The 64604-nt window shown below is 35.3% G+C and overlaps 1 protein-coding gene and 1 long non-coding RNA gene across 2 annotated transcripts; both read left to right on the forward strand.

Moving 5' to 3' along the window:
- Positions 1–33545: 33545 nt before the first annotated feature.
- On the forward strand, positions 33546–54720 carry LOC127877957 (uncharacterized). The gene is made up of 3 exons (XM_052424283.1): positions 33546–33710; positions 49449–49681; positions 54372–54720. The coding sequence occupies exons 1-3, from the start codon at positions 33644–33646 to the stop codon at positions 54507–54509; spliced, it is 438 nt and encodes a 145-aa protein (XP_052280243.1). The 5' UTR covers positions 33546–33643; the 3' UTR covers positions 54510–54720.
- Positions 45577–46280, forward strand: LOC127877958 (uncharacterized). The gene is made up of 2 exons (XR_008048681.1): positions 45577–45870; positions 46033–46280. It is a non-coding gene; the product is annotated as an uncharacterized LOC127877958 (long non-coding RNA).
- Positions 54721–64604: the final 9884 nt, after the last annotated feature.

Below are 64604 nucleotides of genomic sequence, written 5' to 3' on the forward strand. Positions count from 1 at the left end.
GTACCTCTAGAAGAAGATGTACATCTTTCAACGATAGCGAGATTAACTAGGCATACTGTGTTAAAACCACAAACTGCATATAGACTCTTTGCTCAAGCTAAAAGAAACTGCATACGTTCAAATACGAATTATGAATTCAATGGAATAAGCAATTCTTTCTTTGATAATGAACCCGGTTTAACAATTGTTAATTCAGTCGTCAAGACAACGCGTGATAGACAATTTCCCATTTTAATTATAAACAATACGCACAAAACAATAAGGCTTAGACGACACTGTGCCATAGGGCGAATAAAATCGGTAAATGATAATGAAATATGCTCAGTACAAGAAGTTATTAAAAATAATCAGCCGAAATCAGGTTTATCTAAAGATGAAATCTTATCAGATTTACGTGTAGATGAAAATCAAAAAGAAAATATTCTACCGATACTCTTAAAACACAGAACTCTCTTCGCAAGAAATAATTTAGAATTAACACAAACTTCAGCAATAGAATTTACCATAGACACAGGGGATCATCCACCCATTAAATTAAGGCCGTATCGAACACCATTAAACAATAAGGTATTCATAGATAAAGCCATCGACGAAATGCTAGACGCAAACATAATAAGTCCGTCAAGAAGTCCGTGGAGCTTCCCTATTGTTTTAGTAGATAAAAAGAAAAATAACCATGACTCAAACAAAGATAATAAAGACGAGAAAAGGTTTTGTGTTGATTTTAGACAATTAAACAAAATTACAAAACCAATTGCCTATCCATTACCATTAATAGATGATATATTGGCGTTATTAGGTAAAAGTAAATATTTCACCAGTTTAGATTTGATATCGGGATATTGGCAAATACCTATAAAGGAAGAGGACAGAGAAAAAACGGCTTTCGCTTCGGGATTCAGGGGTCTATTTCAATTTAATGTTATGCCCTTCGGTGCCTCCTCCGCCGGTGCTATATTTCAAGAATTGGCTAATAAAGTACTCAAAGGTTGTGAGAGCTTCGCTGTGGCGTATCTAGACGATATTCTAATATTTTCACCTGACTTGCAATCTCATTTATCACACGTAGATACAGTACTACAGAGTCTCAGTAAACATAACCTAAAGCTAAAACTATCAAAATGTCAATTCTTACAAAGAGAGACTAGATACCTAGGCTTCATCATAGATCAAAATGGTATAAGGCCGGATCCGTTAAAAGTAGAAGCGATCCGACAATTCCCCAGGCCAAAGTGCGTGCGCGATGTACGATCTATCTTAGGTGCAGCGGGATTTTATAGGAGATTCGGTCCGTCGTATTCAGAAGTAGTCGAACCTCTCATTAATCTCACGAGAAAGAATGTCCCATTTAAATGGTCAAAACAATGCGAAGATAGTTTCATACAATTAAAAGACTCATTCACGCAAATCCCTTATCTTTCATACCCTGATCCAAAAAAAGGTTATATTCTGTATACGGATGCATCTGATAAATGCGTCGGAGCCTGTTTGACTCAAAAATGCGACAGTAACGAGACCGGGGATTATGTGGGCGAAAAGCCGATATTTTTCATATCGCACAGATTAAGCCCCACGCAATGCAAATATAGTACCATTGAAAAAGAATGTTACAGCATATTTTACAGTCTAAGTAAATTGCACCATTATTTACACAATGCTGAATTTGTTATAAAGAGTGATCACAAGCCGCTTAAGTATTTATTGGAAAGTCCGATGCAAAACAAGAAAATACAATTATGGGCCTTAAGTATAGCGGGTTACAACTGCAAAATTGAATATATACCGGGAAAAAAGAATATTATTGCTGACTTTCTAAGCCGACCTCCAAAAACCAAAATAAAGAATAATCAATGCGATCAAACAGTACTAGAATTAGATATTAACGATAAACATTTGACGATTAGTTCGGAAATAAATGGACAAAACCAGACGCGCGAAATTAATGTAATTGACTCTACGCATATCGATCACAGGCAAATAACTGATAATATTATTACCCCGCGGCCACTTCCAGTCGACGACACAGCGTCGAATGATAACATATTAGGGCTTAATATGCAAATAGAACAAGAAAAAGACCCTCATATATCTGAGATTAAAGCGAGATTAAGATTAGGGAAACAGAACAAGAGTGAAGATGATAGATATTTAACGGTTGATGACATACTGCACTACATATCAAACGTAGATGAGGAACCTACTCTCAGGCTGTTTGTACCTAAACACCTGACTGATTCAGTTGTCAAGCAATACCATGATGAAAACGGACATCCTGGGTCTCAAAGGCTTTTCCAGACGCTAAAAGAGAAATATTACTGGCCTAAAATGTTCAAAGAATTGAATGATTATGTATCTAAGTGCATTATATGTCAAAGTAGAAACTTAAAAGCAATCAAAGCTCCCATATCGTCGGATACCTCAATACCGCCCTTTCCGTTTTCAGTTGTTTCCATAGATATATGCGGTCCATATCCGAAAACGCTTTCCGGAAATAGATATATAATATGTTTCGTAGATCAATTCTCAGGATACATAGAAGCTTTCGCTTCGCCTGATAAGTCGTCTGATAGCGTAATACACCTGTTAATGAACGAGATTTATTGCCGTCATAGTTGTCCTATAAGAATTATAACTGATAACGGAAAAGAATTCACAAGCACAGCTTTCACGGAAACATTAAAATCAATGAACATTGACCACGTAAAGACGACAATATATCATCCCGCGTCTAATGGCATGAACGAGCGTTCACATGGGACTATGAACAATATACTATCAAAACGGGTTCAAGAAAATGTACAACAATGGGACGTACATTTAAACATGTCTTTAGCGGCAATGAGATTTTGTACATCCGAGACTTCGAAGCACACACCGTTCTTCTTACTTTTTAATAGAGACCCTATTCTTCCAATAGACAACTTGTTAAAGCCTAGACGTAAATATCACGGTGAAGATTATCATAAAATAATATTAGAAGAACAACACAAATCATTTAAAAAGGTATGTGCCCAAATTCAAAAATCGAAACGTAGACAAGCTGATTATGCGAATAAAAATACGAAAGATATTAAGTTCGAAATCAATGACCCCGTTTACTACAAAAACTTTCAACGTACGAATAAATTAGACAGTAAATGGAGGCCATATTATCGTATAATCGAACAAAAGTCGCCGTTAACATACGTAATAAAGAATCAGTTAGACAACTCAACTATTAAAGTTCACGCTGATCAAATAAGGCACGCAAATATCGATGAATGGCCAATGATAGATAAACCACTAGCGCGCCCGATTAGAAAAGCAAATTTAGCCTTTGCGGACGACACATTATCTTCTGATAGCGATTCAAATAACTCAGTACATGGGTTACCTGTAATTACGCAACAGACCCGACAGATTAGAGATAATACGGACAACGAGGAAAATATTCCACTTGCGGAACTGCAAAAACATTTGAGAAACAAACAATTAGCGGATATACAGTCAAGCTCCAGTGAATCAGATACGATGCATTACAATAACGGTAATACACAAAACTCACCTGTACGTAGGTTTGAAAATGATTCTTCAGATGATCAGATGCAAATTGACGCGGTCGCGTTAAAACACAAAAAACGAAAATTGGCAAAAAAGACTTCACGTTCAAATAACGCAATGAAGAAAGCAATTTTCACGTGCCTTCAGACAATGGCTGAACACATGTAAATGGATGGACTACAAAATAAAGCGAGATAGATGTCGAGACTTAAAGACCCCAAAAATTTTGTATATAGAGAAATATGTTTTGAATGTATATGTAGTATATATGTAAAAAAAGGATTATAGAGGACGGTATCGTCCGATTTTGATAATGTATCGTCATTAGCATTGATTCACGGGTTTAGAATGAAATGAAAATGTCATATTTAAGTCAACGGGTGATATAATAGATATATTTCAGTAATATGTAACAAACAGAATCGTGACTCGCAAAATGCACATAAACCATTAGTAGGTACATTAAGTGAGAAAGAGCGACATTCCGATACGTTTTCCAGGTGTGAATACAAATTGGCTTGTCAAATTAAATGGAGACCCGCGAATACCGAAGGCGTACAATACGTAGGGATGGTCTGTCATCTGTCTATGAACGCCAAGATACACACGTTTGACGCCCATTACTTGATGACAGGCGTGGGTCACGAATTAGACGAGTACGTAACGAAACTGGTATAAATAACCCTCAAATAGGCGGACTCACTAAGTACGTTCGATTACATGACAAGCTTATGACAACGCACTTGACAACGACATTAACCAACGCTAGCTTATGCCCTACAGCGCTCAAGTAAACAACATTTAAGCCATAAATAACATTTTAATACAGTTTGTAAATATCCTTAAAGCAAAGCAGTGTACCTTTTATTAGTATAATGTAAAAGATACAACTATATTGCTATGATTCATTACAAATTTGATACTGATCGAATATGTAGTTTATTCTTTTTCGTTTCTTTATAAGAATAACTACATTAAGACAAGGGATTTTGTTTGTAAATTTTTGTTCTCAAAGTAAATAAAACAAAATAAAGCACAATACATTTCATTGAATAGACAAACGCGTATAGTTTAAATAAAACATCATAAATTTGCGTCATGAGAATCGCGTTCCTTTAGCACATTAATTTTATTTGGGTATATCTTATCATAGGTGTGAATAGTAATCTGAATGCTTATATAGCAAATTCCATTAATATGTAAATAAAAGGCCCGTTTATCATTTCATGTAATTGACCCTATAAGATTTGCCAATGCGATACAAGTTAAGGAGAAAAGCAGCGCTCCTGACATCGTTGGCGTGGTTTGCCTGCAGCAACATGCGTTCATAACGCATTTGAGATCGTGATCAGATCTTAACACCCCGACAAAGAAGAATAATATGTCATCGACATACCGATATCTTCGACGACGATGTATCCGTCGAGAATCAGATGACGTAACAGACGACTTCAATTAGGATCCAACATTGTCGACATGGATCCAAATTGTGAACCAGCATCAGTACCATACAACGAGTGGACTGTTAATGGACATTTCACGCGTCGTCGAAAATGATTTTTAAAGATACGATGATATGAATGGACTTGATGATGAAAAATCGCGCGTACTTTGTACATATATTAGGTGAACATTTTATCGTCTATGAACTTATATATATATATATGTGTGTTATCTTTATTACATGTACATAAACACTAATTATAATACTACAGTCATGAATGCAGACATTCTCCAGAACTATATATAATAAACGTTTGAAGTATTCTAAATCGTGCAACAGCCGAGGACCAACAGTTTCTCCGACCGACCATCATCGTCTTCATTCGGAAGCCGTCGTTTCAATCGACTGCATGTTACCATCTACAACCAGATGTCACATACCGGACGTCTCATCTCTTCACCTAGACGCCACATCGCCTCCAGCAAAGATGTCAAAAATGGACACTATTCGTATTGGATTTCCCAAACCAGTGACGCATTCCACGTCATTGTGATTGACATTGACTATTTAAATATTCCGACGTTTTATTATTTCAGCAGAAACATTCGATAAAAATTTCATTAATAATATGCAGATTTTCATCATATATGTGTTTTAGTCACTGATGTTTTCATGTTTGCGTGTTTGATTTTCTACATCGTATGTATTAATATGTTTTCGTTTACTTCCATGCTTACATTCTTAAAGATTTTTCTGTATCCTAAAATACATAAAAATCAAATTGAGAGGATAAGTTGTGTCAAATAATGATGAGAAATTGGGTGAAATATTTGGGTTTTCTTTATGTACGAAATATTGACAAGTATATCACGGTCAAAAGATTAAATATTTGGATCTGGTGCGTGTCTAACAACAAAGGGGTTACAATACTGTTGACACATGCCTTAGGCTGTATTTGCATTATTTATTATTTGTACCACAGCGCTCATTAACGTGTGCATACTTGAATAGTGACTTCTCCAGATTGTAATTCAGCCAATTAGAAATAAAGACATATAGAACACTGACCAATGGGATTCATAACTGAGTTTCACGGGCCAGATGTTAGAGGGAAACAAGACAGTTAGCGTTTAGACTTGGAGGTGTACGGATCGAGAAAGATACGATCATGTAGCTATCAGACTGTATTTGTATAACCGAAAATATTAAGTATGTTAGACATTAAATTGGACTAGAAACTGATACATGGTGTTGTTGAATATTTTATCCTATATTATGCAGAGAAACCGATAAAATAGAGAGGGACCGACTTGTCCCATGCGTGACACGAGAAAATGGTAGTTAATGCAAATCTCGTCATCTTGGCAATTCGCGCATGACGAGATATCGAATGATAGGCTACACACCGGTAATTTAAGAGTAATGAACATTGTTAGTAACTATGTGTCGTCTATGAATTATGAACGATTACGGGACAGTAGACAGCAAGTATGCTTGCATGTTATCTCGAATAAAACTCGGAAACTTACAAAACGCTTCGACAGCGTACAAAACAAAATGGGAAATAGGCATCTTCTTTAAAGTGATTCATTGATTTTTACTCAAACTCAGTAAATCGTTTTTTACGAAGAACAAAATTAGCATATGTTAAATTTTAAAAGTTGATACGTTTCATGACATGCTGTTAAATCCGTTTAAACACGATGTTAAGATGCAGAGTAACGGATGTATTTTGACAATGTAAAGAGAAGTTGTTTTAAAGATACTGCACATGTATTTTTGTAACCACGAAATTTGAGTGAAAATGTTTGTTAAGTCGGTAATAGTACATACGTCTGGCACATGCGGGCGTGTAATCCCAGCTGCCGTTCTGAAGACACGTCATGCTTGATTGCAGGTGTAGCTCCTCCCAATCTAGGTCACACTTGAACGCCAGCCGAGCACCGATGTGGTACATGTTAACGAGAACTTTTCCATGGTCAAGGTTTGCGAACACTTTACACTCTGTGAAAGGAATATTGTCACAAAGCTAGAGGTGAAAGCGGTTCTCATGACGTAAAGAACGTTTCTTCTTAGTGTCAACCAGAGTGAGAATTCAAACCAAAACCTGTTTGAACACCAAGGCATTTATTTATGCAACAATTGTAATATCCAACATATCAATAAAAAGCAAGTAAAAAGTCCAAGTTAAGGAAACACATACTTGTATTTGAAATTACCCGACATGATTTTTTTCATTTTGAAGATATCAATATATTTGAATTACTTTACGAAATAAAAATACTATATCAACTTTCATAAACGAAAAACCATGTTCGCTTTTAGCGTTTTCTGTTCCCGTTGCATACCATGTACTGGAAAGATTTTTGATGTTTAATCAACCAGTCGTTCAGCGTCGGCGAATATCGTCATTTCGCAAAAGCAAAAAAAAATATAGTTTACTTGACATCAACTTGTTCAGGAGCTTTTTGGCTTTAAAGGGACCGTCAACCACGAATTTCGAAAAAAGAAAAGTTCTAAAACACCGTATTAGTTTACAATTATTTGTTTATAGAACTTTTCTTTTTTTCGTCATTCGTGGTTGACGGTCCATTTGACTATGTATTTGCGATATAATGTTTATAAAATATTTATATCGCACTAGCATAGTGCTCTGAGAACTACAAGCATACTATTATGTATGTCAATAATCAAACAGCACTCGCCTCGGTAAACACATGTCTTCGTAACCGGATCGCACGTTTGACCATCTAGACAGCTACACGGAACATCTCCCTAGACCGTAGGAAAAAAAAAGGTTAACCACAGCAAACGACAATTGATATATTTACTTGGTGTGTTTTTTCTACGAATACTGCTTAACGTTATTACAATTGATTTATGCTCTCTTGAATCGCTTTCGATTTTTTAAGGTCTAATTTAATAAAATGGAGGGTTACTAAAAAAGGAAAATATGTTGGTACAAATAAAACATTAATCAAACGTGATCTGCTTTGTGATTGAAGTTAAATATATTTTGATATTTAATTTCTACTGGACTCTAAACGCTTTTATCATCTGATGTCATTTTTTGTTTTATCCGTTCAATTTAATCTTAGATTTTTACATACATTAAATTGATGGTAGAAGCCTTAAGATATTAAAATGCATGTGTACAATTAAGAATGCGATACTATAAAAACAAACAATTTCCACAGCAATATCCTCTTTTTTGACGGTCACACATGTGTTGTCGTCTTCGGTTTCATCCGTCATGTAGAGCTCGCAAACGTTCATACATCTCCTGTACCCTAAAGCCTTACACAACGGCCTGTATAGGCACTCTTTCACACAGTCATGGAAGGATACATCAAGAAAGGTAGTTATCCTGCCATTAATTTTCGGACTCACTGACCAAAAACGTTTTTCAATTTTGTAACATGTCCCTAAATTAACAAATGTCATTAACAAAAAAAATGTCGATCGAAATGCGTAACATGCCATTTTTATAAATCAAATTGAACTGATGATATTCCTTAAACCATGTCAACAGTCTGTTGGTAAAGAAAGTAATGAAATACTTTATACCTTCTCAACCACTATGCCGTGACGATTTCTAAGAACCCAGGTGAGGTATCCTTTAAATAATAAATGCAGCATGACCATATTCATATCATGTGCACAATAGTGTATAGAGACACATTGAACCAAGGTTGACATCGGTGTTTCACAATCGTTCAGCAATATGAATATAGTCAATAGCATACCTTTTGTTCAATTTTCACACAGTATTTTCTAAACATATTCATGGTCCATCTGTCAAAACGTATACAAACACAAAGCAAACATTGAGGGGACCTGGGGATCATAATCATAGGGTGGGGTCTGTGTCATTTCGGGTCGAGGGGAAATTGGTTTGAGATACCGCTGCTAGTGAGCTAAATAGCTAAAGCATTTTTTTGTAAAAGAAACGGCTCCACGCATTTACTTGAAATTTCACAATTTGTTAAATATTTGTTTAGATAAATGCAATGCATCATTTGATATACAACGTTCTGATACGTCTGGGCAAATGATCGGATAGGTCTTTGTGTGCTAAACGTGCCCATTGAAGTATATAAATCTTGCGGCGTTTCTTATAAATATAATTATTCTCTCACGACACAGTTCGAAATAAAGTTGAGGTTATATATCAATCCGTATGTATGTATATGCAAACCAGCTTGTATCGCACATGCGCACAATTTATAAACATGTGTTGTATAAAACGTCACGAACGTTTGCTCTGCCTACACGATCACATAGTTCATAATTTTGAAACATTTGTGTGAACATAGGAGTAAATTACGACCATCAATTAAACAGCAAACTAGCATCGCATACTTTTTGTGCAAGTATAGTTTTGATCAACTGACAAATTAATTAATAAAAAATGTATCTATGACTTCTAGTTCTGAGATACATTGCTTGGTGCATCGTATTTAATCGTGTATTTAATCGTGTCATGGGTTACACGTCGTTTTTTACAAGAGGCATTTAACATGTAATAATCGAACAACTAAAAACAATATAATTGCGATTGAATGTAATTTTGCGCTATTAGAAAGTAAATTATTAATTATGCGCATATCGGTATGGTATAATTTTAGGTTATATGCGTGTTTTCTGTTTAGCTGTCGAATATGGTTGAAATTGTTTAATTTACTTTTTAAAGCGGCGACGTTGAACGTCAATTGAGATTGGCACTATTTCTAAGTTCAGCGAGTGTACATTTACTGAAAATTGTCAAACGTTAACAAAACAATGATGCATACTTCCGGAGATTACAATTTGATATTAAAATTCAGCTGTCAAAATAAACTTGCATGGGTGTCTATAACCTACACTCTAAAACGGAACTTTAAATAAGTGGGTAACGGAAGTGAAATATTGTCCTCACATTATGTCGTTATGACAATGAAATGGCGTTCATATAATGAAGTAACTATGTTGACCTATCTAATCGTATCACGTAAAAAAACAATGAAGATACTGACATAGCGATCTAATGTTATGACCAGAAGCAAACGGTTTTTTTTTTATATAACATAAATCTTAATCTGCGACTGTAAAGTCTGTGTCCCAGGTTGCAATTAAATTGGGACCTCGCCTACATAAGACATGGTTACGGAATCATGATCAATAAATGGTACCCAAGTTAACGACGTGTCGTGTAGCATAAATGGTTTAACTCGAAGTCAAATAAAAAGCCAATCACCACAGTTATGCTTTGAACCTACAGAGGACTTGGCATTATTTGCCAAAACAATAATATGTATAGAAAAGGTCATTTAGCTTTGGAAAATGCTCGCATTACTGCTTTAATTCTTACTGAAACTACAGGTTATCTAGTGGAGGCAATTACTCCGAACACTCAGAGCGTTAAGTTTATGATAATTTACTTCACGAGTGTAATGTTCATGCTCTATCGACAACAGCCATACAAAATTAATATGTTTTTGTATCATCAGAAGTGTTGCGTTCCATTGAATTGTGCTTATCCAATTTATCATTTTAAAGTATTTTATATGTGTCGCTGAAATTCTAACGTTGACAGTGTTTGATAAAATATTTACATATAATTGACACCAATGCACTCACTAATGCGTTCATCAGATAGCCGGCGATATTTTATGATCTCTTTGATGACATGTGCGTGCCATGCTTTCGAACATTTAGTTTGATGTATTGCTTTTTTTTAAAAAAAACGACGCGGTGAGAGATGCCTCATATGTACGTAGCTACAACATCGTAAGCAAAACAGTGCAGCTCTTTAACGCCCGATTCAGGGGCATATGTACAATATATTTCAAAGTCCTTCTAAGCTGGTATATAAATGTCCAGCAATAATGTAATTGATGAAATATTTAGGAAAATTATATGCAATTCGAAAAAAATTAGCTTGTTGATACACGTTTTTAGTAAGATTGGAACACAAGCCTACTTCGATGAGAATTTAACCACACTGCAGTCTCGCTTTTGATAGTGCAGTACATCATGAGGATTTCATTCAGAACGCTTTTACTACTTCTTTTGTTATTTCCGTGCCAGCTAAAAGTATCCTCATGGAACAACTTTGTTTATTAAAGATATATCTTTAATTTAAAGTTCACAAAACGAACATGTTACGCAATATTTCAATAATAACTTACTGAAATATTACTTTTTGGAAATAAAATACCGTATAAACAATCAATATGCCCATTTAGTACGCGATATGCTGCTTGCGATAAGTAATAGCAGCCGAGCATTGTACATAATAATAATGATTTGTAATGTAGGCGTAAGACATGGTACGAAGAGAAAATTAATGTTTAGTGTGTTTTCGTGTCGAGCAGGACACAGACGCACAAACCAGCATATATGCATGCCATTTTAGGTATCGACTTTAAGCGACTAATATTAATGTTTATGTATCAAAGATATCGTTGGTTTTGTATTAGTACGGGTTAATAAATGTACACCGAATAAGGCGTTTAAGGGATAAAATTTAATCAAGAAGTAAGAAATTTAACTGTTAAAGCTTATTTTAATCCTACATTGTTATAAACATGTTATCGACATACCGGGCATTATCCTTATTGCACCAAGGAGCTTGACTCCAAGTTACAAATACGTTAAAGTACAGGCTACAGAGACTCACATCACGTCACGTCGTCAGCACAATACAATTAAATACAAGATTAATATAATAGACATATACTTGTATTATAATATCATATAAAATATTTTGTGCAATTTACTTGGGGAAATTACATATGCAAATAGCTCACATTTAAAGGGAAATGGCTTGACGGAAGGAAGAAAACCAGTCCTATTACAGTTTACAAGGAGCGCGTAATAGATAAAGGCAGGGAGTATTTTTGTAAAGAGTTAGGGTGTCACACCCGAGGATATATACTGAACTGTGTGTACCCATAAGACAACACGGTGTTATTATTGTGTTGACATGTTTCATTAAATGTCTAAATCGCACAAAAACACGTACTTTTCAACAAACAAGGAATGTTACAACTGCATAATTTACCAAGCAAATAATGCCGACAGATTTTTTTTCATATTTGAACAGTCCCTTTAATTAGCCTACGACTCAATCTCCACGCAGAGTTGTCGTTCATTGCCATCATAAACAAATTGAATCGAGCTACGCTGGTTCCAGTCAAATCTCTGCGCGAAGGTTGCTTACGACTTCGACGCGATATGTACATAAACTTTGTACATGTATTTGCTGTTTACGTTTTTCCAATTGCATTATACACTAAATTGTATTTATTGAAAAAATGCGCTCTGTGTAAAACTAGCATTACACGTTATTTTCAAAAGGAAGAAAATACGGCACGCGAGAAATCGACCTCATGCACAATACCCGTATTTTAACCCCCAGAAATAAACAAACCGTATTTTCCCAATCTCCACGAACAGTGGTTTATCCATGCTTTAACATACAAATAAGAATATACAAAAATATGTAGTTAATCAATCACACAGGTATATGAAACCCTGGACGATCATTGGGGCAGAAATTGACGTGACCAAACAAAATGTTAAACAAATGTTAATTGAAGGCAAAGCTGCAATCTATTACATGAACTGGTATTCGACCATGTACCAATGTGAAAAATGCGTAAACACTAGAACTATTAGAATGACGACCCGTAAAGATTGGCATACATGTTAAGATTGGCATATACCAATCGGAAAAACAGGGCACACCAGTTTAAAACTGTGTCAAAAGAAATAAAATTAGTTTTACTGGAGGGAAAGAGTAAACACCAACAATGCCAAATCGAATATAAAATGCATAGAAATATAGCTCGAACTGATAATTAAATCAAGTAGAAAAGAGAAAATAAATATTTATACGACTTTTGCAAATACTTATTCTAGTAATTTATGAACTCACATAGATATATATGGGGTATATATATATAACATTTTGGACATGTTAAACAACACATGCGTTTGTATCAATCTCTTAGGGCTTATTGTCACTAAAAGCCATGATTGCAAGTAAATATACATTCATTTATGTGTCTTTATATTCGAAGGTCATGAACCAAACATTTAATCATACACACAATCTTTAATAACTTAAACTTTTACATTGATTATATTTGTGACACAAACCGTATAAGATTTAAATGCATATGTACAAATACAAATAGAATACTATAAATACAAACAATTTCCACAGCAATATCCTCTTTTCTGACGGTCACACATGTTTTGTCGTCTTCGGTTTCATCCGTCATGTAGAGCTCACAAACGTTCATATATCTCCTGTGCCCTATAGCCTTACACAGCGGTCTGTATAGGCACTCTTTTGCGCAGTCATTGGAGGAGATATCAAAAAAGGTACGTATCCTGCCATTAATTTTAGGACACACTGACCAAAAACTTTTGTCAACTTTGAAACATGTAACTAAGTTAACAACTGCTAATAAGAGCATAATGTTGATCGAAATGCGTAACATGGCCATTGTTATAAATTAAATTGAACTGATGATATTCCTTAAACCATGTCAACAGTTTGTATGTACCGAAAGAAATGATAGAGTTTATACCTTCTCAATCACTATGCCGTGACGATTTCTAAAAAGCAAGTTAATGTATCCTTTAAATAATACATGCAGCATGCATCATTACCATATTCATATCGTTTTCACATTAGTCTCTAGAGACACATTCAGGCACTGAAATCGTCGGTGTTTCACATTCGTTCAGCGATAGGAATATAGTCAATATCATACCTTATGTTCAATTTTCAAACAGTATTTTTTAAATATATTCATGGTCCATCTGTCAAAACGTATACCAACACAAAGCAAACATTGAGGGGACCTGGAGATCATAGGGTGGGGTCTGTGTCATTACAGGTCATCAGGGAATTTGTTTGAGATGCCGCTGCTAGTGAGCTAAATCTTTTTTTGTAAAAGAAACGGCTCCACGCATTTACTTGAAATTTCACATTTTTTTTAAATAAATTATTTTTAGATAGACTAGATGCAAGGAATCATTTGATATATGACGCTCTGATACGTCTGTGCCAATGATCGGATAGGTCTTTGTGTGCTAAACGTGCCCATTGAAGTATATTAATCTTGCTGTGTTTCTTATAGACATAATTATTCTCTCAAGACAACAGTTCGAAAAAAAGTTAAGGTTATATATCAATCCGTATTTGATTAAAGACAATGGTTGTGAAATTGAAAGAGTGCTGGTCGCAACTTCGTTAAAGTATGTATGTATTTGCAAACCAGCTTGTATCGCACACGCGCACAATTTATAAACATGTTTTGTATAAAACGTCACGAACGTAGTTCATTATATGTAAACATTTTTGTGACGAGTTGAACATAAAATACGTAAAATACGACCATCATTAAACAGCAAACAAGCATCGCATACTTTTTGTGCTTATCGTTTTGATCAACTGACAAATAAAAATGTATCTATGACTTCTAGTTCTGAGTTACATTGCTTGGTGCATCGTATTTAATCGTGTCATGGGTTACACGTTTTTAAAAAAGGCATTTAACATGTAATAATCGAACAACTATAAACAATATAAGTGCGATTGAATGTATATGGAAGTTCAGATATCTCGTGTTACCCAAACTCTTATAAAACTGTTGAGGCAGACTTTCGTGCATTCATCGACTAAGACACACTCAACCTATCATAGCTTGACTCTGAGGACATGCTGACCAAGTTATTTTGCGTTTTAAGAAAGTAGATGATTAATTATGCGCATATCGTTATTGTAATATTTTCGGTTATATGCGTTTTTTCTGCGTAGCTGTGGAAGATGGTTGAAATTGTTTGTTTCAGTTTTTAAAGCGGCGACGTTAAACGTCAATTGCGATTTGCACTATTTCTAAGTTCAGGGAGTGCCCATTTACTGAAAATTTTCAAACGTTAACCAAAAAATGATGCATACTTCCGGAGATTAGAATTTGATATTAAAATTCAGCTGTCAAAATAAACTTGCATGGGTGTCTAAAACCTACACTCTAAAACGGAACTTTTTAAATTGAATAATGGTCCTCACATTGTGTCGTTATCACAATGAAATGGCGTTCATATAATGAAATAACTATGTTGACCTATCTAATCGTATCACGGAGAAAAACAATGACGAAACTGACATAGCGGTCCAAGTTAATGTAAACCGCTCCTAGCGCTGACCAGAAGCAAACGGTTGTGTTTTCTTTGATACGCGTGGTTGATTGTTGTAGTTATTTATAAATAGTTTAATAAGCGCATTTTTACTATTTCACATGTGCCTATGAGCAGAGATATTTTAAAAATGTTTATCACTTTAAACATAAATCTCAATCTGCGATTGTGAAGTCTGTGTCCGAGGTTGCAATTAAATTGGGACCTCGTCTACATAATACATAGTTCCGCACTTATGATCAATAAATCGGTACCCAAGTTAATGACACATACACCAGTACACGACGTGTCGTGTAGCCTTTATACTTTAATTCTAAGTCAAATAAAAAGCCAATTACCACAGTTATGCTTACAAACCTAAAGAGGACTTGGCATTGAATTTTCCAAAATAACAAAATAACGTTTAGAAAGGGTCATGTGCCTTTGGAGAATGGGCGCGTTACTGCTTTTCACAGATGTTTGTATGTATTAAAGTGGTTCATTAAATGTTTTATATTGTTAATTGTTAACATTGTATTTAAAAAAGCTCCAGTTAAAATATGAATAAATTAATTAAGAAAAAAAGTAACCCTCAACCGGGCTCGTACCACTGACCCCTGAAGTAAAAGTCTAGCGCTGAGACCATTCGGCAATTCGTGTTCATACAGTTAGTGAAATATTTTATACTTTATATAAGCAATCCTGGTAGTGTGAAAAAATATAACAACAACAACAGAACTCTCAAAATTATTCAATCGTTTCGCGTTGCAACGCTTTATAATTTTAAGGTTTTTAAATCGTCAAAAGATGCATATAATGGATAATTTAGAGCATGGTAAATGTTCAGTTTTACTGTTTCCTCATAAATAGCATAAGTACAACGAAAATTTACCAATCTCAAAATTTTTTTTCTTCATTTCGCCAATTTGCCAAAACATGAAAAGGTCCTTTTAATTCTAGTTGAAACTAGGGGCAATCTGGTACAGGCCATTACTCCGCACACTCAGAGCGTATAATATATGATACTTGACTTTACGCGTGCAATGGGAATGTTAGCCGTTCCATTGAATTGTGCGTGTCCATTTGATCATTTTTAAGTCTTATGTATTTGTCGCTGAAATTCGAACGTTGACAGTGTTCGATAAAATATTTACATATAACTGACACCACTGCGCTCAATAACGCGTCCATTACATAGCTGGCTATATTTTACGATATCGTTGCTGACATGTACGTACGATGCTTTCGAACATGAGAAATTAACCACAATGCAGTCTCGCTATTGATAGTGCAGTACATCATAAGGATTTCATTCAGAACGCTTTTACTACTTCCTATGTAATTCCCGTACAAGCTAAACTGTCACCCGGGAATACCGTTGTTTTTTGGAAATAAAATACCGTATATTCAATCGATAAGCCCATTGAGTGCGACGAAGGACAATGAATCTAGCGATATGCTGCATACATGAGATACGTTATATCAACCCAGGGCTTACTTTGCCATTCGCCAAATTATGACCTGTTTGGCTTCAGAAAATTCTATTTGGCTACAACTTTTTCTTCATTAAAACTTCAAAATAGCCAAACATAGAGAATTTTACCATAGCAAGGCGAATTTGGCGAAATAAATTTTTGATGCAGGGTAAGCCCTGAAACCGTGCATTTTACAGAATAAAAATAAATTGTAGTGTATGTTGCAGACAGGGCAGGTAGAGAAAATTGATGTTTAATGTGTTAACGGGTCGAGTAGGACACAGACGCACATACCAGCATACAGGCATGCTATTTAAGGTATCGACTTTAAGCGACTATTGTATATGTTTATGTTTCAAAGGGATCGTTGGTTATGTAATAGTACGGGTGCCTAAAACTTTAACATAACGAGGCGTTTAAAGGATCAACGCTAGTCAAGAACTTATCTTGTTTTAACCCTAAATTGTTATAAACGTTTTATCGACATACCGGACATTATCCTTATTGTGCCGAGAAGCGTTACTCCAAATTACAAACACGTCCAAGTTCAGGCTACAGAGACATCCATCACGTCTCCAGCACAATACAAGTCAATACAAGTCAATACAATAGACATATAATTGTATCATAATATCATCATACACAATACACTAGCGAATGGTGACCACAACATATTATTATAAAATATGTTGTGCAATTTACCTTGGTGAATAATATATGCAAATATTTCCCATTTAAAGGGAAATAACTTGACTGTAGGGAGAAAACCAGTCCTATTACAGTTTACAAGGAGCGCGTAATACATACACGCAGAGAGAATTTTTGTAAAGAGTTAGGGTGTAACACCCGGGGATCTTGGTATTATTATAATGTTGACATGTTTTTTATGTGTAAATTGCTCAAAACACGCACTTTAAAAAAAACAATGAATGTTACAACGGCATAATTTACTAAGCAACTAATGTCGACAGATTTTTTGTTATATTTGAACAGTCCCATAAATTACTTTACGACTCAATATCCACGCAGAGTTGTCGTTTCCTGCCATCACAAACAAATTTAATCAAGCTACGCTGGTTCCGGTCAAAGCTCTGCGCGGAGGTTGATTACGACTATGACATGATCTGTAATAATACTTTGTACATGTATTTGCTGTTTGTACTTTTTTCAATTGAAATATACATTAAATTGTATTTATTGATAAATGCGCTGTTTGTAAAACTAGAATTTAACGTTAGTTTCGCAAGCAAGAAAATACGGTTCGCGAAAAATCGATCTTATGCAAAATTCCCGTGCTTTTACCCCCGGAAATAGACAACTCGTACTTGGCACTATCTCCACAAAGAGTGGTCGTTCCATGCTAAAACATACAAATAAGTATATACAAAAATACATAGTAAGCCAAGCAAACATGCTTATGAAACCCTGGGCGATCATTAGGGAAAGGATATTTAGGAGACCCATAAATGATCGTAGTTCATTGGATGACCATACGTGACCAAACAAAGTGTTAAACATATGTTTATTGAAGGCCATTTGCAGCTGCAATCTATTAAATGAAATTGTATTCGACCATGTACCGATGGGAAAAATGTGTAGACACTAGAACTGCTTAAATGACGACCCGTAAATATTGGCAAATACGTAAAGATTGCATAAACTAATCGGAAAAACAGGGCACATGAGTTTAAAACTGTGTCATAAGAAATAAAACTAGTTAAACTGGTGGGGAAGAGTAAACCACAATAATGCCGAACCGGTCAGAAAATAGAGATACAAACAGTACTTAATGAATGGCCTTAACTGACAAGTGGATCAGCCAAATATCACATATATAGAAATATAGCTCGAACTAATAAGCCAATCAAGAAGAATAGTGAAACATATATGCATGGCCTGACCTGATACTCGAATAAGAAAAACGTATAAGAAGTTCAAGTATGATCCGATCGCGTACCTAAGTCAGGTAAAATAGTTCCTGCGTAGATAAAAACTATTGCATATATATCAGCCTGAACTTATAACTGAAAGCATGTATAATGTTGATAAACATAAGCATAATCTGAACTGACAACTAAAGTCATGGATACTATTGAACAATATAAGCATGGCCTGAACTGATAACTTTAATCAGGCATAACTATTCTTAGAGAACTGTAACATCAATATCAGCCTAAACTGATTACTAAAATCAGGCTTAAAATTAAAAAATATAAGATGGACTGAACTGTTAACACAAATTAGGCATAGTATTGAAAAATATAAGCATGGCTTGAGCTGATAACTAAAAGTATGCATACTATTTAAAACCTATAAGCGTGGCCTTATACGAAAACAAAATTCAGGAGTTATAATTTTCTTGATTATTCAAAATGTTCTGATGAGTGTAGGCTTCTTGTTTCCAGCTATTACTTGTACGTTAAGCCCTTAGTGGCATACGTTAGTCAATGGCCGCTAGGGGCCTTATCACCACATTGTAAAGGAAGTGCAAGTCAGTGGATACGTCCTTTGTATTAGGGAGTTTGAAGATATAAGCATCAACTGAAATGATTAAGATCGCCGTGGCGTAGTTGACATGGTGTCCGCCTAGCGATCGGGAGGTCACGGGTTCGATCCCAACTGTGTGAGCGTTCTTTAGATCTCCCCTATAAACACCAAGGAAACGGACTCGAGAGCGTTTCATATAAGCTTAGGCTTGGTATGCAATCGAGTGTAAATACAAAGGTTTAATATATATATACACATACTAGTTAAAATGATAATATGGGCAATGTAAAAATGAAAATGCAGTTAGCCAAATAATTGTCATTTACAAAATTATTAACAACAATAACCCTTTCAAACACATCACATGACATTAACCTCATTGGCCATACTTATAAGGTTGCGTTTACCGACATGAAACGGTTTTTATGTCGCAAAAACGTGGCGACAACTGTTGTTCGGACCATGTAAATCAAACTTAACTGATAACAAGAATTCTTCATAACTATTCAAGCAGTATAACATAGTCTGAACTAAAAAATACATCAGACAAAAATATATTTAATTGAGAGCTGGCCTGAATAAATACTTAAATAAGCAGGCTAATAACTTAATAGAAAAGGCTGGAACTGAAATTAGGCAAAATTGTTTAACGGTATTTGAATACATACCTGAACTGAATCACCTTGACTGATACAGGGCAGCGACAACTTAAGCTCGGATATTGTGGAAGACGCGTAGCTTGCACCGAGGTGATAGGTGACAATTTTTGGAATTCCAGCTGCACCAGCAGCAGAGACGCGGTATTTAACATGCCATCCTTTATTTATGGTAAAACACATGTAACCAAACACTCTGAAGCATAACCCAAAACACGAAAGATATAGTACATATGTCAGCCTCTAATTATTGGAAATATGACACAATGTATGTATGTAGAAACGAACTACTGCTTCAACACAGCACAACTCAAACAGTTTAAGTATTCAAATATAATTTATAATATATATACAAAGTGAACTTTCGGCTTCTGAAGCTTTCTTGACACAAAGTAGATATAAGGTTTTCAAATAATACTTTTAAATGTCTTTTCAAAGAGTATATTCAGTACAAAAAATAAATTAATTCATGCTATGCGTTTAAAGCACAACAGGTGTATTTTGATATTTATGATGTCCTTCCGCAATAATGCCGCATGCACTCTTTTTTTTGTAAATTACTAGACTCGCGATGATTGAAATAAAGCTTACATTGATATTTATTTCTACTGAAAGGCATTCAAGTTTGATATTGTATAATGCTGTGGACCGGAATAACCGGATCAAACCGCATTATCTATACTGAGTCTAATAAAACCTATTTACCTGAAAGACAAGGTTTGCTCTTGTGTTCCGCAACTCCAAATCTGTCTTGTTTTAGCCTTTCCGGAACTTACCGGTCAGATCGATGTATAGCTGTAAATAATTTGACTTGTCGTAGTCAGAGGATGCATGCTGGATTGATGGACTGTTGTTTTTTTAACGAAGATGCTCTCTGTTTCTTGTTTCTGCTAATTATCAGAAGTCGGTACTGCTCCATTGATAGATTTGCCTTGCGCATGGATGGCATGAGACTCACTAAGTCGCCATCAGAAGAAATAGACCCCTGCCCAGGCAAAACTTCTGGAGACAGACCGACTCGGCCCAAGAAATCTAGTAGGGCAGCTTAAAGAGATGGACTCCCTGCAGAAGAATGCAAGAATTTCAGATTTAAATAATTTGTACTGCTTTATGAAACAGGAAATTTCTCACACAACAACTTTGAATTTAATACCAATCGATGATAAGTCATAAATTTACTCCAGTATAATTAAATGTTAATATTAATTTATTTGACAATATTTTTAAAAATCAATCAGTTAAACTTTGCATCTTTACGAAACAAGCTGCTGACCACTTCAACATTCATGTTAACGCAACACTGAACAACTAAAACAGGTACACTACAAGCTACAGATCGCAGAGAAGAAGGCTGATAAGCCAATTGGCCATCCCTTCAAGCTGACAGCTGTTGGCCTGCTACTCCCTACATCTACAGCTAGGAGATATTTGACTTGATTGTCAATAACAAACGAAATATGCTTTGCTTGCTTAAATAGCTCTTTGTATTAACGTCAAAGCGATTTACAAGATGTAATTTTAAAGAAATTAACATATTGTGGATATTTCGGACTGCGAGAGATGGTTCAGCACAGTGAAAATGCTAAAGACTGTAAATCGTGATATCCTGAATATAAAGAAGTGAAACTCCAGCTGCTGAATCAGTATTGAATTCTCATTATATACCATTAGTTGGTCCTTTATTTAAGGCAAGTGACCAATTGCCAAAACAGTACAAAACAGACAAAACAACATAAACACATATAAGAATAAAGCTGGGGGTACCGCCATGGAACGGTCAATGCAAAGCTATGGGGTTTAAACCGGTTTTAGAGCGCTCAACCTCACACTTGGCCCAGCAATATTCATGATACATTTAAGTGTAAATAAAATTAAACCTCATAGCATAACAACTCAAATTAAACAATAATAAAAGGGAATTAAAACGCATTTAATTTATATACCATTAAATTACTCAATGGTAGGAATTAGACCAGAGCAAGTCTTCTACTCTGACGATGGTCAGCAAAGAAGGACCAGACATTTAGGCAGTCAACTAGGAAGAATGTTGGATGCCTGGCATCAGGAGGCGCAACTTAGAACAGTTTTATGAAATATGTATACGTGTGGTAAAATGTGTAACTCTATTGTACTTGTTTCTATCAATCAAGTGTTTGCATTCCGTTGCCATCTGTTATTTTGCTGGTTATCTAATATACGACTTTAATTAAATAAATTGAGGAAAAATATATAAATAAAATAAAATTTAGTTTTATAATAGCTCCAATGTTGTTGTCTCGTGGTATTATCCGCTTTTCACGAGGAGGTGCCGTGCATATTTTGCAAAACCAGATTTGGGAGAAATTTAATAGGATTCAGCACTACGAAGTCTTTTGAGCTGTGCATATAATCACAAAGTTTCGTCCCGCTGTACTTTTTTAAAACATAGGTTCACCCACTTGCTGAAAATTCAATAAAACATGACAGTGTATTAACGTCTCACTTTTGTACATAAAAACACATTCGAACAGTACTTAATCATTATATATATATATGTACAAAACCACTCTAAAAAAGTGACGAGAGACAGTGGTTCTAATAATTCTAAAAGTGTTCAATGGTTATATACATAATAAAACCGTTCACCTCTGTTTGAAATAAATAAAAAAATCGTTAAATAAATTCGATTTAAAATGATTTATTTTCTTAAAATAAATACAAAATATATCAACAAACATATACAATATAAGATAATGCAAATTGTATATCATAAACAGTTTTTTTTGTTTTGAATTACAAGTTATATTACTATTTGATACGTAATTGCTATGTGCACACATTAAAATGATCATATACACATGTGGTTGTGTCGCTTCATTAAAATGTCATGACAGGCTCTGGAACTGCTTTTAATGATGCGATCATCCGACAGCAATTAGTTCATTTTCTCTCTTTGATTTCATGCGTTTAAGCATGGATTTACAAAAAGAGCACATTCTAATTAGTGGCTCTTATATTTGCGTAAAGCGGACACATCATTAAGGTATGTTTACTTTCGACACATGTCTTACATATAAAACAGTATCGTTCATTTTCTGGTACTCCTCCATAGCGTCCTTTTTCTATACGAAGATGTTCAACACCACAGCGGAACTTTGCCAAGGCACAACTTTGTACTCGACTTATCGTGTTACACTTGAAGTATGGCTCTACAGTGAATCTTGTCTTGTCTATAGTTTATTATCCCATTCGCGCGTATGTGGCCATGTTCTCTACTTACGATGTCTTTCCATTTACATTTCAATTCGTTCAAAATGGCTTGTTTATAGGTATTAAGTATCGACTATTTTGTTTTTCTTTGTTGTATATATGACCATGGCCAAGAGCGGCATTTTGTAGTTTTGTATTGACAGACGTAATTATTGTTTTGCTCCAGTTGTTTCCTCGCGCGTCCTGTCTAGTTAAGTAGTCAAAGCGTTGTTTATTAAGTCTGATGTTGTCCATCCTGTTTAATCAAAACCATTGTCATAGCACATATTTCCAGTGTCGAATTCGCGTCGGGGGTCCATCCCAATTCTCCTGCCATTGCTGCGTTTGGTGAAAATCTCCCTACACCTAGGGAGAAGCGACAGGCTTTGTGATGGACGGTATTTATACATGAACATTCCCTTATTCCCCATATTGCAGCTCTGTAAGTTATTGTTGGTCACAACATTGTGTCGTATATCTTAAAGTAAAGATTTCATCGTCTATTTCACCAAGCGCTTTATACCGAGAGATCAGTAATCCTAGCGCTCTAGACGCTGACTGTGCTTCATGTTTTGCGATTACGTAATAGCCCAATTGGTCTTTCAAACGAGGCCCAGATAGCGATATTGACTGACTCATTCTATAAGTTCTTGGTTGCACTTGAACACAAACTCCGTCGGCGATGTTTTTGATGTTTTAATATGTAATCTTTTCGTTTTATGGATATTAATTGTCATGTTGTTGATTGAAATCACTTAACTGCACACATTCCTTTGTTATATAATGTTATGTTATTTACCGAATTAACTGGCACCACACAATTTGTGAAAATTACTCAGTATAGAGCTTCTATATCCAAGTCATTTTAAACATAGTCTGTATCCTTGGCACCGTTGCTAAGATATTGCAGTTACAAACACTTATGTATGTTTATTTTATAAACTATGCTAATTAATTTATATTTGATTGCAAGCGCATGAACGCTTAACCATATTGTTGAAGTACATCCTCCGCGCAGAGATTTGACTGGAACTAGCATAGCTCGATCAAATCCTGCCGTTAGAACCAACCGCGTGATGATAGCCTAGCCACTTGGAGCAATAATTGTCCCTTTGTTAATTTTACTTCGGTAAGTTATTTTTAATATGAACCTAAACTTAAACAATATTTTCAAAGTTGAAAGAAAATGATACTACTTTTCATAATAATCACAGTTTTGATATACATATCACTTGCCATACCTATCAGACTTTATATTTTTCTGTCTGCGTCATATATTTTAGCGATCAAAATCATAAACCTCTTGAGCTACATGGACACTTCGACAAATGCTATATCAAACGTATATGCATACCTCGGGAAAAATACGCTAGAAAAGCCATTATTTTGTAGCGCATTGTTCTCTGTCTTCTTGCATTATAGGTTTTACCGCAAAAATACGACCTATTGCTCGGATTTGATTTTTCCTGTTTTCTGTTTCCCGGCCTTGAGGGAAAAAGTCATAGTCCAAGACTGGTTTACCATAAATCGCGATAACTTTTTTCAAACACAATTTTGGTAAATATAACCCGCCTACCGATTTATTTTGATTGTATTTGCTTCAAGATATTCGAGTTCTTATTGTTATTATTATCCCCATAAATAAGTTAACGCTTGTTTTTTTTTAAATGATCAGAAAAAACAACAACATTGAAGTCAGTTTCTGTATTCTCGCGGTATCGCTCTTCCTGCGGTTTTACAATTGCGACACCCTACGGTCTGTTTACATGTCAGATTGTGTGACCATAATTCCATTCGCTCTAATAAGCAGTTTACATGTGCTCACGAGTGATATTGTAATCAGTTTGGTAAAAATCCATCAGAAACACGTTTATTTATAAAATTTATCAATATTCCGAATTTACTTTTCAGTATTTTATATTATTTTCAACTTGTTTACACTTTGTCTGCTCGCAATTTGACGATATACTTGTAGATGGCATATAACTATATAAAGAGTAGGCCTTAAACCGCTAAATTGTTGGATTTGCGTACCAAAATCTTTCAGACTGATCAAAATCATCAAAAATAAACAACAACAGCTGGACATCTACAAAACTTCTGCATCATTTATCAAATTCTAAGATTTTTGTTTCTTTTCCTTTTATATTAGCAGCTCTACATAGTGCTGGGCATCATACACGCCATTCTGAGACTGTTGATCAAAACCGACAGATTTGGTTTCCATAAACCAACAAAGGAGGAATTCCTGAACTATCAAAGATTCTAATGACTAAAATTATTAGCCATGGTGATCTTATTTTTTCGCTCACCCCGACAATTAGCGGTGTTAACGTTTCCCAACATTAGATATTCATTCTGCGGATGAAGTCCGTAGTACATGGACGAAAGCTCAATGTATGGCTTTCAATACATAGTGTGTGTAAATTGACAGTCTAAAACTTATTGATTGCATATGCTGTATTATACTTGTTTTTCATACATGCACTGTATGGTTTATCATACATAATTCATTAATTCAACAGTTTTTCAAAATACATTATCACTTTACAGGCACATGTACATAAAGATTCGTGTAAGTTGATGACAGTGATTTAGTATTATGTATTGTGTAACTATTCTTTTACGTTCAATAAATTTTGTGAAGTGTTTTGTAGCGCCATACATTACCATATAAGTTTGTATATATCTCCTGAATATATTAACATTATTTACATGATTTTGCTAGCAGTAACGCCTAGAAAGACAATGACTGACATTTGAAAAAGCTCATATGTTTACTGACATATCTTTGTTTGTTCAATGTGTTATGAAAGTGTATAAATAAAAAATATGTATTATATAACATTTTTGTTTGCATTAAAATCTCTTCAAATATTTAATGTACGGCTACAAACTAATTGTACGCAGTTAAGACTGTGATTAATGAATTGCTATAATATTGCTAGTTTTTTTGTGACGATAGAATTTAAAGTAGGCAACAAAAGTTTGCGAAAGCAAACCCTGTGAGATACCTATATGCATGAAATAGTTTAATTGCAAAACAAGTATGCTGTCCCTCAGTTCTACATCATTACGCATTGATAATCCTGACAATAAAAATTGATTTGGCACATTACATTATTTTATAACCTATGTTAAATCCGGTTATGCAAGAATCAACAGCTTTAGTTAAATTGAGACATAATAAAACAATCTGTTTCCGTTTTAGGACCAGATTTTTAAAGGGTGATCTAAAGAACGGTTCCACTTAAAGGATCAATACCGAGATCTCTGAGTCGTTAAGCGGACACCATATCCACTACGCCGCAGCCACTGAACTATCTTGAAATTTTTGAGGATAAATAAGCACACAATTATAAAATAATAGAACTAAAAGCTTGGCAGATGTAAAACTCTTCATCACGCAAAAAGATGTAATTGTTTGGATGCATTATTTTTGTATCTAAAAAATTATACTGTTTTGCACACAATTATATTATTTTTGTCCAAATTTGTATTACAATACATGGTTATCAAATAAGCTTTTGTTCGTAAATTAGATAGCACCTAGTCAAGTCAAGTCAAGTCAAGTAATATTTATTTATAAAGTCGGGTATATAAACATATAAACACAAGCTCTGAAGAGCTTTTAAAACCCACTTATAAACTCAACATTTACATGATAACACAAAAGCACATATAATATACAACTACCTAACGTAAGACATATTATTTAAAAAAGTTAAAACTGTTTAACATGACAACAAGAGCAATACATGGCAGCACAACATTGGATAACGAAATCGATTATTTATCAAACCAGTCAGTCAATTAATTATTTAGATAATTAGACAAACAAAACAATCAACCGAGCAAACTGCTGAAATTGAACCTACTCAAGCATAGATGTCTGTAGATACAGATTTTGAAACAGCATAGTTATTTTATAGCATTAAAATATAATAAAATAATCTGACTAGAATTATTAATCATGACTATTTACATAGGTTTAGTACAATAAGGTTAAAATAACAAATTTCAGTGTGTATTCTATAACATAAATATAAAGCATTTGGACACAGTATTTTATCATCCTCTGGAGATGGAGGAGGCTAAAGTATAACAAGTTACATTATATAAATATTACATGGCTGACAGGGTGACAGTAAATTTGTCAACTTGAGGAAATACTGTCAACAGAGGCGAAGCCAAGATTGACAGTATTTTTCCGAAAGTTGACAAATTTACTGTCACCCTGTCAGACATGTAATATTTATTTTATTATACCGAATAAACTATTCAAACATGAACAATTTATATGAACCATGAACAATTTTAATAATTGAATTTAATTTCAGCAATGGACAACCATTAATATGTTGAGTGGTTAAGATTTACGGGCAGAGCAAAATGAACTTCGCTTTATTCGGCACCGACCTAGTAATCAATTTATCCAATCAATTTTCTTAGTCGTCAATTATTTCTTTGAAAATATATTACAGAACCAGCTTTCCGTATTTTAGTTTCATCACTTGATTACGCAATTTATGACGTACTTGTGTGACGTCATTTCGGTGACGAAACATTTTGGGACACTAATATGGACGTGGTGGGTTTTTTTAACAGTAAAATATTTGTTTAAAGCATCGAACGAATCCAAAACGTATTTCGGATTGTGTGTTTGTCATGCATAACACCTTAAGAACCGACACTGGAAGTGTATATCGTTTATTGTTATTAGCATTGGATTAAAGTTGCCTTTGAGGTAAGCGTGTCGTTTATACTAAATTGATTTTCGTTTTTGACTCCTGTAAAAGCTTAAATAATGGCATTTATCTATTCTACCGCACAGTTTCAGCTGCAATCGATATTTTAATTATCCAAATACAACGGACACGCAAAACTGCGTACTGCGCATGCGCGAATGGGACAGAATACTTTTCGAACATTCTGCACGTGATTGCTAAGGCAGCGGGATACAGTATTTTTTTGTCAGTAAATTTTTTCCCGCTGGTGGCACGTGATTGCTATGGCAGCGGGATACAGTATATTTTGGACAGTAAATTTATTCCCGCTGGGTCTGACAGTATTTCTATGTCACGATGGCCTATGGGAGTTTAGCATTGTAAATAAAAGTGAGGTATAATAAACATGCATGTCACATTATAGCATAAGTTTGAAAGAACTTGGTAAGAAATAAATTAAAATAAATAAAACAGAATATAAAACTAAACTTAAAACGTGAATATATGGTACTACAGCATAGGATTGAGCAGATACATTCTCTACATACATAATGCCAGACATGCATAATAGTCCCGCAGGGGAAAACTAACTAGAGGGAAACTAGACTCATAGATACAAGCAAAGAAAAAGTAGCAAAACTAAAGGCAAAACATATTGATACAAGCACGCAAAATAGTAGCAGACTAAAGACAAAACATATAGATACAAACAAGCAAATTATAGCAAACTAAAAGCAAAACATATAGATACTGCTAGCAAATAATGGTAGAAAACTATAGACAAAACATATGGATACCAGCAAGCAAATACAGCAACTAATAGCAAGCTAATGAAAAAAAAAGGCACAAGGTAAAATGAACAAAAAGATAAGCATTACAGAGTCCAGGGTAACATAATGCTATGTAGTATTGTATCTGGCCAGCCAGCATGTCAGCGCTCCCTACCGGGCACACGCAGAACAGTTGCAATCTGGTCCATTCCATTGGTCGATCAGGGACCTGAACTGGTTGTAGGACGAGCACTGTCTGAATGTGTCCGACAGAGAGTTCCACATACTGGCTGCAGAGTAGCGGAAAGAGTTCCTGCCATACCTTTCGGTTTAGGTCTTGGAAGTTCCGCACAGTTAGTATACCTAAAATTATATTTAGCGTCTTTAAATTTAACAAGATCATGTGGATAATTGGGTCCTTCTTTGTTTAATATTTTAAAGGTCTCTCAAGCCACACTTCTCGTTCTTCTAAGTTTAAGAGATGGGAGCCCAGATAAAAGCAATAAATCATGATATGACATTGAATATTCATCATAAATAAAACGTAATGCTCTTTCCTGCAATTTTTCAATTTTCTTGGTATTAGTTTCCCCTGTAAAATTCCATGTTAATGGACAATAATTTAGATTTGACATAATAAAAGAATAGTACATAGTAAGCCTTCCAAGTTTGTTTATGTTCCTACCTATCCTTTTCATGACATTTAATTGCATGGCAGCTTTCTTGCATATATTTGTTGTTTGGGTATTGAAATTTAACATAAAATTAAAGGTTACGCCAAGTAGTTTGACTTCCTCATCACACTTTATATTTACGCCATCGAGATTAAATGATATTTGTAGAGTGTGTGTCTTTTTTCCAAAAGCAATGGCTTGACATTTTTCAGGATTGGCTTTCATGTGGTTTTCGTTGAACCATTTTATAAGTTTCAAACTGTCATTCTCTAGAGTTATAACCAAAGTGTCAGGAATTTTACTTTTGAAAGATGAAGTATTGTCATTTGCGTAATTATATAAATCACTTTGATCCACAAATTCAAAAATGTCATTGATAAAGATATTAAAGAAAAGCGGTCCGAGAATGGAGCCCTGGGGTACATCATTAATAATTGATTCGAAAGTACTAAAGTTATCACCTATTTTAACACATTGTTTTCTGTTTGACAGATAACTATTTACCAAATCAAGAGCAGGGTCAGATAGACCTGTTTACATTTTAATATAAGTAAATTGTGAGATAAATAGTCGAAGGCCTTCGAGAGGTCCATGAGCACAGCTGCCAAATAGTTATCCTCATCTAGAGCCCGTTTCCAGTCTTCTGCAATTTTGAGAAGGGTTGTACTTCACCCTTGGCCTGGTCTGAAGGCACTTAACATAGGGTTAACGATGTTTTCTAGATGATCCAGCAGCTGTGTATACATGGCTCTCTCAAAGATCTTTGACGTTATAGGGAGTAAACTAACAAGGCGATAATTTCCCTTATCTAGAGTACTATTTTTCTTATGTATTGGGACTACCTGAGCTATTTTCATACACTCTGGAAAAACACATTCACTGAATGACCTATTTACAAGATTTGAGAGTGGATTAACAATAATTGGACTAGATAATTTTAACATTTTAACAGATAAATTGTCATAGCCTGTGGCTTTCCTAGCATTCATAGTATTCAATTGTTTCATCACAAAATCTTCTTTACCTGGCTTAAAATGCATATTTTTCTCTTTACCTACCATTATTCTATCAATTTTCTCAATGCTGGAGTGCATATCATCAAACACTACGCTACTATCACCAATATTTTTGCTACATTAACATAAAAATCATTAAAAATGTCAAAAATCTCTTTTTGGTCTGTAATAAGTTTTTCATTTTCTAATAAGACTGTGTTTTTGCTATCGATAGTTCCTTAATTTGTCAAAAATGGTTTGATAGTGTTCCAAAAATCCCTACTCTTACTTCCCCCCGAGCATCTTTCTATAAAGTATTATCTTACAGATTTCTTTCTTTCTTTATTTACTAGACTTCTACTTTTTCTATAATTATGCCAATTTCTATCTGATTTAACATTCTGAAATTTATTCAAAAAAAGCATCCTCTTTTTGTATACAAGCTTTTTCAAATTTGAGTTCATAAAAGGGGCTGGACATCTAGGTTGTTTCCTTGTTTTAACTGGTGCATGTTTATCATAACATTTAATAATTTCAGTGCCAAAATCCACTGCTGCTTGTTCACAATATTATTAAAATCAACATTTGATAAATCATTATGAAAAGATAAAAGGTTAAATTTTTTAAAACTCCTGTATTTTAATCCATTTAGATTTAGAACGAGGAACATCAGAGTTCAGCTGGAAACATATCATATTGTGAAAATCACTGAGATCACAATTAAAATTTAATATTTGTATACATTTATCAGGCATATTGGTCAGAATAACATCAATCAGACTAGGTTCGGTCTTGGACTTGAAGCATGTAGGTTCTTTGACCATATTGGTCAAATAAAAAATGTCACAGATTTCCATAAGACTTTTACATTTATCAACATGTTGTAGATCGTAATTTAGATCACCGAGAAAAACAAAGTTATCATATTTAACACTAATTTTTGTCCATGGTTTTAATAATGTCATTATAACAATCTGATTCTTTGGCAGATGGTGATTTATAAAGTCCTGATATAAGCCATTTTCTACCATTCAAAATAATTTCTAAACATTCAGACTCAATAACATTGAACTCCATCTGATTATGTCTGTCTGCAGCCTGGTCTGATCGAAGATATGCTAGAACCCCGCCACCATTTGCTGTACGATCCGCTCTCCAGAGATGGTAATTTTCAATTTGGAACTGAGCGTCTACATAAGAGTCATCACGTTTTGTTTCAGATATAAATAAAAGGTCTATAGTATTTTTAAGTAATAAATCTTTAACAAACGGAAATTTATATCGAAAACTGTTTATATTCAAGTAACCACACAGAAACTTGCTGACCTTTTATAATATATTTATACTTAAACCATTTTTAATCCTTCCAGTTCTGAAAGGATTTTCTTGAAAATACGACTTGTTCCAACTCTTGAAAAAGACCAGAGTGCTTTCCAACGGGGGTTCACTGCCAAAACCTCACCACTTCACACAGCGTTGATAGTCGAAGAGGTTTCCCGCGAGTATAAAGATAAGGGAGAGGACATTGATCTTGTTTTCCTTGACGCAAAAGCCGCTTTCGATGTTGTGGATCATCATCACCTACTACGCAGGTTATACCACTCTGGCGTTAATGATAGACATTGGACAATTTTTAAAAGTATTCATAAGCAGTCGACTAGTGTTGTGAAATGGGCAAATTCAAGATCAGATCCCTTTGAGGTTCTACAGGGTGTGAAACAAGGAGGGATCACCAGAACTGACCTATACAAAATTTACATCAACCCTCTGCTGAAACGTTTAGAGATGGCGGAAGAAGGATGTGTTATAGGTGATGTTAGGTGCAACACTAGTGCATGTGCAGATGATGTTACATTGAATTCTGGAAAACCAGGAAAAACATCAGTTCTTATAAGTATGGCCGAAACATTTGCCAACTACGAAAGATATATTTTACAGCCTAAAAAGACGGAGGCTCACAAAGTGGTTACAAGTTCTAGAAAAGAAATAGTTGAAGAAGATTTTGAAATATATGGAAATAAAATTACAAACACTAATATTTGTACTCATCTAGGTTTGAAACGTTCTCACACTATCAGCTCTACAGCGGAACAAAATGTTGATAACAATATTCAAAAAGCACGAAGAACAGTATATAGCTTTATGTCGTCATGTTTCTATGGTGCTGGTGGTTTGGACGTCCCATCAATTCTACATACTTTGAAAATGCATATCATTCTCATTCTGTTATATGGACTAGAAATTATTTTACCTAAAAAGACACAAATTGATAAGCTCGAAATTTTTCAAAAACGAATACTAAAGCAACTACTTGTGTTACCTAGTAGTACACCTGACATTGCAATCTACTCAATAAGTGGTCTCCTTCCAGTAAAAATCCAAATACACAAAAGAGCTTTAATCATGAATAACAATGTGTGTCTACAAAGTAAAAGTGCAGTGGAACGTCGTATAGCTGTTAGACAGTTGACTATAAAGAGCAACAAGAGCGCTAGTTGGTTTGTAGACATCCGTAAGTTATTCTGGCTGTATGAACTTGGCGATCCAGAAGATTTGCTCGAGTCTCCAACAGAGAAGGAACACTGGAAGAGAACAGTTAACAGGACAATAGACGATATATGGTTAAAACAGACAATTGCTGAATCAAAAACAATGAAAACTTTGCAAAATCTTAACATGAACATGGTTAAGCCAAGAAAACCACACCCTCTTCTACAACAACAGGCGGTCTCTACATACGATGCGAACCGGCAATTACTCAAACTCAAGTTTATGTGTGGCAAGTACATTTTGCAGAGTGACCGGGCATCCTTTAGTAAAAACAAGGTAGATGACACATGCAGAGTGTGCTACAAGTCTCCTGAGACACTTCAACACATGGTCCTCGAATGTTCGGGCTTGTCTGCGGTACGAGATCCTATCCTCCGTGACATAGAGAGTGAGATCGAAAAATCCTTCCTATGTCTGTGGCAATCGTACACACAAGATCAGAAAGTAACTGCTCTCATTGATTGTACTGTTCTTTACAAAAAGCACAAACTTTCCAAAGTAGAATGCCAGATACTTCACAAAATTGATTTTCAATGCCGGCGTCTATTTTTTACATTGCATACGAAACGCTTTAAAATTTTCTAGTTGTCGAAAGGTGTTGCATCCGCGCGTCCGCTTAATACAATTTCAAAGAGTGTTTGTTCTGAAAATAGTGCTGGGAATTTACTGATAACTAAAAAGCCTGACGGGTGCTACAACTCGGTTGATCCACTAGGATCGTCAAGACTTTGAAGAAGAAGAAGAAGATGCCTGAGACCGTATGTGAGCATGGAACGACAACTCTGCTTGGAGATCCGTAGAAGCACACGATGTATAGTGGTATGCACCCTGGTGCTTTTCGTCGAAAAGATACTGTCTGATCAGAATCTATAACGCTTCCGGTGTGAATTTCGACTGCAAGGGCAAGTTCTACACTTTAAAATGACACTTGTCCGCACTGTTATACGCCCGTGGAATTCATTGATGAAACAATCAGTGCGATTCGGAAGTAAGTTCATTCACAACATGATATTTACTACGCATATGTATTAGATTTTGATTGTTGACCTTGAAGTAGCATAACGCCCGGATATTTGTGTTCGGATCACGACTCACGTAGTTACTGTGGAAATTAGCGATAAGGAAATGCAACAAATGGTGCTTAATAATCTCAACCAGTTTTTTCATCAGAATAATCAGGAAGCATGAAAGAGGATTGTCATGTACTAGATAAAATCTACGCTACTTCGGGGCTATTTAATTACACAGGCAGCAGTATCATAAATTTGCCTCCCCCCCCCCCCCCTATCAGAAACTACCCTCTCCCCTCCTGAGCTTACCCCAGGGGTTCCAGATTGCTAAATATACACCTATTGTGTATCGTTTGACTTTTCAACAACGAATATTGACAAAGAATCACAGTTTGAAAAAATACCCCTCGTATAGGTATATATATACACAAGATATGCCTATTGCTCAAAGATTGTGGAATACGGGATGTGACCGTTTTCATCCAGAACACACATGTTTCCATACAGTTGCCACAAAATGCAACTGGATTTGTTAAAAGACATTAAAAGCAACGGATTACACAACTTATCGATCTCCTGTTCGGCTAATAGCGTTAATATTCAATTAACATCGACTTTCTCTCTACATGTCACTTGGTATTTCGTCTACACATGTACTGCATTTTAATTTTACAACCAAGCATTCGGTCCACAAAAAATGGCAGCAAAACACAGACATGTATCGAGAAAGTCGAAGTTAATTGAATATTAAAGGGGTGGGGGGGGGGTAGGGTCTGGGGGTGGGGGGGTCAAATTTATGATACTGATGCCTGTGTAATTAAATCAACCCTTTTCTTGTATTATCTTTATTTCTTCTTTTTTATTTCCTAAATAAAATCACAGGACTGTTACATCGTGCTTTGCTGGATCCACAAATAACAATATAATTTGTCAGGTAAATCATGTTAATATGCAGTGCTTTCCACAGGAATTTTTCTGACGCCCTGGGCTGTTAATGGCTAAATAGGGCAGCCCCAAATTTTTGTTTATTAGCTCACTTGAGCACAACGTGCTCATGGTGAGCTTTTGTGATCGCTTTTTGTCCGTCATACGTCGTGCGCCGTCAACATTTGCCTTGTTAACTCTCTAGAGGCCACATTTAGGCATTTTTACTAATATGGCTGTATAATAGCTATAGTAAAATCTTGTTAACACTCTAGAGGCTACATTTATAGTCTGATCTTCATGAAACTTAGTCAAAAGATTCATTCCAATAATATCTTGGACGAGTTCGAAAATGATGCCGGATGGTTGAAAAACATGGCCGCCAGGGGGCGTGACGTTTTTCCTGATATGGCTTTAGTTAAACCTTGTTAACACTATAGAGGCCACATTTATTTTCCAATCTTCAAGAAACTTGCTCAGAAGATTCACCCCATTGATATCTTAGATGAGTTAAAAAATGGTAGCCTTTGCTTGAAAAACATGGCTGCCAAGGTGTGGGGCATTTTTCCCTATATGGCTTTACATTGTATATCAGGGTTCCCAGCCAACCTGGAAATCAGGGAAAACCTGGAAAAATACTTTCACTTTTTCCAGTCAGGGAAAAATTAGGGAAATTTGGAAAAGTTCCTGAAATCAGGGGAAAATCAGGAAAAAATCAGGGATTTTTTTTTGGTCAGACTTTCCCGACTAGTGTCAAGAAGTCCATAAAATTAAAACAGCAAATTGATTCCTCTGCTTGGCTATGGTTACTTTGTAGTAAACATGTAGCTTACTTATGTCTGCAGCTGCTATTTATTGAGGTTGTCTAAAATAAGAAATAGGTCGAAATTATTATCCTGGAATATTTATTTTCCATCTGGGAAAAATCAGGAAATAATCAGGGAATTTTGTTCATACAAAAAGCTGGGAACCCTGTATATGGTTATAGTAAAATCTTGTTAACACTCTAGAGGCCACATTTATTGTCCAATCTTCATGAAACTTGGTTAGAAGATTCATACCAATAATATCTTGGACGAGTTCGAAAATGATGTTGGTTGGTTGAAAAACATGGCCGCCAGGGGGCGGGGCATTTTTCCTTATATGGCTATAGTAAAACCTTGTTAACACTCCGATCTTCATGAAACTTGGTCAGAAGATTTGTCCCAATGATATCTTGGATGAGTTCGAAAATTGTTTTGGTTTCTATAAAAACCTGACCATCAGGGGGCGGGGCATTTTTACTTAAGGCTATATATTGCTTTTGTAAAACCTTGTTAACACTCTAGTAGTGTTTTTCCCAGGCCATTTTAGCGTGGCGAAAAGGCACGCCGCCCTCCAGGATCGCCACGCTGCCCTTTTCAAAGGCAAATTTCGCCACGCGCCCTTCTTTTCAAAGGCAAATTTAGCCACGCGCCCTTAACGATAACATCTTTATTGCCTTACGATCTCACTTGGTCCGCAAAATCAGCGTCCTTCATTGTCTGTGATGCTCTGACTGTGCTTGATTTACTCGAGAGACGTCAATGTCTAATCGACTATATTAGTTGAGCAAATTTAATCTACTACAGTGCTCGATTTATAGGTAGACTGCTCCAAAGCTGTGAATTAGTCATGCGTGAATAACCCCGTGCCAGTATCAATCGATAATGCCAGAGGCTATGTCATACCAAGCGCACTTTTCGGTCGGCAATATGTAAAAATCGTTACTTCGGAGACTTTTGATGAAAAACTCGATGTTATTCTCGTGGCAATTGTGCATGATTGCATGCATTATTCAGTTATATCAAAACATATATTTTTACGCATAATTACATTTAAAAACACAAACAAATTTATTCTTTATCGCTTTCGTATTTAAGATAATTAGATCTAATTATTGAAATAATTACTGAGACGTATACTAATTTAACAAAATGCGAATCCCGTGTACGATTTAGCGTTGCTATGCGCACCTGTCGCTTACATCATTTGATCAACATGGCGGACTATACAGAATTAAATTGCGACTCGGCAAAAATGGCAAATAACGTCGTATACGATCGAATTAACGATGGAGATTATACGTTAAGAAGGAATTAATGAAATGTCTGTGATAAGCAACGATGCATAAAAATGTTTTAGATAGCAGCAACATTATTTATTTATTTGTAATCTACTTGGTGGATGTATGTCACGGAAACGAGTGTTTGCATATTGTTAGCGATCAATTTACTCGCAATGTTATTTTAACCATCTGGCAAGATTATTGTTAGAAAATGGGATAAGACAAACATGGTTTCATTTATATGTTAGTGGATCTGTGTATAATTAGATTCATATGCATATATTGCTTTATTATGTTTGTCGTGCTGTACAGTTTATTGAAACAGCATGGAACTTATATGTACATTGCAAGGTAAATATATTAATATAAATCATAGTAAGTTAAATACATCAATTACCATTAAATGTGCTTGTTAATATGTTATTTTTTCCACAACTGCTTCAGATGCGATTACATGTTGCCCCCTAATTCAGGTATTCAGGGACGTTTTTGCCCTTTTTTGCCTAAACTGCGCGCTAAAATGCCCTTTTTGAAAATAATGCGCCATGCCCCTTTGCCCTCCTGGGAAAAACACTATCTAGAGGCCACATTTATTGTCCAATATTCATGAAATATGGTCAGAAGATTTCTCTAAATGATATCTTGGATGAGTTGGGAAATGATTACGTTTGCTTGAATAACATGGCTGCCAAGGAGCGGAGCATTTTTCCTTATATGGCTATATATGGCTATAGTAAAATCTTGTTAACACTCTAGAGGCCACATTTATAGTCCAATCTTCATGAAAGTCGGTCAGAAGATTCATCCCAATAATATCTTGGACGAGTTCAAAAATGATGCCAGTTGGTTGAAAAACATGGCCACCACGGGGGCGGGGCATTTTTCCTTATATGGCTTTTATAAGTAAAACCTTGTTAACACTCTAGAGGTCACATTTATTTTCCGACCATGATCATGAAACTTGGCCAGAAGATTTGTTCCAATGATATCTTGGATGAGTTTGAATATGGTTTTGGTTGTTTTAAAAACATGGCCACCAGGGGCGGGGCATTTTTCCTTATATGGCTATAGTAAAACCTTGTTAACACTCTAGAGGCCACATTTATTTTCCAATCTTCATGAAACTTGGTCAGAAGATTTGTCCCAATAATAGGGCTGCAACAATATACCGGTATATCAGTATATATCGCAATACGCAATCCGCATATTGTATTGCGATATGATTTTCATCATACCGGTACGAAAATTTTACAAAAATTCACTCACATTTCGTCCAGAAAAGCCATCCCAAATAATGATAAAAAGGTCAACAAAACAAAGCAGTGTAAATTATTTTTTACGTAAAAATAGCATTCTAAAAAGTGTATTATACGGAGAAGCGTTGTTACATCCATGGGAGCATTCATTCGATGCTTTTGAACAGATTATCGTTGAATTAATTGCGCACAGCTGTAAATGTTTCGTTCGATTCTGATTTGAGCATTATTTGTAATCCGAATTTCGGAAACATGCTTCCAAATTTGAATGCTAAAGCAATAAAAAATTATAGCGTCAAATAAAAAGTGCTTTATCGTTTGTCTCAATAAAAAGCGCGCGAAAATTATACAGACATGTAGAACGTCGCATGGAAAGTATGGGTGTATTTTGTGTTGTATAAAAACGGGAACATCACATCAGCTGAATTACGCGTGTTCAGTGGGAAAAACGCCCCGGTTGGACGTTATTTCATCACATCTTTAAATAGTAACAATTTCAAAAATGTATTTGATACTTAAGAAAATTTGCGAATGTTTGTGTTTCTTATTATTCTTGAGCACATTTATAGGAAATATTTACCAGAATTTGCTTTAAAATTGGAATTTATGGGATTATCGGGTAATTGGCAAGTTATAATTTTGGTACAAGTTAGCAATATATTGCGATATATTGCAATACGGGTTTTTGAACTGACAATATATTGCAATACGGTTTTTGGCGTATTGTTGCAGCACTACCCAATAATATCTTATTATCTCAGGTGAGCGCCTTTGGGCCTTTTAGGCCCTCTTGTTACAAGATATGGCATTCCTTTTTAAATTTTATCACAAATTATTTATGCTGTATCTTCAGCGCTGCCGTTGTTTAGATAGGTCAGCATTGATTTTTGACAAGAAAATTTATTTTATACTCCTTGTATAGCATGTATTCAGCTGCCTTAGGTTTGAATGGTTGATAAAATAAGGGTGAAGAATTGATTGACAGCTAGCATCATATCAATTCAAAGAGTGGATGTTGTCAATGGTGTCAGGGGCAATGACACAAAACTGTAAATATTTGATGTTAGGCAATTCCGTTAACGTTTGTTGCACAACAAAATCATGAATGTTATGTGTAATGAAGGCACACAATTCTTGACCATAATTATTTAGTTTTGAAATAACCCATTTATCTAACACGTTTTTTGTACATATTTATACAAAAACAGCTAATAAGTCGGTTCATATTTTCATCAGCAGAATGAAATTGAAAGCACTGAATAACATCAGGGTTTTTTTTAGAAAAAGGGGAAGACGCTGGACGCTGGGTGAAAGGGGAAAATAGAGTGCAAAAGAGACATATTTGGGGAAAAAATAAAAACAGTTTTAATCAATGTCTATATTATATACATACTATCAACTGGTTATTTTTCTTTTAATGACAACAAGGGCATATCACAAATCATAATATAACATACAGTTTTCAATATAGAAATAATGATTATGGTACTTGTCCAAGTGCAAACATAAGTTATTTTATACATGTTCATTTAACAGTGGTGTCAATTGTCCAAAATTTTAAATCCTGAAAATTAGGCCGGGGCTCTTGGAATCGCAGCCGTATGAACCAATAAGAAATAAAGGGCAAAGCCCCCCACCTCACCCAGAGCCCTTACTATTTTTTTTTAAAATAGTATTTCCAATTGAAATTTCAGGTGAATACAATTCGAATTATTATAAACCACACCGTCCGTATCACCGCATGTGTATTCGTCATTCTATTTCTTCTATAAAGAACTTCGAAAATAAATTATAATCGACGAAAAAAAATGTATCTGAAAACGACCATCCGAAAAATTGTGTGCGCTTTGCAAATGAAATAAAATGTGCATATCGTTTGACTGCAGACAATGAAAACCAGTTACCTTGCAAATACGTAATTAATATACACTTTTATTGACATATTGCTTTACAATAGCATAGATTGTGGGTAAAAAAAACAACTTAACTATCACCTTTTAAATTCAAAATATAATCGGCAAAAACTGAGAAAGGTGTTACATCATCAACATAGAACTAATTATTTAATTATCATCCTTTAATTCAGATCGATAGTCGGTAGAAAGTTGTATAAGTCATCAGCTAAGAAATTATTTATTTATTGTTACGCTTCTTTTTCATTTGTTATCTTAAACAAATTGCCATAGGCTGCTATATTGTTGGCAGACGACAATATAAACTGTGTATTCCATGTAAACAGTGTCTGCGCATGAATGACCCAATATTAGACTATGTGTGAGCGAACTCAATGTTGATTGGCCAGCTATCACGTGTGCTTCAATTACAGTAAGGTCAAGTGATGGCTCATGTTCTGGTGCAGACCGGTTTTTGTTTATTGTTCAAATTGCGAACAATTTCATTGAAACAAAGAGATAGATAGATAGACTTTTATTTTCCTCCATTCATGGAGAGCATAATATATAATACAGCAAGGAAATTTAATCGAGTATATACATTTTCAGCCATAAAGTGCGAAATGTTCTGCATGACATTGCAAAAATTAACAGGAACCGCACACTACACATTCTAATCAAACTCCGTAGACGCTTATTTCTATTTTAACGTGTTTTCGCGACCACCTCAAATGAGCTAGTATTATGATGGATAATTAAGCAATCAAAATTAACAATATTCTATTTAAAGCTTAAATAAATGCCAAAAAAGATAAGTTTTGGTGAAAAATGATATTCTTGGAGGGGAAATTGTATTTTGAGGGGAAATAATTCTGGTAGGGGAAGACGCCGACTATCGGCGTCAATTTCTTAGTAAAAAACCCCCTGAACATTGAATAAAAAACCGGAAGCGTCACTGTCACATTGATTCGGAAGTTAAAGCACAGTGGTTCCACTCAACTAAGGAACTACAAATGCGTAACAATACGTATCCAATTGGTAAAGGGCTAAACCACCTTCGGAAAAGTCTGGGTGTGTGTGGTTAAGAATCAGTTTCTTGGTTATCTCAGTCCCTGGAGTGCCATGCTAGTGTTCCAATGTTCATTGGTTCTAGCTTAAGACATCTGAATGCTGAAACGACTGTCTTAAGACAAAAAGATAAAAATGAACATTAAAATTATGGAAATTCAAGCATTTGCATGAAAAACAATAAAATATAGTGTTTGGCGATGAAAAATGAATTCTATTAAACCGATATATCTACTTTCATAGCCTCATAGGTTAATTTAAATAATTCTGTTTATAAAATTGTGTTCTGATTATTATGTATAAATAAATATAGAACAATCTGAATGACACTTAGTCTCATGATTTATTTATACAACTAGGCCGAGATTGAATCTTGATCCAAATCTAGGTCATCAGCTCATATCTTGTAAAACCCTTGTTACCGCCCTAGAGGCCATATTTATGATTCTATTTTCATGAATTTTGGTTGGAATGTTCATCTAAATCTGAGCTCATTTTGAATCTTTAATGAGCAACCTAAAACTTGTCAAATCTTAGAAAAACTGCTTCCTCTCAAGAGGCCATATTTATGACTCAATAATGATATAACTTGACCAGAGTGTCCAACTTGACATTTTCTACACTGAGCTCTTATCAGGGTCACTGGCTCAAGTGTTCAAAATCTAGGTTAACAGTAACAATCTTATAAAAGCCTTGTTTCTTACTCTAGATGGCACATTTTTCATCCTATTCTGAAAAACTTGGTCAGAAAATTTAGCTGAACAATATCTAGACTGATTTTTGATCATGCACATTCAAAAACTAGGTCACCAGGTCAAATCTATGAAAATCCTTTAAATGCTCTGGAGGGGACATTAACAACTCAATCATTAATCAATCAATTCTGATCTTGGTGAGAATGTTTTTTATAGCCAATATCTCAGCCCTGTATAAATCTGGATTACACACATTTAAAACATTGGTCACATCTTTGAACAAACTTATTACTACTCTTATAGCCATATTAATTACTCCTTTTTGATAAAACATCAGAATATTTATTTTGACATGTTCTTGGCCAAGTTTGAATCTTGGTCATACCTGTATGTGTACACAAACTAGAAAACCTGGTAGAATCTAAGAAAAAGCTTTATACCACTCTAGAGGCCACATTTATTACTCAGTGTTGTTGAAACATGGTCAGAATGTTGATCTTGATAATATCTAGACCATGTTCAATCAAATCTTGGTCACATGGGTAAAAAAAATAGGTCCCCAGTTTAAAAGTTATTAGAAAAACCTTACAACCAGTGAGTCTACAAGCCACTTGCTTCGTTCTTGTTGAAACTTGGTCATAATGTTTATTTTGACAGCTCTGGGCTGAATTTGAAAGCGAATCATGTGTCTAAAAATTACTACTTTAGAGGCCATTTCCATGACTCCTGATAAAACCTTATAAGAATGTTGATCCTGACATTTTAAAGGCTGATTTTAATTTTGGTTACATGTTAAATTTCCAGGCCTCCAGGTCAAATGTTAGAAAACCTTGCTGAATGTACCACTAAAGGCCACATAAATGGGTGGTGTTCTGAGAAAACTGGGCATTATGCATGTGCGTAAAGTGTCGTCCCAGATTAGCCTGTGCAGTCCGCACCGGCTAATCAGGGACGACACTTTCGCTTTTATGACATTTTTCACTTAAATGAAGTCGCTTTTTAGCAAAAATCCAATTTATGCAGAAAGTGGCTTCCCTCGTTAGCCTGTGCAGACTGCACAGGCTAATCTGGGATGACACTTAACTCACATGCATTAAGCCCAGTTTTCTCAGAACGCGGCTCATATGATCAAAAACTTAAGGAACTTGGTCAGAAAGTTCATGTTGGCAATACCTAAGCTGTATTCAAATCTGCTTTAGATCTGGTCAAGATACCCGGTCTAGTCTTCAGTGTCGGTGATTGCTTAAGAACAATCAAGGCTCATGATATCCTTCGGTTTTTAGCTCCACTGGCCAGAGGCCAGCGGGGCTTATGTCATGGTTCTGTGTCCTCATGCGTGCGTGCGTCCGTTCGTTAACTTCTTTTCCTAAACTTCTGGTCCAATTCTGATGAAATTTCTTAGGAATGTTCCTGGGGTGAACCCTTTCAAATTTGTTCAAATTATGCCCCTGGGGTCAAATTTGACCCTGCCCCGGGGGTCACAAAATAGAAAATTTGCTTATATAAGGCCTATTTTGCGAAAACTTTAAAAATCTTTTCTTCCATAAACATTGGGCCTAGGGCTACCCAAATTTGGTATGTAGTGACATCTTATAGTCCTCTACCAAGTTTCTTCAAATTATGCCCCTGGGGTCAAATTTTACCCTGCCCTGGGGGTCACAAAATTGAACATATGCTTCAATAAGGCCTATTTTGTGCAAACTTTAAAAATCTTTCTGTCCATATCCGTATGGCATAGGGCTACCAAATTTGATATGTAGTGACATCTAATAGTCCTCTTCCAAGTTTGTTCAAATTAAGCCCCTGGGATCAAATTTGACCGTTCCCCAGGGGTCACAAAATTGAACATATGCTTATATTGGGCCTATTTTGTGCAAACTTTAAAAATCTTTCTGTCCATAACCACTGGGCCTATTTCTACCAAATTCGGTATGTAGTGACATCTAATAGTTCTCTACTTAGTTTGTTCAAATTATGCCCCTGGGGACAAATTTGACCCTGCCCCGGGGGTCACAAAAATGAGCATATGCTTAAATAAGGCCTATTTTGTGCAAACTTTAAAAATCTTTTTGTTCATAATTATAGAGACTAGGGCTACTAAATTTGGTATGTAGTTACATCTTATAGTCCTCTACCAAATTTGTTCAAAGTATTCCCCTGGGCTCAAATTTGACCCTGCCCACGGGTTCACAAAACTGATTGATTTTTACCAGGGGAGATTACTGCGGTCGTGCAGCTGTGGCCAACAACAACAACAACATCTTGTAAACATGAGATAAAACCCTGTAATTTAGTGCCATTTAAGATCAGATGGTGACTGCTTACAAAGGAATTGATGTAAGAACATGTTTTATGCATGTTTTTCTTATAAGCTGAAAAAAGTCGGGTTTTATTTTAATACGTCAAAAGTGACCATATATCCGGATGAAAATATTTTGGATGACATGTTAATTTCATGTCTTTTTTGTAGTGTTTAAACCAGTTTAATAATATCTTATTATGTCCCCCTTCGAAGAAGAGGGGGTATATTGTTTTGCACATGTCGGTCCGTATGTCCGTGCACAAGATGGTTTCCGGATGATGACTCAAGAACCTTAGGCCTAGAATCATAAAACTTCATAGGTTTGATCATGACTCGCAGATGACCCTAATTGATTTTGAGGTCACTAGTTCAAAGGTCAAGATCACGGTAACCTGAAATAGTTAAATGGTTTCTTGATGATACATATGTAACTCAAGAACGCTTATGCCTAGGATCATGAAACTTAATAGGTACTTTTATCATGACTCGCAGATGACTCCTATTGATTTTCAGATCACTAGGTCAAAGGTCAAGGTCACGGTGACCCAAAATAGTAAAATGGTTTCCGGATGATAACTAAAGAACGCTTATGCCTAGGATCATGAAACTTCATAGGTACATTGATCATGACTCGCAGATGACCCCTATTGATTTTCAGGTCACTAGGTCAAAGGTCAAGGTCATGGTGACCCGAAATAGTGAAATGTTTTCCGGATGATCACTCAAGAACGCTTATGCCTAGGATCATGGAACTTCATAGGTACATTGATCATGACTCGCAGATGACCCCTATTGATTTTCAGGTCACTAGGTCAAAGGTCAAGGTCATTTGAAAAAAAAGAAGTATTGTCATCACCTTGGCGTTGGCGCCTGGTTAAGTTTTGTGTTTAGGTCCACTTTTTTCATAAAGTATCAAAGCTATTGCATTCAAACTTGGTACACTTACTTACTATCATGAGGGGACTGGGCAGGCAAAGTTAGATAACTCTGGCGTGCATTTTGACAGAATTATGTGCCCTTTTTATACTTAGAAAATTGAAAATTTGGTTAAGAAAAAAGTATGCTTTTTGCGATGGGAATATAGCCGAATTTCGTCTATAAAATCGGGCCAAAAAAAAACCTGCCTATGATCATGAAACTTCATAGGGACATTGATCATGACTGGCAGATGACCCCTATTGATTTTCAGGTCACTAGGTCTAAGGTAAAGTTCACAGTGACTCAAAACAGTAAAATGGTTTCCGAGTGATAGCTCTAGAATACTTAGGCCTAGGATCATGAAACTTCATAGGTACATTTATCATGACTTGCAGATGACCCCTTTTGATTTTCAGGTCACTAGGTCAAAGGTTAAGGTCACAGTGACAAAAACGTATTCACACAATGGTTGCCACTACAACAGACAGTCCATATGGGGGGCATGCATGTTTCACAAACAGTCCTTGTTGATTTTAAAAACACAACTTCCATGAACATAATCATTTCAAGAAAAGTCAATATATGATAGTGCATATTAAACTCAAACTTTGTATCCAAGAGAAGGTGTTAAAATTAATGAAGTGCAATGTTCTTAACTATCATATAGGCTGCTTTTTAATTACTAATGATTCATTGTTCTATTTGTGAATTGTGACTCATGAATTGTGGATATGATTGTCAATTGCTCAACGATCTATGTATATTTCTGACCATTTTATTAACCAGGTTTTCCGAAGGAAAAAACTGGTTATTAGATTGGCGAATGCGGGCGGGCTGGCTGGCTGGCTGGCGGGCTGGCTGGCTGGCGGGCTGGCGGAATAAGCTTGTCCGGGCCATAACTATGTCGTTCATTGTCAGATTTTAAAATCATTTGGCACATTTGTTCACCATCATTGGACGGTGTGTCGCGCGAAATTATTACGTCGATATCTCCAAGGTCAAGGTCACACTTTGAGTTCAAAGGTCAAAAATGGCCATAAATGAGCTTGTCCGAGCCATAACTATGTCGTTCATCGTCAGATTTTAAAATCATTTGGCACATTTGTTCACCATTATTGGACGGTGTGTCGCGCGAAATAATTACGTCGATATCTCCAAGGTCAAGGTCACACTTTGAGTTCAAAGGTCAAAAATGGCCATAAATGAGCTTGTCCTGGCCATAACTATGTCATTCATTGTGAGATTTTAAAATCATTTGGCACATTTGTTCACCATCATGGGACGGTGTGTCCCACGAAAGAATCACGTCAATATCTCCAATGTCAAGGTCGCCACGACTAAAAATAGATTTAAAAAAAAAAAAAAACTTACAAAGGGGGTTAATTTTTTTTTGTCATTTCAAAAGTTCAGTTTGAGTTTTCTCCCTTTATCAGATTTTTTTTCACAATGAAAACCTGGTTTTGTGACAATTTTGTCCCTTGTAATTTTCTTAATATAAGTTATGAATTGATCTTAGAAGTCAAATGTATTACTTATCTAAATACATTTATAAATATAAAGAAATAATCATTAGATTATCATAATATTCTCAGGCCTGTTTGGGATGTGTGGGTTGTTAATTATATTTTGAGATCATGATTCTTTACAAAGAAAGATGCTACTATTGTATTTGTTATAAATATGTGAAAGGCTGTAAGAAGGAACCAGAGATAATTAACCCTTTACCAAACACTAACAGGATTTTACGGGTTTGTAGCTGAGTAATTTCTTCTTTTATCACAAATATTTTTACTCTACCTGATCATTTCCTTCATATTCAATTACAATTTAATTGTCATCTGCAACCTCTTTTAAATTGGGGCAGTCCAAAATGTGTTGTTTGGTAAAGAGTTAAGGCATTTTGATTCCTATGGATTTTGTGAATCTGTTTCAAATCAAATGCGTAGATTTAATCTTCAGCATCTAAAAATATGTGAAATAGAAAGAACGACATTATCTTTTGGAGAGATAAATGTACCTAAGTTATAAGCAGAGAACCTGTGCGACAATGCCCGGGCTTTTTAGTAGGGCTATAATGTTACATTCGAATATTCGAATTACTGGAATACGGCTGTGGACAAATCGTATTCATTATTCGCCACCTACCAAACTGAATATTTAACGAATACGAACAACGTGGTTTTGAGTTTGAAAGTTTGATCATCTGATCTTACATAACAAATGAAGGTTCATACAATAAACCCCTATATTTAAATGTTCTTCTCCTTATTCCAACGTTTTTCATCATGTTTACCCCATCCAATATGTTACACAGTGAGATTATCAACAAAAATGGCGGGCACTGGTTCAATATTTACGACATTGAATTGAAAAATCTTTCGATGGTTGTTTAATGTTTATTTAGGTAAATACGAGTGATTTGATGCACAAACATACACACAAAGGATTAGCAGATGGAATTTCTTTTTTGTTTATCTTTACGACAATGATTGTGCAACTTCTCAACAAAAATGGAGCTTAGCAAAGGGAATGCTATTTATATCCTTGACCGGCAAATAGTCATAGTTTCATACTATATAATGTCATGTCAAGTTGCTTAATTGTTCTACTCAAGGATTTTATTGGTACTAGTCATGTTTTCAAAACTGTGTTCAAAGTTTAGTCAGTGTTTTGTTATTTCAAAGTGTTATATTTCATATTTTCAGTATTCAATGATACGTAATTAATCAAATTGACAAATACTACCAGTTTCATACTGTATAATGTCATGTCAAGTTGTCAGTATTACTTTTGTTCATTTAAATACATATTCGGAAATAATATTCGTATTCGCCACCCTGTATTCGTGATACGTATCGTATTCGTCACATAGTGCATTCGTTACAGCCCTACTTTTTAGAACCCATCTATTAACAAATTTATTTTGTGGAGATATCAGTTCTACAAATTTGCTTGTTTAAACTTGCAGTTGTGAATCGGTCATTGCGCACTTTGAAAACTGTACGACATGTCTTAAGAATGAGACATTAAATTGATTCAAGTGCTATTTTGGTATCAAACTAAAATCTCAGGAAAGACTTAAATTGTGGGAACCTGAAAGTTAAATTCTAGCTTTAGTAATAGTATGTGTACTGGTAAATCTTCAAGAAAATGAAATTAAAGATGACCTTGAAATCGCAAGGTAGTCAGATGAACCAGGGGTTAAGCTAGGCTCAAAATCCAGGGAACTTATGGCTGAGAATCCTCCTGTGTCAATTTTCTACATCAAATCGAATTTAATCAGTCAATGTCTGGCACAAACCCCGGGCCGATAGGAGCTTCGGGAGAGGTGTCCCCTCCCGACGTTGATTAAAAAAAAAATTAACATGTCAATTGACGTTCTGTGGAGCGCTAAAACTCTAAGAAAAACAGCGTAAAAAGACGTCATTTGATGCGCTATGACTCTTCAAGAAAATCCCCAAGCTATAAAGTCATTTAAAAAGATAGATTTTAATTGTTTTTAAACTTTCCTGCATAGATAATAAAATCTCGACTCGAACGATTCCCCAATACATCCGTTTCAACCCGACTCTATTACTGCATACTTGCTACTTTTCAAGTTTTTATTCATTACACGATAATCCCATTTATTCCATTTTTTAAAGCACTTTCTGGTAAATATTGACGATAATTGCTCTCAATAATTTCTTTAACACAAACGTTGCCATTTTTTTAAAGTATAAAATAAATTTCGGCTTAAGTGACTATTTATAGATTTGATGAAATATTGCCATTGAACAGGGGTCAATCCCCGGACGTGTTGTGTTCTGGTTTATACAACGCTGAATACATCCACGCTTTCTATGCAAATGACAAGACATTGTACATGCTGCATAATTTTCGCGCCCTTTTAATTAAGAAAAACGGTCAACACAAAGTAAATTTACACTGCTTATTTGACGCAAGAATATGTCAACGTCTGGGTAATATGTACATTCGGAAGTGTGTTTTGGATTTAAAAACGTGTTAACGTGGCAATTACATGTACGTCAAGAGTCGTCTGCATGACTTAACTGCAGGTATTGTCTTCCTACCAGTGCTGTCGTTCATACAAAGCGTGCACTATCATTGGCCAATACTGATTTTCCAATACAATGACGCTTCGCCTTTAGGCGGGCTTTAGTTGGGTAAAGCCACAAACGATTGTAAATCGGCTTTCAAAATTTTCGGTGAAGTCGATATCCCTTTGATCTTAAGCTGCAGTAACTGCCAGAATACACTGATCGGACAATTTCAAGCGCTCCGCGGACTCTGATTTCGAAATTCAAGCGCCCTGCTGAGGGACCGTTAAATTGCCTGTGGAAAGCACTGAATTAATGTATCATGCTATATGTTTTAGTATTATTGCCAAGGGGCCCATATACTCAACTAAAATATAGGTTAACATTGAATTAAAAGGTAGGAATGATGCTTTTTTTCATGCTGCTTTGCTTTGTCAGACCTTTCAGTGTTTTGTAAGTAATTTTAAACAAAACACCAGTTTCTGGATGACTTTTTCAGGAATTTACTGATAAAAATGTTGTGTATTGCTGACAGGTTCTGTGACCCCCCACAACAGCCCCTTTCAGCAGGAGCTGCAAGATTGGCATAAGGAAAATTATCCCGAGGAGTACATGACCCCCAGAGAGAAAGCTCTCTATTATGGTGCCACCCTTGATCATCTGCCTGTAGTCAGTGGACCCTTTGCAAAGGTGTATGCTGAAAAGCAAAGGAACTACCATATGCATCTGTTTCTGGGAGCAACTATTTTAATTGCATCAATTGTGCTTGTAAGTGATTGCTTACATTACCTTCATCTTAAAAATTGTGTGCAATGACATATTGCTTTAATGTATGTGAATGTGCCAAGCTCTTTAAACAGGGGGTTTAATGCATGTGCTTAAAGTGCCTTCCCAGATTTAACTGTTCAGTGTGCACAGGCTAATCAGGGAATACACTTTCCGCCTAAACTGGATTTTTATGTCACCCAGTCTATACTGGGGGACATGTTATTTTTGCCCTGTCTGTTTGTTGGTTTGTTTGTGTCAAACTTTAACATTGGCCATAACTTTTGTAATATTGAAGATAGCAACTTGATATCTGGCATGCATGTGTATCTCATGGAGCTGCACATTTTGAGTGGTGAAATGTTAAGGTCATCCATCAAGGTCAAGGTCAAATATATAGGGGGAAATTGTGTTTCCCAAGCACATCTTGTTGCTAAGTAAAACTAAAAATCTCAGTAGAGCAGAAAGCTTGGTCACTGCTTTGCCAGTGCAGACTGTTTAGGCTAATCTGTGACATCCCTTTATGCACGCACATGCATTAAGTCCTCCTCTACGCACATGCATTAAGTCCTTTTTTCACAGTTTGGGGAATGGTGACAGGCACTGCCGTCAGAAAGTGGAATTTTTCAATAAAAAAGGGATTTTTTTTAGCTAAGCTTGATGCAATTATTATGCCCCCCTTCGAAGAAGAGGGGGTATATTGCTTTGCACATGTCGGTCAGTCGGTCGGTCTGTCGGTCAGTCCGTCCACCAGGTGGTTTGCGGATGATAACTCAAGAACGCTTAAGCCTAGGATCATGAAACTTCATCGGTACATTGATTTTGAGATCACTAAGTCCACGGTCAAGGTCACTGTGACCCGAAATAGTAAAATGGTTTCCGTATGATAATTCAAGAACGCTTTTGCCTAGGATCATGAAACTTGATAGGTAGATTGATCATGACTCGCAGATGACCCCTACCGATTTTCAGGTCACTAGGTCAAAGGTCAAGGTCACGGTGACCCGAAATAGTAAAATGGTTTCGGGATGATAACTCAAGAACGCTTATGCCTAGGATCATAAAACTTGATAGGTACATTGATCATGACTCGCAGATGACCCTATTGATTTTGAGGTCACTAGGTCAAAGGTCAAGGTCACTGTGACCCGAAATAGTAAAAAGGTTTCCGGATGATAACTCAAGAACGCTTATGCCTAGGATCATGAAACTTGATAGGTAGATTGATCATGACTCGCAGATGACCCCTATTGATTTTCAGGTCACTAGGTCAAAGGTCAAGGTCACAGTGACAAAAAACATATTTACAAAATGGCTGTCACTTCAACTGAGAGCCCATATGGGGGGGCATGCATGTTTTACAAACAGCCCTTGTTATATTTTACTTTGATGTAAAACATTTATCAAATGCTTTAAGACAAAATTTGTGTCCAAATGATCTATTATTTGGGTTTTTTAAATGGTGTTTTCATGGATTGGAGAAAATTAAGGAAAAATGTGCATCAGCATGGAAATTACAGCAAAAAATTAACCATATAAAATCAAATAAATATATAAAATAAAACAAATGATCACAGAGAACTTATGTGAAAAACAATAAATAAGTAATATGTATCTTTATTATCAATATTGTTTAAAAAAAATGTCGGGAAAGAACAAGGGGCGTTAAGTGGTGTTATCTATTTGCTTTTAAGCAATTGCCTTAAAAACTATTATGATAACTCTTGTTTTTATTTTTATCTCACTTGAGCACAAAGTGCTCATGGTCAGCTTTGTGATCAGCTTTGTTTGTCTTCGTTTTTTGTCTGTTATGCATTTTCAATATTTTCCCAATCTTCATGAAACTTTGATTGAACAGTTATCGCAATGATATTGCGTCTGAGTTTAAAACTGAATTGTTTGGGGGGAAAATTAAGGTCCTAAGGCCAAATTCAAGAAAAAGCTTGTGAAAACTTGTAGACCTAGCAGACATGTTTTTTGTCCTGTCATCGTATCACTTGCTCAGAACAAATGTATTAATTAATGTTTGAAAATGCTTCCAGTCTATTGAAAAAATATCCGGGGTTGGTGGAGGAGTCTTCCTTATATGGCTATAGTGAAACCTTGTAAACTTTTTGGAAGTCACATGTTTTTTTGCCTAGTCATCCTGTAACTTGCTCACAAAATATGTTTTAATTGTATATCATTATGGTATGATTATGAAATTATTTTTGGTCAATTGAATAATATTGCTGCTAGGGTATGGGGCGGTTATCCTTAGAATGAATATTGTGTAATGTTGTTAGAACTCTTCGAGGCTTATTTTTTGTTTGATCTCCAAAAAAGTTTTCAAAACAATTGTCTCAATGATATCTTGTCTGATTGTGTGAGAAGGAGTTTGGTCCAAGCATAAATTTCCTTATAATACCATATTAACAAAAATTGTGAAAACACTAGAGGTCACATCATTTTTGCCCAATTAGGCCACTCCAAATTGATTTGTTGGTTTACGGATTTTTTTGAAAAAAAAGTTGAAGAGGCGAGCGAAAGAAAATAAAAAAAAGTTGGAAACAGGAAAATTCTCGAGCAAGCGAGGAGCGAAAAATAAAAAAAATCTTATTTCGATAGAAAATTTTTGCATTAACAAGAGATACAGGTTTAAACAGCTATAGTTTACATTCAAATCAATTCTTATACAAAGAAAAGAATCTATGTACAAACAAGCAATACTATATCTATGAGTTACATACTTTTCACATAAAAATGCACTAAAATTAGGTTTCAGCACTTAAACTTTAAAATGTAGAACACAAGTCTAAAGCTAGTGTTTTCATATCTGGAATAGCATTATTTATAAGTTTTAATTAAAAATCTTCTAATGCAATTAGAAAAATAATGTTTATATTTTTATTTTGAATAACTATTCCATGAAGATTCTGCACGGTTATATGAATTTGCAGCCGTTAAAGCCGTTAAAGCTTCAAATATGATTTCATGTCAGAACAATGCTACAGCAAATTGACGTTAAACGATATGAGGTCGATGAATATTGACCTCATATTTATAGGAGTAAGTTGCATATGACCTTTGACCACAAAATATAACCATATCAATGAAGAAGGGACACATATTGCTGCTTATATTTGTTTGAAGTTTTAAATAGTGAAAGATGTGAAAAGGTATACCATGTTGCAAGCTGTGAAAAGGTATACCATGTTGCAATAGCACTTGAAGAGGGACAATCATCAAATTGATAATGACAGAAAGTCGGACAAAGGCAATGCATATAATCCATTGTCACGACCTTATTTTAAAAGGGAAATATCGATGTTGAACTTGAACAAAGACATTCAAATAAGTCACAGAACGAAGCAGATGTGTTTATATTTAAAAGGGTTGCCTGCAGCCACTCTTCACCGCAATTTGTTAAAATGGTTACAACAGCGAAAACATGTGCTGCTCATGCGGGAAGCCATTTTTTCTGGTCGTCTCAATCGAATTTTTTAGCATCTGCAGTTATCGATTAAAATGGTTACGAAACACTATACATGTATGTGGCATTCGTATTCAGCTTCAAAATCGTTTTTGCGAGATTCCTTTTTTTTTCACAAATTAAAAAAAACACATGCGCTATGGTTACAGAAGGACAAAAAAATGAGTGCTAGCGGTAAACAAATAATTATTTTTTTCCATTTTGAAAAAATAGTTGCGGCAAATCGGACGACCAACAAATCAATTTGGAGTGGCCTTATGGCAATCATCATGAAACTTGCTCAGAATGAAGTATCTCAGCTGAGTTCCAAAATAGTTTGGGTGGATTGAAACGTGGCTAGCAAGATGCAGGGTGGTTTCCTTATCTCAGCTGAGTTCCAAAATAGTTTGGGTGGATTGAAACCTGGCTAGCAAGATGCAGGGTGGTTTACTTATGTTGCTTAAGTGAAACATTGTGATCATTCTGAGTAATTATTAACAATCTTGGTACCTTCATACTTAAAAAAACCAACAGTTTGTATCCCTCCCCACCCATGTTCCTCATACAGCGTGGTGTACAGGATATTTCTAACCAGAGGCAGTGCTCCTACTTTTTTAAATGCACAATGTTCAAACTTGCTTCATTGTTCCTCATAAGGATGAGAAGTTTTTCCTTAGTAATTTTTATAATCCCATTTTAAAAATAAAAAGTTGTGCCCAAATTAAATTTAGTGGTTCTATCTTATAATGATGCTAAATATTAAATAGAAGCAAAATAACTGTTCTAACACTGAAAATTCCATACATGTTGTTGTAATAAATTGTATTTTTGTTTTTATATATAATTCGCCTTAAATTTTTTTTTCACCAAATGCCCCTGGGGGTCAACATTGGCCATGCTTTGAGCATTACAAGATTTTATTGACTTATATAACATGATTGCCTAAAAATATTTTCCTCTAAAACTAGAAGGCCCAGAGGTTTAATCCTTGGTTCAAAATATGGTTTTGTTGTCCTTTTCTGAAAGAGTTCAAATAATTTCAGTAGAGACTGAGTCATGACCGGCCACACCCCTGGGTTACATGATTTTCATTTATATTTTTGTATTAAACATTGTGTATGGTAGTGCCCCTTAATTTTTTAACAATTACCCTGTCGACTTTACTGGTTGATTAATATATAATATTGGCAGCATGCAGGGTCAGAGGTACATGTATTTATTGTTTGCTGATGTTTTTTTCAGACAAATATGTCAGGAATTTTGAGTGGGCCCAACCTTTCCAAGCCACTCAATATTGATGAGCTGTACAATCCAAGGAACGACATGCGTGATACTCACCGATACCAGATCATCCTTGAGTTGGATGAGGACGAAGAGTAGAAGAGTTCTCTCCCTTAAATTGAAAATTGAATGAAAGTTTTTGTTTAATTTCATTGTTAGTTGTTTAAAGACTTAATTCATTCCGAAAAAAAAGTGAAGTTTATACAAAGAATAAAACGCAAACAATTGAGAACTAGACATTGAAGGAATATTTATGAGTTTTGTAACTGATGTTTGTGATCTTTTTAATGTAATAAATAGGTAAAAAAGACCATTGTTATATAGATTGATGAAGTAGTAAAAACACCAGCTTTTTGAAAAACACATTTATTTCCTACAAATTTGACCTCCAAATATCTTGTAAATATCTTGTAAAAGCTATTTAACACTTGCCTTAATCATTAAGAAGAAAAGTTTGTAAATTGGCATGTGGATAATGTAATGTATAAATTAACAATCGATTTGATAAAATAATTGTCTCTATTTAAGGCATTTTAATAAAAGGTAAATATACTTAATTTATGTTTATTCTGACCTATGATTTTTTGCTCCAAACATTGCCTTTTCATGTAATTTTTATTTGTAGGCACTAAGCATTGCACTTGTCAGTTTTATCATACATGTATGTCTGTGTTTGCACCATCTCCTTTATATTTGTAAACAAAGGAATTCTGATACCAGTTTTTTTCAGAAATATGGCATTTTTTTAAACAAATGAATATGTGTTGCGTTCTGAAAAAACAGGGCATAATGCATGTGCGTAAAGTGTCTTCCCTGATTAGCCTGTGCAGTCAGCACAGGCTTATCAGGGTCAACACTTTTCGCTTTTATGACATTTTTTGTTTAAATGAAGTCTCTTCTTAGCAAAAATCCAATTTAGGGGGAAAGTGTCGTCCTTGATTAGCCTGTGCGGACTGCACAGGCTAATCTGGGACGACACTTTGCGCACATGCATTATGCCCAGTTTTCTCAGAACCCGACTCATCTGTTTCCCAGAATATTGTTTTCAACTCCTCTTTTACTGCTTGGTGGATTTTGCTCAAGCATTCACAGATGAATTAGCTTAAAGGGACCTTTTCGCAGATTTGTTCATGTAATGAAGTTTTTCATGAAATGCTTTATATTGATAAATGTAAACATTGAATCTAAAAAGCTCCAATAAAAAATAAGAATAAACTGGGGAAAAAATAACCCTCAACTGGGCTCGAACCACTGACCCCTGGAGTAAAAGGCTAACGCTGTGACCACTCGGCCATCCGTGCTGATGCAATGAGTGATAAGTGATTTTATAGTATATGTAAGCAATCCTTGTAGTGTCACAAAATATAACGACAACAGCAGAACTCTCAAAATTATTTAATCGTTTCACGTTGCAACGCTATATAATTTTCAGGTTTTTAGGTTTTTAAATTGTCAAAAAATGCATGTAATGGATATTTTAGAGCATGGTAAATGTTCAGTATTACTGTTTTTTCGCAAATAATATAACTACAACAAAAATTTGCTATTCTGAAACAATTTTTTTCAATTTTGTCAATTTACCGAAACAAAATGGTCCATTTAATGTGTAGATGATCGTAAGGTAGGCATTTTGGCTTTGAAAAATTGCAGAATTATTCTTAAAAACATAGATTTTTTTCTGCTTTTGGTTGCAGAATTAAGGCCCTTTGTCACATCAGTAGTTTATATAATTTCTGAAACTCTGTAAGTGGTGTACAATCTTTTACAAACACTCCTATACAGGTGATCATAAAGGAAGACATTTTGGCTAAAACAATTCTTGCACAAATATGTTTTTTTTATTTTTGTTCACCTAAGCATGGCCTCATGGGGAGCTAAAGGATACCATGATGCCCATTGTCCGTCTGGGCATAAGGTGTGTCCGTTAACCTTTTCATTTAAGGACTTCTAGTTCATTACCCTGTATGAATTTTAATGAACCTTTCAAAATAAAAATGATTAAAGACCCTGTCCATTGCGTTTGTTGGTCACCAGAGCTCAAAATAGGTTCAAAAGAAACAAACAAAATAAAATCGTCAGCTTTAAAACCACAAGGGCTTAAATATTTGGTCTGTAACAAAGTATTTTGGTCCTCTACTTAGCTTGTTCAAATTTTGCAAAGCTCAAGAGGTCACATTATATCATTATACTTATAATATTAATAACTTAACAGAATCTACAAATATTGTTCAAATAGTACAAATGGGGTCAAAATTGACCTTCCCTTGGAGAACTTGTTTTCCTTGTTTGTATATTGTGAAATCTTTGAAAAATTGTCTCTGAAACGGCTAGAATGAGAGGATTGTTATTATGCATTAACATGTATGGTGATCCTCTACCAAGTTTGTTCAAATCAATCCCCTCGAGTGAAACTGTCCATTGAGTGACGACACTTTCTGCTTATAGGGAATCAATTGATACAAAGTCTCTTCTAAACGGAAGTTCATTTTTGTACCCCCATTACCATTGTCAATGGGGGCTATATAGGAGATACTTTGTCGGTCTGTCTGTTGGTTGGTCTGTCCCGAATTCTGATCCGAGCAATATTTATTTTGTTCATTGTGAGATTTTAAAATCATTTGGCACATTTGTTCACCATCATTTGACGGTGTGTAGGCGAAAGAATTACGTTGATATCTCAAAGGTCAAGGTCTTACTTTTAGTTCAAAGGTCAAAAATGGCCATAAATGAGCTTGTCCGGACCATAACTTTGTCATTAATTGTGAGATTTTAAAATCATGGGCACATTTGTTCACCATCATTGCGCGGTGTGTCACGCAAAAGAATTACGTCGATATCTCCAAGGTCAAGGTCACACTTTGAGTTCAAAGGTCAAAAATTGCCATAAATGAGCTTGTCTGGGCCATAACTATGTTGTTCATTAGCTCGGCTGTTTTCGGAGAAAACCTGAGGTATTGTCATAGCCAGTTCGTCTTCCAGCGTCGTGCTAAAACCTTTACATTTTGTTAACTTTTTGAACATTGGCTCTAAAGTGCTTCCACCTACAACTTTGAAACTTCATATGTAGATGCACCTTGATGAGTTCTACACGCCACACCCATTTTGGGATCACTAGGTCAAAGGTCAAGGTTACTGTGACCTCTTAAAAAAATAAATTCTGACAAGCGTTCATTTATTCAAACTGCACCCGCAGCAGAGCGTTGGCACTCGTTTTGCGGTGCTCTTGTTTTGAGATTTTAAAATCATTTGGCCCATTTGTTCACCATCATTTGACTGTGCGACGCGCAAAAGAATTACGTTGATATCTCCAAGGTCAAGGTCACACTTTGAGTTCAAAGGTCAAAAAAGGCCATAAATGAGCTTGTCCGGGCCATAAGTTTACCGTTCATTGTATGATTTTAAAATCATATGGCACATTTGTTCACCATCACTGGATAGTGTGTTGCGCGAAAGAATAACGTCGATATATCCAAGGTCAAGGTCACACTTTGAGTTCAAATGTCAAACATGGCCATAAATGAGCTTGTCCGGGCCAAACCTATGTCGTCTATTGTGAGATTTTCAAATCATTTGGCACATTTGTTCATCATTATTGGACGGTGTGTCGCGCAAAAGAATTACGTCGATATCTCCAAGGTCAAGGTCACACTTAGTTTAAAGGTCAAAAATGGCCATAAATGAGCTTGTCCGGGCCATAAATATGTCGTTCATTGCGAGATTTTCAGATCGTGTGTTCACCATCATTGGACGGTGTGTCGCATGAAAGAATTATGTCGATATCTCCAAAGTCAAGGTCACACTTTGAGTTTAAAGGTAAAAAATTGCCATAATTGATAATGGCATGATAATTCTAAAAAATCGCCATAAATTAGATTCTCTTGTTTTGTGAAGACAGCATGCAAAATAATCTGTGTAAATGAGGCACGTGGGGGTATACGTCACGTCTGTGACAAAGCTCTAGTATGTGGAAAGTTTTGGCCTTGATAAGCCCGTGCGGACGGCACAGGTTTGTTTAGGACGACTGTAAGCACATGCATGGAGCCATTTTTGTCAGAACGTGGCTCATATTATTCTCACCAGATAAATTCATGAAAATAATACAATAAATGATTCATTTTACGAGCAGCTACATCATCAACAAAATAAACAGCACCTCTTTTAATACACAGTTGCATGCATTTAATTGACGTCTTTGTCCTGGACGTGTTGCATTTACGACCTTTGTATCAGAATCAGTATATTCTTGTTTGTTGTTTTTTTAAACAATTATACTCCTTCGTACTTCTTGCCAATGGAAGCTTGCTGCTTTTACGAAGTAGGTAATGTTCATTGTTGAACAATGTTTTGAAAGAAGTTGAAAATCCGGAATATTTGATTCCACGGCCGTTAATCACTGGAGATGCATTAATACACGAGCCAATGATACTTCAGAGGTGGCGCTATGGACCGGAAGTTTTAAAAATTCATGGATAAATCTACAGGTTGAGTTCGTTTTACATGTTTTTGATACGTATAATTTCGCATTAGTTTAAAACCGAAGCAATTTAGTGGAATTCGTCAGAGATTAATTTATCCACGAATGTATAGAAACATATAATCACAGCACATTTGGAAACATGAGAGTCTTAAGAAGAGTTGACATAGCGGAAGTTTTTTTAAGCAAACCGATGTTTTTGCCTATTTGACCAGCACATTTTAATCCATTCAATCGCCTAAACAGAAACAATGTTTTCTTTCCGATATAAATAGATACCTCACATTCTTTCCAAAAGACAAAGAGCCAATTCAAGGAGGTGGCGCCAAAGCACGATGTATGACGTGGCAGTTGTATCACAATTATATCATCTGATGACTTTAATAGTTAATTTTCCCTTTTCATAAGCGTTTTACAATCAAATACGCAGTATAAATGGTCGTGGTTTCCGGCGGTCTGGCAGCGTAAAAAATGCCGTGTCCAGTTAATTTCATGATTGCATGGAGACCTAGCATTGGATTGTATTTTGAGCTAGTTGCTACAAGGTCAGGGTCACTGATACTAAATAGAAATAAACGATTTCTGCTGAAAAACTTAAGTTAGGATGGAGGTATTGCATTGGACTGTTGTTTGTAGGTAGCTGACATGAAGGCCTATCTTGCATTTCGGGTCAGCCAGGGGCAAGGTCACTGTGACTTAATAGAAAAATTGTTTACCCATCAATAACTTGAGTATCAATAGAGGTATTGCATTGATTTTTTTGTATATGGGTAGCTTGCATTCGGATACTAGTACATCGTCGATGTGCATTTGGACCATTCATGTTAATATGCTGAACATGTTGTGAGTTATCAGCTCGCATTTATATCCATTTCGGTTGGGGCCAGTAAGATGAAGGTCACTGTTCATAAAAAAAACAACTAAACAAAACTGTTTTTATTGTTAAATTAAATTAGAAATTATTATTGCTATAAAACATGTGTTTGTAGCTTACGTGTAGACATATCCGGGGATTGCATTTTAAGTGTGTTGACTTAAACTTAAGGTCACTGTTACTGAAAAAGAAACACTTTTTCCGCTCAATTACTTGAGTTTGGATACAACTATTCACTGAAATATAACACAACTACGGAATACCGTTAGTGCCATCGTGGTTACACATTAAAATCCAGAGGGCGACAATGCGATAGTACGATGGCGACAATACGATAGTACGATGGCGACAATGCGACAGCGCGATAGAACGATGGCGACAATGCGATAGTACGATGGCGACAACGCGATAGTACGATGGCGAAAATGCGATAGTCATCGTCATCGTACTACCGCATTGTCGCCATCGTACTAGCGCGTTGTCGTGCTGTCGTCATCGTATTATCGCATTGTCGCCATCATACTATCGCACTCTCGCCATCGTATTGTCGCACTGTCGTCATCGTATTTTCGCCATCGTATTGTCGCACTGTCGCCATCGCACTATCGCATTGTCGCCATCGTATTATCGCTTGTCGCCGTATACTATCGCATTGTCGCCAGCGTACTATCGCGTTGTCGCCATCGTACTATCGCATTGTCGCCATCGTACTATCGGACTATCGAGTTGTCGCCCTCTTGATTTTAATGTGTAACCACGATGTCCCTTAACGGTATTCCGTACAAAACCATGATGGACTTTAACATCTGACTAGACTAAGTGTGATAACAGGTATAGTGGTCATATATTAAGTAAAGGCGTTGACAGATGCTAAGCGATAGTGAAGGTAAAGCCGGCCTTGTAGTTTTCTGTCATTAGCCCATTTATGCCGAGTGGAATCTCCCATCCTTCTAAATTGGATCAATTTATTTCCAAAATTAGGGATGTCTAGATTATTTATTTCTATATTTAGAATATTTCTTACAGAAATTCCTTTTAGCATACAGCTCAGACCCTGATGAGACGCCGCATCATGCGGCGTCTCATCTGGGTCTACGCTGTTTGCCAAGGCCTTTTTTCTCGACACTAGGCATAAATGGGTTAAACTGATTCCAGTGAGAAAACTGAAATGTATTCATTATAAAACTTCAACAATATTTATAAATAAATGTTATTTCTAGGTTTATTGTGGCGAGCCATATTTTTATATAGTTATTTTAATTAAATATAACCGCATCGGATCGAATCATACCGACCAGATAAATGTTTGAGTTTTAATCAGCGACGGAATCCACCATTATATTATTTGTTTTCGGATATTGGTTCATCCGAATTATACATTAACGCTTTGATATATTGCCTTTCCTTGTTTTATCTAAAAGCCTTGCTGATAGCGCCCTGAATGAGTCTTTTTTTAATTATATATCAAGTTCGCAGCAACGTCAATTTATATCTTACAAATTCGCCCTATTTTTTTAAGACGATATGTGTCAATATGGCGCCTGTAGCTCTTTTTACTTGTGTATTTCGTGTTTGCCAGTAGTAAATATAAAATGTGGTGATTATCTGTCCGTTAAGAACATACGTGTTACAAAATAAATTAATGGTGCGTTTTTTCCTAAACAGATTAGATGCAATATCTAAAACACCAAAATATGCGATGTTGAAAATAATGTACGAGGAATATAGAAAATAAACTGAAATAAACTGACTTGACAAAATATATGTAATATTAAGTGCATCGTTGCGTATATTGCATGTCATTCACCAGTGACTTCAGGTTTATACAGTGATTACACTGGTTTGGGTAAATGAACTCTCTACAACTTATTTATTCATTATCAATCATGATGCTTTACCAACACATATTAATTTGAATATACACTTTAACGTACTACTGGCTAAGCTTTTCATCCAAAGAACTTAGTTTTGGTAAGTTTGATCAGATCTTTATTTGTTTTGTTTCAAACATTGTATATGCCCTTTTCAATGTTTCATCTTTACTGTATTATGGTGAGGTGCGAGCTTTCCTCGTTTGATGCAAGAAGTTCCTGTCCCGAGTAAAATCATTAATACGAAACTGCCCATTCTTTTCATTGGCAGCTATATGAATATAAACAATACTAAATGTTTCTAATGTGAACTACTTAGAGTCCCCTATTCTTTGACAGAAAGTCTCTTCGTTGAGACATTTCATGACACACCATAACAAATAGCAAGGGAGCTATTCTATAGAAATCGAACTGTTTGTTTTTTTCTGAATAAAATAAAAATTGTATTAAGTTTGTAAACACATTTATTTCCTACGACTTCGTTTATTCCTCCCATTTGAACCACGAATCTATCATTGCTTTTTATTTGTGCCGTTCTTTGTGACGATAACAATTAAAAAAATACATTGGCATGATGTTGCTGTTAAGCTGCGACATAAGAAAGACACAAATTGATATAAAAATCTCCTTCTGGGAGAAATGCTTTAAAAAACAATGAAATTTTGATTAAGACGCTGTATATTTCACCAACATCTTCGAAATAATTACACTTTCGTATGCATAAACCATTCCACACGGGGTCCAATCAATAAACAGCAATCAATGTGGGATGACGTAATGGAAAAATGTTTTTTTTTTGTTATTTTTGCGAGTGTAACCATGTTTTGATAAACTGAATTTGAACTACTTACAAAACGTTATAACATGCAACACTTTTATCCCGTGGTATTTTGGCGCGTTATCGCTAATAATTATTCAAAATATTGAAATGCCGTATACGTTTAGAGTTTTTCTTTAAAGGGGCCTTTTCACAGATTTTGGCATATTTTGAAGTTTGTCATTAAATGCTTTATATTGATAAATGTAAACATTGGATCTCAAATGCTCCAGTAAAAAATCAAGAATAAAATTGAAAAAAGGAAAATAAAGTAGCCGGTAACAGGGCTCGAACCAGTGACCCCCGGAGTCCTGGAGTTAGTCTGAAGTAAAAACGCATTAGCCCTCTCGGCTATTCCGCCGGATTTACACAGTATAAGTATTTTATACGTTATATAAGTAATCTTCGAAGTTTCGTAAATTTAAACGACAACAACAGAACTCTCCAAATTATTCAATCGTTTCGCGTTGCAACGCTTTATAATTTTTAGGTTTTCAAATCGTCAAAAGATACATATAATGGCTATATTGCACTATGGTAAATGTTCAGTTATACTGTTTCCTCACAATATCATAACTAAAACGAAAATTTGCGAATCTGAAACAACTTTTTTCAATTTTGTCAATTTACCAAACCGTGAAAAGATCCCTTTAAGATAAAATCTTTGATATTAAAAAAACAAAAAACATGTGCAGCCGGGAAAATTTACAACATACATTTCTGAGGTGGAACATTGAACCTGTAACTAGACATAGCAAGAAATTCATTAACACGTAAAGAAGTGCCGATTAATATGTAAGGTGAATACTGAACCATGTTTTGTTGTTAACCCTTTGCATGCTGGGAAATTTGTCGTCTGCTAAAATGTCGTCTGCTGAATTTCTAAAATTAGCATTTTCTTCGATTTTTTTCAAAGAATATTATCAGAATAGCAAACAGTTTGGATCCTGATGAGACGCCACGTTCTGTGGCGTCTCATCTGGATCCAAACTGTTTGCAAAGGCCTTAAAAATTCGTTAAAGCATTTTCAGGCAAACAAAAATTCAATATCAGCAGCACATCCATGACATATTTATTAAATAAAGCGCACAAAAGGCCCATAATACAGTCACATATGAAAAACATGCAATAACTATAACATATTTTCAGGCGTCTTTAAATACCATTGGAAACTAAAATTATAATTAAAACTAAATTTATTAACAATTCAAAATATTATACTGGGATAAATGTAAAGACTTAAACACTTAACATTTAATCAAATATGAATACACAAACATCTGAAATATAATCAATAGCAAAATATATAGAGAATAATAGGTTAGTGTTGATTATAGATCAGGTTTATCATGCGAGGCTTAGAAAACAAAAAGCATGAGCCTTGCGTTTTCGTGCCGAGCATGATAAACCTGATCTATAATCAACACTAACCTATTATTATATTTATTCCACTTTTTATTCAGTAAACCTTTTTATTTAAACAAAATTAGTTTAACTGGATAATTTCGCGTTTTCATGAGTGTTTGTCGTACTTTGATAATGATTGTAGTGTAACCAAGGTCATTGTATTACTCCGCGTTCCAAAATAACCGCTGATCAAATAATCATTTTTTGAAATCAGAATATCGTTCTGTGACAAAGAGTCGTGCGTTGCTTATTACAATTTTTTCATATTGAATTGCAAATCTAAAGTTGTATAACATCAATATAACATTAAGTTGTTATATACAAGGAACTACATTTGTTTACAATGTAGCCTAACAACGTAGCCTAACAACGTAGCGCGTGCCGTTGATTATAGTTTTATATAAACGGGGTTTAAATCAACCGAATTCGCTGTAAAAGTGGGATGAAATAGGTTTATAACGATTGAAATAACGAGACTTTAAGCCACCATATAAAGTAAATATCACAGTTATTGTATCACACTGCCCGACTTTAACTCTCACTGAGCACACACTGTATCATTTTAAAACTTCATTCACTAATTTCTTTTCGCAATTGGGATACCTTAAAATGTTGTCTCCCTTCAATGGCGTACATTTGTGCAGCATCCAAGATGAACCAAATTTTCAATGGTGCTGTCTGATCATCGGTAATTTAACCCTTTCAGCGCTGGATCCGAATTTTATCATGATCCAAACTGTTTGCTATTCAT

Source organism: Dreissena polymorpha, chromosome 4 (assembly GCF_020536995.1).
Source record: "Dreissena polymorpha isolate Duluth1 chromosome 4, UMN_Dpol_1.0, whole genome shotgun sequence".
NCBI classification, from domain to species: domain Eukaryota; kingdom Metazoa; phylum Mollusca; class Bivalvia; order Myida; family Dreissenidae; genus Dreissena; species Dreissena polymorpha.

What these genes read in the sequence shown, in the direction of transcription:
- LOC127877957 (XM_052424283.1), top strand. Translation starts at nt 33,644, where the DNA reads ATGACACTTGTCCGCACTGTTATACGCCCGTGGAATTCATTGATGAAA. An exon ending in ACAATCAGTGCGATTCGGAA is followed by an intron (nt 33,711 to 49,448) that starts GTAAGTTCATTC and finishes TATTGCTGACAG; the next exon opens with GTTCTGTGACCCCCCACAAC. An exon ending in TAATTGCATCAATTGTGCTT is followed by an intron (nt 49,682 to 54,371) that starts GTAAGTGATTGC and finishes TGTTTTTTTCAG; the next exon opens with ACAAATATGTCAGGAATTTT.